A 72,089-nucleotide genomic window follows, 5' to 3' on the forward strand; every position below is an offset into this window, starting at 1 on the left:
GCTTACTGGCTGTCATTTACCTTCTCACGTGAAGGTTAGTGATGCCAATTTTCCATAGCCTAATGAGCAAAAGGCTGAGATGGCCAAGATCCCCTATGCATCCATAGTGGTGGGCAGCTTAATGTATGCCATGAGAGACACTCATCTTGACATAGCATTTGCAGTGGGAGTTGTTATATGCTATTTGGCTACACCTGGGCGATGACACTAGAATGCCATATCATGAGGTACCTCAAGGGCACAATAGATATGTATATCTGTTATGGTGGCTAGGATACATGAGTCGTGGGATACACTAACTCTGATTATGCAGGATATGTAGGCAATAGGAAGTCCACCTTTGGCTATGTCTTTACCTGTTGTTCCTTGGATGTCTAGGGTGCATAAATGCATGGCCCTATCTACTATAGAGGCAGAGTATGTTGTAGCCCACTGAGGCTTGCAAGGAGACTCTCTAGTTAGGTTCTCTGGTGGTAGACCTTCGCATTAGTGATGTAGTCCCTACATACATTCAAATTCTATGAGTGTTATTCGGTTGGCCGATCTTTCATGCAAAGATGAAGCACATTGAGGTGTGTTATTAATGTATTCGAGAGGTCATTGAGGACAAGTCCATTGATCTTGTCAAGATCTCAAACAATGACCAAAATCCTATAGATTTGCTCACTAAAAGTTCTCAATAGAGCATTTTGCCTTCCTTAGGAAGTTGATGGGCATTGGATGAGATGACATGTTTTCTCATCCTATTGTACCTATGTACATTTGTACTTTGTCACTTTTTTCTTAATTCACTCCTCATTAGGAGCACATTCGCCTTTAAGTGGGGGGTTGTTGGGGGGTAAAGGCACCCGTGTCTAGCTACTGATGTATTAGCTACATCGATAGTACCCGCATACCTCACAATTGATTGATTATTTCATACTTGGAGCTTCTTCTCTTAATACCTCACAATTGGCTGATGCTTTGTGAGGATATACTCAGTGTTGGTTGATAGATTCATGCGCTTTCTTTCATGTAACCCCTCATAGAGAGTGGTTTCACTCCTATCGTAGCATGACCAGATCTATCCATTTGGGTAATGGCCTAGCATTGGAGATAGTTGTTATTGTTTGGTGATGTCCAATTGTAGTTTGGTTCAGATAGCATGTTCACTCTTCATGATGTCTATCATGTACTGGCTCTCGCAAAAAGCCTTATCTTTGCTAACACTTTGGATTATACAACTGGTTTTGTCTTTTTTGGTGATTCCTCCTGGAAGCTTATCCATGTGAATTTTGTAATTGCACATGGTGTTAAGACCAACACTCTCTATCCCTTGCTTTTATTTGGATCACTTGACTATATTTTGATAGTGGCTACAGCTCCACATATATCTCTTTGGTATCATTGCCTTGGCCACATATATTTGAAAGGAATGAAAATGCTTATCTGTTTGTAGTATCTCCTACCCCCCTTGACTATAAGTGTTTTGAGTATTGTGATTATTGTTTATATGGTATAAAAATATGTAATACGCATAAAAAGTCTGGCATGAGGCACATGCGTGAGCCTTTGGCTCTTGTTCATTCTTATGTCTACGGACCTATACCCTACAAGTAGTTAGGTGGCATGAAGTACTTCTTTACTTTCATTGATGATTACACATATAACATCTAGGCATACCCCATAAAGCAGAAATCAGAAGTCTTGACTGCATTTTAGCATTGGCTTGCTTTAGTTGAGAACGAGCCTGGGTATATGTTGAAATGCCTAAGATTTGATAAGGGGGGTGATTATGTCACTAAAGCCTTTGAGTAGTTTTGTGACAACAAGGGTATTAAGCATCAATTGACCACCGCTTACACCCCATCCCGGAATGGTATAGCTAAGCATATGAATATGATGTTTTAGGAGCATGTCTTTAGCTAGATAGGTTTATCGCAACACTTTTGGGCTGAGGTAGTTACCATTGTCTTACATTTAATTAATCGATCCCCATGTACTGCTCTTGACTATTGGGTTGCTAATGAGGAGATATGGTTTGGAAAATCTCCATCCTATGCTCATTTGTGTGTCTTTGGTTGTGAGGCTTTCTACCATGTTCCCAAGGATAAACGCAATAAGTTGGATCACAGATCTGTGAAATGCATCTTTTTTTGTTATGACGATGAAGGTGAGATGGCTATCGCCTATGGGATCTACAGGCTCGAAAGGTCATCCACAGCCATGATGTTATTTCCATGAGGAGAAAATGCATAAGCGGCCTATACAGGTCATTGAGGTACATGGGGTGAGGGTGATCTTTCAGGAAAAGCCTCCTGTTACTGTGCAATCAACTAGGCAGCCTGTAGTAGCGGCTAATGCTCTAGTGGCCTGGGCCCATGATGTTCCATAGGATGTAGATTTGATTTCCAGGTGGTCTACTTAAGATAGACAACAGCCTAAGCGGTTTACACCCTCTATGGATTACGTTATGGTAACAAATGCTCGTGATCCTCTTACCTATGATAAGGCCATGCATAGAGGTGATAATCACTCTTGGGAGAGGGCCATGCACTCAGAGTATGACTCACTACAAAAAAATCATACATGGCATTTGGTTTCTTTGCCTAGTGGAAAGCATACTTTGCCATGCAAGTGGATGTACAAACTGAAAAGTACCCTTGGACGCCCCGAGCTGATATATAAGGCTAGAGTGGTTGTTGAGGATTTCAAGCAAAAGCATAGTGTGGACTTTGATGAAGTCTTTTCTCATGTTGTAAAGATAACTTGGAGTTGGCTTTGGTTGCTTAGCTTGACTTGGATCTTTATCAGATGGATGTAAGATGGCTTTTCTTCATGGAGACTTTCACAATGAGATTTACATGGAGGAGCCTAACAGCTTTGCAGAACCTGGCAGTAGGGGGAACACCTAGTGTGCAAATTGAGAAAGAGACTTTATGGCCTTAAGCAAGCACCTAGGGAATGGTACCACAAGTTTGATTCTTTTATGCCTTCACAAGGATACGCCCGCAACAATATGGATCCATGTTTATACACGAAGAAGGCCTATGATGGCAGCCTTATGACTTTGGTACTCTATATGGATGATATATTGGTTGCTGGGAGCACTCATGATGAGCTGGATATCTTGAAAGGCCAGGTCAAGAAGAGCTTTGAGATGAAGAACATGGGACAAGCCTCACATATTCTTTGGATGCGCATTACACACGATCGCTTTAAGGGGCTCCTTTACTTATTGTGCAAAAGGAGTACATCCAAAAGGTGCTTGTTGAGGGTTTCATATGCAGGATGTTAAGCTTGTGAAGGTTAGTCAGGCCGATTGTCTGTAATCCAATGAGCAGAAGGCCGAGATGGCCAAGATCCCTTATACATCCATAGTGGCCAATTTAATGTATGCCATGATAGCCACTTATCTTGACATAGCATTTGCAGTGGGAGTTGTGGCACACTATATGGCTATACATGGCAGACATCATTGGGATGCTATGAAGGGTATCATGAGGTACCTTAAAGGCACTACAGGCATGTGCATATATTGTGGTAGCCATGATACAAGAGTTGTGGGGTACACTAACCTTGATTATACAAGACATGCAAATAGTAGGAAGTCCACCTCTGGCTATGTCTTTACCTTTGCTGGAGGTGCTATTTCTTGGATGTCCTGGGTACAAAAATGCATGGTTGTATCTACTATAAAGGCACTCATAAAATTCAAATGTAGTGTAGGGACCACATCACATAATAGCACTCAAAGAATTTGAATAGCACTTATAGAATCCAAATAGCAAAAATGCACGACTCTATCTACATTGCATTCAGATTCTATGAGTGTTATTTAGTTGGCCAAGAATTCAGTCTTCCATGTAAAGACAAAGCACATTGAGATGCATTACCACTTTATTCAAGAGGTCGTTGAGGACAAGTCCGCTGAGCTTATCAAGATCTCCACTGAGAAAAATCCTACAAATCTACTCACTAAAAGTCTCTCAATAGAGTGTTTTGCCTTCCTTAGGATATTGATGGGCATTGGATGAGATGACGTCTTTCCTTATCCTATTGTACTTTATGTACACTTATACTTAGTCAATCACTTTTTTCTTGTTCTCTCCTCACTAGGGGCACATTCGCCTTTAAGTGGACGGCTGTTGGGGGTAAAGGCGCATGTGCCTGGCTGCTCGTATATTAGTTACACTGACAGTATCCACACACATGTACACTGGAGGTGGCGAGCGCCCATCATTGTCAATTCATTCTTTATTCCTCTCTAGTGACATTTGAATAAGGGAAGGTTGGTCACATATTGTAATTGTTAGAGTTTCAACATATTGTGTCTCTCTCACTCTTGCTCTCTTGCTCCTTCCACCATAGCTCTTGCTTTTGCTTGCATTCCACTTCGAACTTACTTCCTTCACTAGTAAATACTCAAGACTCTTACTTCATAGGTCATGAGTCCAATGCTTGTCAAACACTATGAAATTTTTTTAATAAAGTGAAAATAGGTTTGTTCTCTTTCCAATTGGGCGTTCATTTAACCCTTGGGCGAAGAGGAGAGCCTGCTTAGATATGTGTCACACGTAAAATGCAGATTCATCGACACATTACCTAAATGCCTGTGTGTAACAAACTATCCATTCGAGCTTATGTGTAACAAACTTAAGCTTGTTCCAACTTGCCTCTTTCCTATTCACAGCCCACGCACATATGGCGGGTTGCCATGGTAGGACTAAAGCTGACGTGGCTTGGAATATACTAGGGATCCTCGTTAACTAGGCTCTCCTTGATTACCATCGATATCGCATACACATGAGCCACAGTACCAAAAAGCCGATGGCCATGTAGGCGTGTGTAACCTACTAACCAACCTATAAGTTTGTTCCCACTTGCTTCTTCCTTTTAGAGTCCATGGACATATGGCAAGCTACCATGGTAGGACTAAAGCTATCGTGGCTTGGAATAATACTAGTGGATCTTGGCTAACCAATCTCTCCTCGATTATCGAGAGTCTTTGTTAACATGACTAACCACTGGTTTCACCATGCTTTAGTGATACGTGTCGAAACTAGGAGAAATTCAATGGTTCATGTACTCTTAATGACCTTTTCCTATTTCAGTGCCCCTATATATTGCACCCCGAGTTGTCCATCCGGGCCTATGTGTAACCTACTAACCAACCTATAAGCTTGTCCAACTTGCTTCTTCCTATTCACAGCCTACGGACATATGGCAAGCTGCCATGGCAAGACTAAAGCTATCGTGGCTTGGAATATACTAGTGGATACTGGTTAACCCGGCTCTCCTTGATTATCGAGAGTCTACGTGAACATGACTGACCACTGGTTTCACCATGCTTTAGGTATCACGTGAACATGACTCTACTCTTAATGACCTTTTCCGTTTGAAATTGGAAACTACTTAAGGAATTCATTACGTGGTTTAATTATGGTCTTGTTACGTGCGGGATATGCGAGCCCGAGCCACAGGGCTGAGGGCCGATGATTCTTTGATCAATTGCTTTCGGGATGCCATGACCTATAAGCTGGAGTCGTATCTCATGGACCACCATCACCCTGCCCTTAGTCCCAAGGGGGCCTAGGTCTAGAAGATTTGCAGGAGGCGCCTGTCTGAGACTTTGAAGAGGAGGTTTCTAATTTGCCCCTGCCCGACTTCCATGAGGAACCTGGAAGGATCTTAAGGCGGTCTGATGTGCTATTTTCAGGCATTACCTCCATCAGGGTTAGCATTTCGGAAGTGGCCGCTGGCCTCTTAAAAGTCTTGGAAGCATGTCATCTCTGAGGTGCATATGTTAAGGAGCTGTTGATGGCAAAGGCTGTGCACGGCACTAAGTTTATTTCATTCCAAACCTGGTGTGGCGCACTTCCTCATCGATTAACCACACAATACTGCAAAATCTTAAATGCATACACCAAAACATGCAATTCGATTCGTGCACACGCATCAGTGAGTAGGAGACAAAATTCACAGTCAAGCATTAGGATGTTGGCCTGAGTGCACCAAAAATTAGCTTGTTTGACGGTGCACTTGTCATGGCACAGGGTCCAAGCATGCTCTGGCTGCTCTACTTCCACTATAGAATATCAAGCGTTTGTTTCTACTACTACAGCTACTTTGTCATTATGGAGCTCATTTTACATTACTGGGGCCTCGACAAATTCCCAAAACTGCATTGTTGTTTATTGACTTTGCGAATCACGAATTACACTCTAGATTTCAGGCTCTCTTAACTGGTCTCAGTTGTGTTTAAGGAGGGACCCATCTTTACCATGAACGAAAGGCTCTTTAACTAGTCTCAGTTGTGTTAAGGAGTGAGCCATCTTTACCATAAACGAAAGGTTAGCATAAGAGCTTGTTGAAAGAAGAGTCTGCACTCAACAAATACGATGAACCCACATTGAGAAGACCAAATTATAATAAAGACCTGCAGTGTGACACACAGGCACAAAGAGTCAAGCTATGTACATTAATATGAGATCACTGAATGTGCTTGTGGAATATGTTTAGTATATCATCTCTCTTTACATGTCTTGGAACTATTTGATTACAATACTTCTCTGCAGCCCAGAATCATTGCACAATTTTCAATTGCCTGAAATGGTTTAGAACCTGGTAAAACTGAATATAGTGAAAAAATAACTGCCACAGTGTAAACAAATCTAACATGGCAATGTGTGGCGAATATCAAGATCATATTTGCAGGCACTAGGGGGCATATCACCAATGCCCTGTATGGAAAATACTGCTTGGTATAGTTCCATCAATGCAGAAGCTTCTGCCACAGCTAGTCAATGCACTCCATCAAAATGCTAACCCAGGGTAAAACCGGTTTTGACATGCTTGATGCTTGCAGCAAATTTAGCTTGAAAAGCGATCACTTTTCATTAGCTTGCACTGTTGGAGCTTGCTGTTTTCTTGGCCACATTAGAGGATGAAACCCCAGTTGGAATCGCCATTTTAATTGTAGTTGCATTATCCCCATTGCTCAAACAGTTTCTGTCACCTGAACTCTTCTGGTTCTTTGCGGACAAACTTAAAAGTTCAGTCCTGGCTTCTACAAAGGATAGAGGAGGACAAGGCAGAAGCTTCCAAGGTGTCTCCTCAACTTTGGCAGATGATGTGGCTGCGCCTTGCAGTCTTGAGTTGGTGTCAACCTTATCCAAGCCCAAAGCCATTGTTGATGGCATGGCAGCTACAGATGCACCTCCTATTTGCTCAACCTTAGAAATCAGATGTGAAAGTGGCTTATATGGCTTCAATGTCCCTGAACTTAAGGGTAAGAGGGATGTGCCACTACCAGGAAGCATTGCTGTAGATTTCGATATCAATGTGGACATGTTACCGTTACTGCTGCCCTTGCATGCAGTACTAAAAGTTGACTTGAACTGACTGTTTTGACCAAAAGGAGAGCTTGACCTCAACATGCTCTTGTATGACGGCAATGCCCCATTCAAGCTAGCTGATGCTGAAAAAGATGACCCTACAAGATTTGATGTTCCTCTGCTTGCTGATTCAGAAGATGAGAGGACAGTTGTGTTTGGTCTTAACACATAACGAGAAGCGACACTGGCACTGCCAAGTCTACTCAACTGAGCATCTGTCAGCTGCTGATTCAACCACCTGCAATCATGTGCTGAAGTTATTCCTCCATGATTTACAACTATCTAGGACAAATAGAATAATAAATATACTCACTGGATCATCTGTTGATTGGAATGTTGAAGTTCATGGGCCTCATCTAATTTGGACTTCAGCTCATCAACCTGAACAAAGCTTTGCTTAGTGCTCTTAAAGCCCAACCAATGAATGCAGATTCAAACTATGCATGTCTTGAATGGCTTCAGTAACCTAGTTGCAATACAGAAAGCTAAAACTAAACCAACCTTCTTCCTAAGCAAGTCCTTTTCTTCCTTGAGGGTTGAGATCTCCTGTTTCAATGTGTTATTTTCCTGCACTGTCCTGTCAATAGCTGTTTGCCTTTCCAGGAGAAGGTTGTCTTGTTGAGATGCTACTTGCCCTTTTAACTTCACTTTAGCTTTGCAAGTACGAAGTTCAGCCTGCATTGCAGCCACTAACTTATCACTCTGGTTTTTGGCAAAAAAGAAGGCAAGGAAAGTTAACAAGCATTAAATGTCATGTCCGATGACAAACATGCCTGCAGTTTCTCAATGGACTGACGACATTTAGTAAGTTCAGTTTCGCTAGATTTATATTTTTCTTCGGCACAGTCAGCTGCAGCTTGTGCATCCTTCAAAGACAACTCAACTGAGGCTCTGAAATTATATCAAACCAATGGTTAGATAACCAAGGCTATAGATCTACATAACCTAAGCAGAAGTAAATTGCGCACACAGGACTATCAATAAGGGAAACGACAGTTAGAATAATAAGTTTTCTATGCTTCTACTTTCAACCACAGAATTACAATCAAGTACTTATGATGCTTGTCTATTAGGGCATCAGAAAACAACTCAAATGCCACCTTACCGCTGAAATGTCTGCACCTCAAGTTGCTTTTGTAAGCTCAAAATCAGCTCACTTTTATCTTGAACCTGTATCAATGAGCATAATTAGAGATTGAAGAGCTTATATTTCGACTTTATTTCTACTTGGCTTTTGACTGACAGTACACTCCTCTTTTGCAACCAGTGCTTACTTCCTGATCCAAGGCACTAAGGCGAACTAGATGCTCATTCAGAAGCTTTGAAGATTCTTCTCTCTCAGCATCCAAGTTCTGGTTCACTGCTCGCAGTCTCTCACACTCCTACAAACAAAACCCTACTTAGATAATTAAGTTACAAAAATTTCAGAACTCATTAAGGCACAAGTTAGCTTGCTTTCAACCTTGATTTTCTCCTCTAGATCTTTCTCCACAGTTACTAGACGTGTGCCAACTTCTGCCACCTTCACCTCCAAAGTATGCTTGTTTTCTAACAATTCTTGCACCTGTAGACGACGGTACAAAAATTTCATTGACCAAATGACACTGAGTGAACTGCAATAATAAAATGGGTAACTGCTTATTCTTTCAGTGAGGCTGCAAATCCAATTACAATTTCTACAGTTGTGGAACCAGATTGAACTGTTCAGTTGTACAAACATTGCACATACAACAGTTGTATGCCAGAAAATGCTGAAGATATTCAGGTAATTGGAAAGCTAAAATCGCAGAGAGGTTGCAAATCCATCGATGTGAAATGTACACACCAACTATATATCTTTGAAAGAAAGTTGAGCTCAAGTTCAGAGAGCTAAGTATGCAAAATTCAAACTCAGGTGATAAATCTTGGTGAGAATAGGAGGTGAAATTGCTCCCCATTCATATACACAACCCACTTGTAGTTAGATGCAGACTTCATCCCTTGGATGAATCTTTGAATGAAAGCATACTCTAAGACAAAGACCACTATAAAACAAATTCTGATGTTACAATGAGTAAAGCTTATAAAATAATGTTAATGTGTCAGTTTCATGAAGAGTGTAATTTGTATGCACGATAGATGGCTATTATCTCAGTCATCCATCTTCCCAAGATATAGTGTATGATCTGATCAACACTCTTAAGGGCTGAGCGTATGATGAGATTTACATAGTGCAGTTCGCATGTGAGGAGTGATTCTCATGGTTGCAGCAAGCTACTTGCTCATAGTATTGGAATGATGGACGCAAGAAGCACACAAGCTTGAATGGCCATTTTCAGCAATTTGAATAGTGCAATTAAATTACTGGGGTGTGGACATCCCACAGCTGCCATGTCTTTACTGCAAAGTCTCTTTCCCATGAAAAGAAAATTCTATTAAATTTACCTCAGAAATAATCATCACTAAGGTAGGTGCACAATACAAAATCCCCAATATGAAAAGAGAGCTTTACTGCTGCATTTTCCCTGTAAAATGGGAAAGAGCCTTCCCTTGCTCATGATAGATCAAGCATGGATGCAGGGTGGTATGCCATCTCTGAGATTCCAAAACATAGTTGAATGGGGTTGTATCATGTAGGAATGCATTATGGCCAAATAGTAAAAACATCCAAACTCTTGTCCCTCAAGATCATGCCTAAGAATTGTCAAATGTTCGCTTGGGATGGCATTTCACAAACCAGTCAGAACAGCAACCTTCTAGTGGTATTAGGATATAAATAGAAGTCTGCATATTGGCCACAAGCATAGACATTAGAGGGACATGTGGCTCAAGGTGAGTAGCTATATATATTGAATGGACCTTCAAGGCTGTTAGCAAAAATGTGTTCATTTGTTTTCTTCTAGAGCTCTGATACATTCTCTATTCATCAGTCCTTTGTGTGTGTTAGCAAACCACTGAGCTAAAAATGAATTACAAACTGATTAGCTCTTTAAAACAGCCCAAAACATGTAAAGTACCAAAAGTTTCATTAAACGGCGTGTGCCGTGCAATCTTAGAGAATTTATATGTCCCATAAACAAAACCCTAATTTGGGAGGTGGTCTTGCATCTATAAATAGACAGGCTGCCCACCATTCAACCCCATCCTTGCATGCAGATTTCTCATTCTTCAGTGCACATTTCAACCATCTGCTTCCTCTTGCTAGCTGTCCAACCCTTGCTGACTGCAGCCCTTCACCTTCCACCCCCAGAAAACCTGATATCAGCCATTTCCCTGCTGTTTGGAGGCTCCCCGCTGCTGCGTTTACTGCTCCACTGCAGCTACCAGCAGTCCACATCATCATCAGTGCTTGCTATGCCTGCATTTATACCTCCAAGAGCCAAGCGACAGGCTGCCATCATCACGCAACTGCTGCAGCATTTGAATTTTGCTGTCCAGCTGCCGGCTTGCATCATTCCTCTCCTCTTTTGCTGTCGCCCAACTGCTTTCAGCATTGGACGACCAATTTCCAACCTTCCAACTGGTGGATTTCAGCACTTGGGATCCGTCTTTGGTGGAAGTCACACTCCGACACTATTCAATTCTGCCTTAAGCATTCTATACATTGTTACATTCATTTGCTGCATTAATTCATTCACTTCAAAGTTTCTCTTCTCTCCCTATTTGCATTTCTATTTTTGTGTTTTGAGTTTTGTTTAGGGTTTGTTTTTATTGTGTTACGTTTGAGTTATTTTGATTTAGTCGTGTTGGTACGTTTTGTGTTTTCATAGTGCAACCTTGGTATATCTTCACATTGTATCAAAGCCGATGCTCTATTACAAAGCATCTTGTAGAATTGTGGAGGCTTGGTTTTGTGCACAATAAATGGATGGCATATAACCATTTCACAATGGTTCAAACTTCTTGTTCTTGGGATCCCACGGCGTATTTTCAGGCTTCTCCATCACCCGAGGCCCTGAGGAGGCATTATGGACTCGATGAGGAAGACAACACTTTACCTTCACCTTCACTTTCTTCTCCTTTTCCTAGCTTCAAAAAAATGAGGAGTTTAAAGAATTCATGCGTATCAAGTATGGTCCAAATCACCTTCACTTTCTTCTCCTTTTCCTAGCTTCAGACAAATGAGGAGTCTGAAGAATTCATGCACATCAAGTATGGTCCAAATTACCTCCCTTCTACCAACTCTTCTAACATAAATACAAAAGAGAGAGAGGCCTATGATGAGGCATCATTATCATCATCATTGAAACTATCTAAGTACTCAACATCGGATGATACGGCACTCTCATACTCATCCGCACTGATGAGGTTACCATCATCATCAAATGATGGCTCCCGAGGAGCCAGCTGTGTACACCCGGGGGGGGGGGGGGGGGGGGGGGGGTGTCAAAAGATGACGTACCAACGAGACAGTAGCGTTGGCGGGGAGGAACACGAAGTGAACTCGGCAAACATGGAGAAGAGAAGAGAAGAGAGAAGAAACTCTAATGAATGGAATGATGAAGTTCTGAATCATGGAGTGATGTGATACAAGGAAACAAGGGTGCCGTAGCACAAGGAAGATGATGAAGACAGCCACGAACCACGAACCGCAATGTCCTCCTGAAGGGGTGTGAGGGCAATGGAGAGGCTGGAGAGAAGAGGTGACGGACTGAATGAATCAGCCATGAGAAATGAATGAGAGAGTGGCCTATAAATAGGCACAGTTAGTCTAGGATGGCGCCCCTTTTTGGGGCTGCAAACCCTAAACGCAAATCCTAAACGCAAAACGCAAAAACGCAAAAACTGAAACTGCGGGTGAAGGATGAAGGGTTTCTCAACATCCCCTCTCAGGCCCAAAAAGGGGAATAAGAGAAGAGTGATAAGCAACAGTCGCTTTGCTATAAACAACTACAAACTGCAGGTGGAAGGCTGAAAACAAGTGCTAGACTGTAGATGACAGCAAGGGACAGCTAAGACTGTGATGTCCTCTGCGAAAGGGGTGTGGGCAGCAAGCTGAAAACACCTAAAATCTGCAAAAACGAGATTTTGATGTAGTGGAAGAAGAAGATAAGTGGATGCTGAACCCGCCACTGGTCTTTGCCTTCACTAGAGTGGAGGATCTTTGCCGCTGTTTGAGCAAATCTAGCTCTGATACCATGTCAAAAGATGATGTACCAACAAGATAGTAGGGTTAGCGGAGAGGAACACAGAGTGAACTCACCAAACATGGAGAAGAGAAGAGAAGAGAGAAGAAACTCTAATGAATGGAATGATGAAGTTCTAAATCATGGAGTGAACGTGATACAAGGAAACAAGGGTACCATAGCACAAGGAAGATAATGAAAACAGCCACGAACCATGAACTGCAATGTCCTCCTGAAGGGATGTGAGAGCAGTGGAGAGGCTGGAGAGAAAAGGTGACGGAGTGAATGAATCAGCCGTGAGGAATGAATGAGAGAGTGGCCTATAAATAGGCACAGTCAATCTAGGATGGTGCCCCTTTTTGGGGCTGCAAACCCTAAACGCAAAACGCAAACTGCGGGTGAAGGGTTTCTTAATGGAGGGGGGAGGGGGGGGATTGAGGCACAGGATGAGAGATACCAAAATCCCACCTCACAAATGTCTACAAGTCACTCAAACCACCCCTCCTTGATGTCGGAGTGTGCCAAATGACCATGCTCCTATTGCCACTACTCGAACTCTTTGCCCAAGAGTATACTAACTATAGGTGTCACAAGTATCTGCTGCTATAAGCTCTCTATAGAGCTCCATAAAGATCATCTCCTCATCATCCACCTCTTAATGTACACTTGAAAGAGTGTCGCCCCTTAACTTAAATATATCAACATTCACCTACAAAATGCATTTAAGACTATAAATATTGAATTGTAAAGTATAAAGTTTAAAACAAAAAAATTTAAATGTAAATGTATAGCTAAGTGTTTACATGCTTTGAACTACCCATGCTCATCATAGCCCTCATCAGGTATAAGTGCAGCAATAGACTAGCCGCTCTAAGTATTGAGTGCAAAGAAGATTGCGAGTCTTCATTTCAATGAGAGAATAGACACTTCAATTTCTCTCACATGCACCCAAAGAGTAATCCTGAGCAAGGACTCTCATGGCTAAAGGTTTAAGGATAATCACCGTACAAGCACATACCTCCACCAATGCCGCTCTAAAGAAGTGAACGAGAAAGCCCATAATGGACTCCTCATAATCACTCATACACAACGCCCTATAAAAGGAAGTCATGACAATGACAATGGCACAAACTTTCTACCAAAACTGCTCATTGAGGCACAAGCATTGCATGGCTTTGGCCTCCTTTGTCTCATGCTCATCCCACTTATTCCATATAGTGAATACCACTATCCAGCGTAGGGGGGACCGCACCTCATAAAGCTGCTTGAGCAACAACCGCATATAAGCAATCCGAGGTGAAGAAGACTTATTTACCTTGGATGTGCTATGCTTGCATACATTGCAAGCATCTTCGCCTTTACCATGAAGAAGGTGACAACTGATATAGCTTTGTGGACCACCCTTTTCACCCCACTTGAGCTTCTCGATGCCCTCCATCAACGAGTCTAAACAATGATTTGCATATGGAGTCTACGCAATCGTAGAAAACTCAACCTCAAGCGAAAGGCCCATGCGTCGACAATTCGATACATTGTCGGTAATAATATCCACCACATTTAAGGGGCCCACCTACAACCACAAATTACAATACTTAGATAGAGAAAGACAGAGTTGAGCCGTGAAAGATTCAAGAATCAAGAGACAAAGAGAGACTTGGAGACAAAAAAGATAAAAGAGAGAGGCTTCACGAATCATGTATTATTAAATTATAATTTATAATACAAAATCAAACATATACCTCAATCATAGCTTGCCGAATGTGGTGATAGATGAATGCGCCTATCATTTTCCTCCCCCTCTTGTTGCAGGTATCTACGGCCTATAAAAAAAAAGTGTCAAGTGGACATGAGACGAGTATATTGATGATGCCTCATTTCTTACGATCACTCCATCCATCGGTGAGAAATATGTGACGCCAATCCATCATTCACATGGGCCCACATTGACAATGGCTTTTATCATCTTCTTGCATTGCTCTTGCTTTAGGACAGATTGCACTTGTCACTGTGCGTGCAATTTCAATGTCCGCAAGTCATTGCCTTCTCTAAGAAAGGCAACTAATCCATGAACATGATCGAGAGCTTGAGAGAGAGAGGATTGCCTCTCCAGTGCCGCATGAGCCTCCCATCTTTGTCTTTTGCTAGAACCGAATACAAATGTGGAGATGGCACTGCCAATGGTAGAGACCTCGCCTACATTCATTGAAGATATACCCACATTCGATGCTTTCTCATTAGTAGGCATAGATATTAGTGCTGATACACCACTTTCTCGTCCTTTGATGAATCTCCCTCTCATCTTGGCAAGAATCTCATCCTCGACGTTTTTAGGGATTTCCTTGTATGGAGTGTCATGGGAACATGTAATTTTGAAACCTCACTTAACATATGGATTAATTTTTAATCACATGGTTAAGTAAATGTTGCACATGTGAGGTGTAACTAGGATTAGAGTAAATTTACAAGCCTGGGACCCGAGAAAATCTGTCATGAGGACATGTATTTTTGAAAGCTCACTTAACATGTGGATTAATTTTTAATCACATGATTAAGTAAATGTTGCACATGTGAGGTGCAACTGGGATTAAAGTAAATTTACAAGCTCGGGACCTGAAGAAATCACGGGATGTTAAAGGCAAAGGTTGCTATAAGTTATGCCACACAGGTACTTGGTAGTATCTGGTGCTAGTTGCTGACCTGGATCATTCATTTGGCCATAAGTATCAATTGGTGACACTAGAAAAGTGACGTTTAATGGTACCTAGCGCCAATTTGATAGTCAAAGATGGCGCTAAGACACTTGGGAATGGAAGTTACCTAGCCAATTTAATTATTGGCTAGTCATTATTTTTCAGGGCACCAAAATAATTAGTAGATTAATTTTCAGTATTTTAAGGCTGAAATTTAATATTTAATTATGAAAAATGTTGAAAAAACTATTTGGGAAGGCTGCCACTTGTCAAAAATGCCCATGCAAGATTGAAAAACGTCTTTAGAGCTGAAGAGGCATTTTTATAAATTCAACCTGCAAGAGAGAGGGAGGAGAGGCTGCTGGTCTAATGGAGGACCTTCTGAGATAGCCAGGGATAGAAGAAGACCAATCAACAGCAATAGACAGCATCTACACGTTGTTGAGACAAGGCAACAGAAGTAAATGACTGATTTTCTTCAATTCTTTGCATCTACATGCCGTTGTGGTAGAGCAGTAGCTGCACTTGACTGATTTTCAATCATTCTTCGTGACAAAACTCTGAATTTTCTCTCTCTACAGCTTTTCCTCTCATCCCCAGCCATTTCACAGCCTTGCTCTGAAGATTTCAGCATTTGGACCCTTGGAGGCTAAGAAATTTCAGATATAATTAGTAGATTAATTTTCAGTATTTTAAGGCTGAAATTTAATATTTAATTATGAAAAATGCTGAAAAAACTATTTGGAAAGGCTGCCACTTGTCAAAAATGCCCATGCAAGATTGAAAAACGTCTTTAGAGCTGAAGAGGCATTTTTATAAATTCAACCTGCAAGAGAGAGGGAGGAGAGGCTGCTGGTCTAATGGAGGACCTTCTGAGACAGCCAGGGATAGAAGAAGACCAATCAACAGCAGCAGACAGCATCTACACGTTGTTGAGACAAGGCAACAGAAGTAAATGACTGATTTTCTTCAGTTCTTTGCATCTACATGCCGTTGTGGTAGAGCAGTAGCTGCACTTGACTGATTTTCAATCATTCTTCGTGACAAAACTCTGAATTTTCTCTCTCTACAGCTTTTCCTCTCATCCCCAGCCATTTCACAGCCTTGCTCTGAAGATTTCAGCATTTGGACCCTTGGAGGCTAAGAAATTTCAGATTTCTCTGCTATAAACCCTAATCTACAGTAGCAGAAATTGGGTTTAGTAGCAGCCTCAGAAAGCATGCCAAAAATTGAAAGCTCCAAGACTTGGATTCAACAAGGTTGAAGCTATTTTTTGCCTATTCAAGTGGAGGGACCAACAAATAATTGAATTTGGGACATTTTCCATCTCCATCAAAGCGGGTGAAGGCTAATTGATTGCCCGAATCAAGGGGCAAATCAGATAAATCATAAAAGACTTGCTAGTGATTCATCACAGCAAGGGGAGTTGGAATACCGAAAGGGATTGGAAGAATCCCATTGTAAATCAACTTCTTCTTCAATAAAGCTAAAGAAATACCGAAAGGGGTAGCAATTTGGGGCCAGTTGAGTGTGCATTGTCTAAGATCAGTAGGTAAATTTGTATTTTCAGATTTACATTAATTGTTCGCTCCTGTAATTAAGTTGTAATCAGGAATTTACCACCCATCCACGGAAGAAATGCTAGTTTTAAAATCATGGAATGTCAAAGGCAAAAGTTGATATAAGTTATGCCGCTCAGGTACTTGATAATATCTAGTGCCAATTGTTGGCCTAAATGATTCATTTGGCCATAACTGTCAATTGGATGACACTCAGAAATGGAAGTTGCCTAACCAATTTAATTATTGGCTAGTCACAAAAAAAAATAAAATGGGTGTACCAAAATAATTATTAGATTAATTTTCAGTATTTAAAGATTGAAAATTAATATTTAATTACAAATAATGCTAAAAAAACCATTTGGAAAGGCTGCTACTTGTTAAAAATGTCCATGTAAGACTGAAAAACGTCTTTAGAGACTGGAAAGAGATATTTTTAGTGTATTCAACCTATAAGAGAGGAGAGAGAAGATGCTATTGATTTGATTTGCAGCCATTGGAGGACCTTCTAAGACATCCAAGGGTAGGAGAAGACCAATCAACAACAGGTGATAGCATCTACAGGCTGTTGAGAAATGGCAATAGTAGTAAATGACTAATTTTCTTCAGTTCTTTGCATCTACAAGCTGTTGAGACAAGGCAACATCAATAAATGACTGATTTTCTTCAGTTCTTTGCAAAGAAAGTCCAAATTTTCTCTCTCCTCAGCATTCTCTCTCATCTTCCAGCCTTGCTCCGAAGATTACAGTATTAAGATCACCAAAAACTAAGAAATTTCAGATTTCTCTATTGTAAACCCTAATCTGAGCAAAAATTAGGATTTATGAGTAGCCTCGAGGAGCATGCCAAAAATTAGAAGCTCCAAGACTTGGATTCAATAAGGTTAAAGCTGTTTTCAGTCGAATTCAAGTGGAGGAACTGACAAATCAATGATTTGGGGGCATTTTTCATCTCCATCTTTTATTGAATTCCCCCCTACTAGTGATACAGTGCAATTATGCAAGATTGCAAGTGGCCATTGTGTCTTTCGTACTACATGTTTGGAGATTGCATCTCATTGTTTTGTTTCCTATCAAGTTGCTAGACAGATATGGGATTTTTGATTTCTAGGGTCTAGACTTATATTCTCCATGTGCCTTTTTTTGGTTTTCTCAAAAGATGACGTACCAACGAGACAGTAGGGTTGGCGGGGAGGAACACGAAGTGAACTCGGCAAACATGGAGAAGAGAAGAGAAGAGAGAAGAAACTCTAATGAATGGAATGATGAAGTTCTGAATCATGGAGTGAATGTGATACAAGGAAACAAGGGTGCCGTAGCACAAGGAAGATGATGAAGACAACCACGAACCACGAACCGCAATGTCCTCCTGAAGGGGTGTGAGGGCAATGGAGAGGCTGGAGAGAAGAGGTGACGGACTAAATGAATCAGCCGTGAGAAATGAATGAGAGAGTGGCCTATAAATAGGCACAGTTAGTCTAGGATGGCGCCCCTTTTTGGGGCTGCAAACCCTAAACGCAAATCCTAAACGCAAAACGCAGAAACGCAAAAACTGAAACTGCGGGTGAAGGATGAAGGGTTTCTCAACATCCCCTCTCAGGCCCAAAAAGGGGAACAAGAGAAGAGTGATAAGCAACAGTCGCTTTGCTATAAACAACTACAAACTGCAGGTGGAAGGCTGAAAACAAGTGCTAGACTGTAGATGACAGCAAGGGACAGCTAAGACTGTGATGTCCTCTGCGAAAGGGGTGTGGGCAGCAAGCTGAAAACACCTAAAATCTGCAAAAACGAGATTTTGATGTAGTGGAAGAAGAAGATAAGTGGATGCTGAACCCGCCACTGGTCTTTGCCTTCACTAGAGTGGAGGATCTTTGCCGCTGTTTGAGCAAATCTAGCTCTGATACCATGTCAAAAGATGATGTACCAACAAGATAGTAGGGTTAGCGGAGAGGAACACAGAGTGAACTCAGCAAACATGGAGAAGAGAAGAGAAGAGAGAAGAAACTCTAATGAATGGAATGATGAAGTTCTAAATCATGGAGTGAACGTGATACAAGGAAACAAGGGTACCATAGCACAAGGAAGATAATGAAGACAGCCACGAACCATGAACTGCAATGTCCTCCTGAAGGGATGTGAGAGCAGTGGAGAGGCTGGAGAGAAAAGGTGACGGAGTGAATGAATCAGCCGTGAGGAATGAATGAGAGAGTGGCCTATAAATAGGCACAGTCAATCTAGGATGGTGCCCCTTTTTGGGGCTGCAAACCCTAAACGCAAAACGCAAACTGCGGGTGAAGGGTTTCTTAATGGAGGGGGGAGGGGGGGGATTGAGGCACAGGATGAGAGGTACCAAAATCCCACCTCACAAATGTCTACAAGTCACTCAAACCACCCCTCCTTGATGTCGGAGTGTGCCAAATGACCATGCTCCTATTGCCACTACTCGAACTCTTTGCCCAAGAGTATACTAACTATAGGTGTCACAAGTATCTGCTGCTATAAGCTCTCTATAGAGCTCCATAAAGATCATCTCCTCATCATCCACCTCTTAATGTACACTTGAAAGAGTGTCGCCCCTTAACTTAAATATATCAACATTCACCTACAAAATGCATTTAAGACTATAAATATTGAATTGTAAAGTATAAAGTTTAAAACAAAAAAATTTAAATGTAAATGTATAGCTAAGTGTTTACATGCTTTGAACTACCCATGCTCATCATAGCCCTCATCAGGTATAAGTGCAGCAATAGACTAGCCGCTCTAAGTATTGTGTGCAAAGCAGATTGTGAGTCTTCATTTCAATGAGAGAATAGACACTTCAATTTCTCTCACATGCACCCAAAGAGCAATCCTGAGCAAGGACTCTCATGGCTAAAGGTTTAAGGATAATCACCGTACAAGCACATACCTCCACCAATGCCGCTCTAAAGAAGTGAACGAGAAAGCCCATAATGGACTCCTCATAATCACTCATACACAACGCCCTATAAAAGGAAGTCATGACAATGACAATGGCACAAACTTTCTACCAAAACTGCTCATTGAGGCACAAGCATTGCATGGCTTTGGCCTCCTTTGTCTCATGCTCATCCCACTTATTCCATATAGTGAATACTACTATCCAGCGTAGGGGGGACCGCACCTCATAAAGCTGCTTGAGCAACAACCGCATATAAGCAATCCGAGGTGAAGAAGACTTATTTACCTTGGATGTGCTATGCTTGCATACATTGCAAGCATCTTCGCCTTTACCATGAAGAAGGTGACAACTGATATAGCTTTGTGGACCACCCTTTTCACCCCACTTGAGCTTCTCGATGCCCTCCATCAACGAGTCTAAACAATGATTTGCATATGGAGTCTACGCAATCGTAGAAAACTCAACCTCAAGCGAAAGGCCCATGCGTCGACAATTCGATACATTGTCGGTAATAATATCCACCACATTTAAGGGGCCCACCTACAACCACAAATTACAATACTTAGATAGAGAAAGACAGAGTTGAGCCGTGAAAGATTCAAGAATCAAGAGACAAAGAGAGACTTGGAGACAAAAAAGATAAAAGAGAGAGGCTTCACGAATCATGTATTATTAAATTATAATTTATAATACAAAATCAAACATATACCTCAATCATAGCTTGCCGAATGTGGTGATAGATGAATGCGCCTATCATTTTCCTCCCCCTCTTGTTGCAGGTATCTACGGCCTATAAAAAAAAAGTGTCAAGTGGACATGAGACGAGTATATTGATGATGCCTCATTTCTTACAATCACTCCATCCATCGGTGAGAAATATGTGACGCCAATCCATCATTCACATGGGCCCACATTGACAATGGCTTTTATCATCTTCTTCCATTGCTCTTGCTTTAGGACAGATTGCACTTGTCACTGTGCGTGCAATTTCAATGTCCGCAAGTCATTGCCTTCTCTAAGAAAGGCAACTAATCCATGAACATGATCGAGAGCTTGAGAGAGAGAGGATTGCCTCTCCGGTGCCGCATGAGCCTCCCATCTTTGTCTTTTGCTAGAACCGAATACAAATGTGGAGATGGCACTGCCAATGGTAGAGACCTCGCCTACATTCATTGAAGATATACCCACATTCGATGCTTTCTCATTAGTAGGCATAGATATTAGTGCTGATACACCACTTTCTCGTCCTTTGATGAATCTCCCTCTCATCTTGGCAAGAATCTCATCCTCGACGTTTTTAGGGATTTCCTTGTATGGAGTGTCATGGGAACATGTAATTTTGAAACCTCACTTAACATATGGATTAATTTTTAATCACATGGTTAAGTAAATGTTGCACATGTGAGGTGTAACTAGGATTAGAGTAAATTTACAAGCCTGGGACCCGAGAAAATCTGTCATGAGGACATGTATTTTTGAAAGCTCACTTAACATGTGGATTAATTTTTAATCACATGATTAAGTAAATGTTGCACATGTGAGGTGCAACTGGGATTAAAGTAAATTTACAAGCTCGGGACCTGAAGAAATCACGGGATGTTAAAGGCAAAGGTTGCTATAAGTTATGCCACACAGGTACTTGGTAGTATCTGGTGCTAGTTGCTGACCTGGATCATTCATTTGGCCATAAGTATCAATTGGTGACACTAGAAAAGTGACGTTTAATGGTACCTAGCGCCAATTTGATAGTCAAAGATGGCGCTAAGACACTTGGGAATGGAAGTTACCTAGCCAATTTAATTATTGGCTAGTCATTATTTTTCAGGGCACCAAAATAATTAGTAGATTAATTTTCAGTATTTTAAGGCTGAAATTTAATATTTAATTATGAAAAATATTGAAAAAACTATTTGGGAAGGCTGCCACTTGTCAAAAATGCCCATGCAAGATTGAAAAACGTCTTTAGAGCTGAAGAGGCATTTTTATAAATTCAACCTGCAAGAGAGAGGGAGGAGAGGCTGCTGGTCTAATGGAGGACCTTCTGAGATAGCCAGGGATAGAAGAAGACCAATCAACAGCAATAGACAGCATCTACACGTTGTTGAGACAAGGCAACAGAAGTAAATGACTGATTTTCTTCAATTCTTTGCATCTACATGCCGTTGTGGTAGAGCAGTAGCTGCACTTGACTGATTTTCAATCATTCTTCGTGACAAAACTCTGAATTTTCTCTCTCTACAGCTTTTCCTCTCATCCCCAGCCATTTCACAGCCTTGCTCTGAAGATTTCAGCATTTGGACCCTTGGAGGCTAAGAAATTTCAGATATAATTAGTAGATTAATTTTCAGTATTTTAAGGCTGAAATTTAATATTTAATTATGAAAAATGCTGAAAAAACTATTTGGAAAGGCTGCCACTTGTCAAAAATGCCCATGCAAGATTGAAAAACGTCTTTAGAGCTGAAGAGGCATTTTTATAAATTCAACCTGCAAGAGAGAGGGAGGAGAGGCTGCTGGTCTAATGGAGGACCTTCTGAGACAGCCAGGGATAGAAGAAGACCAATCAACAGCAGCAGACAGCATCTACACGTTGTTGAGACAAGGCAACAGAAGTAAATGACTGATTTTCTTCAGTTCTTTGCATCTACATGCCGTTGTGGTAGAGCAGTAGCTGCACTTGACTGATTTTCAATCATTCTTCGTGACAAAACTCTGAATTTTCTCTCTCTACAACTTTTCCTCTCATCCCCAGCCATTTCACAGCCTTGCTCTGAAGATTTCAGCATTTGGACCCTTGGAGGCTAAGAAATTTCAGATTTCTCTGCTATAAACCCTAATCTACAGTAGCAGAAATTGGGTTTAGTAGCAGCCTCAGAAAGCATGCCAAAAATTGAAAGCTCCAAGACTTGGATTCAACAAGGTTGAAGCTATTTTTTGCCTATTCAAGTGGAGGGACCAACAAATAATTGAATTTGGGACATTTTCCATCTCCATCAAAGCGGGTGAAGGCTAATTGATTGCCCGAATCAAGGGGCAAATCAGATAAATCATAAAAGACTTGCTAGTGATTCATCACAGCAAGGGGAGTTGGAATACCGAAAGGGATTGGAAGAATCCCATTGTAAATCAACTTCTTCTTCAATAAAGCTAAAGAAATACCGAAAGGGGTAGCAATTTGGGGCCAGTTGAGTGTGCATTGTCTAAGATCAGTAGGTAAATTTGTATTTTCAGATTTACATTAATTGTTCGCTCCTGTAATTAAGTTGTAATCAGGAATTTACCACCCATCCACGGAAGAAATGCTAGTTTTAAAATCATGGAATGTCAAAGGCAAAAGTTGATATAAGTTATGCCGCTCAGGTACTTGATAATATCTAGTGCCAATTGTTGGCCTAAATGATTCATTTGGCCATAACTGTCAATTGGATGACACTCAGAAATGGAAGTTGCCTAACCAATTTAATTATTGGCTAGTCACAAAAAAAAATAAAATGGGTGTACCAAAATAATTATTAGATTAATTTTCAGTATTTAAAGATTGAAAATTAATATTTAATTACAAATAATGCTAAAAAAACCATTTGGAAAGGCTGCTACTTGTTAAAAATGTCCATGTAAGACTGAAAAACGTCTTTAGAGACTGGAAAGAGATATTTTTAGTGTATTCAACCTATAAGAGAGGAGAGAGAAGATGCTATTGATTTGATTTGCAGCCATTGGAGGACCTTCTAAGACATCCAAGGGTAGGAGAAGACCAATCAACAACAGGTGATAGCATCTACAGGCTGTTGAGAAATGGCAATAGTAGTAAATGACTAATTTTCTTCAGTTCTTTGCATCTACAAGCTGTTGAGACAAGGCAACATCAATAAATGACTGATTTTCTTCAGTTCTTTGCAAAGAAAGTCCAAATTTTCTCTCTCCTCAGCATTCTCTCTCATCTTCCAGCCTTGCTCCGAAGATTACAGTATTAAGATCACCAAAAACTAAGAAATTTCAGATTTCTCTATTGTAAACCCTAATCTGAGCAAAAATTAGGATTTATGAGTAGCCTCGAGGAGCATGCCAAAAATTAGAAGCTCCAAGACTTGGATTCAATAAGGTTAAAGCTGTTTTCAGTCGAATTCAAGTGGAGGAACTGACAAATCAATGATTTGGGGGCATTTTTCATCTCCATCTTTTATTGAATTCCCCCCTACTAGTGATACAGTGCAATTATGCAAGATTGCAAGTGGCCATTGTGTCTTTCGTACTACATGTTTGGAGATTGCATCTCATTGTTTTGTTTCCTATCAAGTTGCTAGACAGATATGGGATTTTTGATTTCTAGGGTCTAGACTTATATTCTCCATGTGCCTTTTTTTGGTTTTCTCAAAAGATGACGTACCAACGAGACAGTAGGGTTGGCGGGGAGGAACACGAAGTGAACTCGGCAAACATGGAGAAGAGAAGAGAAGAGAGAAGAAACTCTAATGAATGGAATGATGAAGTTCTAAATCATGGAGTGAATGTGATACAAGGAAACAAGGGTGCCGTAGCACAAGGAAGATGATGAAGACAGCCACGAACCACGAACCGCAATGTCCTCCTGAAGGGGTGTGAGGGCAATGGAGAGGCTGGAGAGAAGAGGTGACGGACTGAATGAATCAGCCGTGAGAAATGAATGAGAGAGTGGCCTATAAATAGGCACAGTTAGTCTAGGATGGCGCCCCTTTTTGGGGCTGCAAACCCTAAACGCAAATCCTAAACGCAAAACGCAGAAACGCAAAAACTGAAACTGCGGGTGAAGGATGAAGGGTTTCTCAACATCCCCTCTCAGGCCCAAAAAGGGGAACAAGAGAAGAGTGATAAGCAACAGTCGCTTTGCTATAAACAACTACAAACTGCAGGTGGAAGGCTGAAAACAAGTGCTAGACTGTAGATGACAGCAAGGGACAGCTAAGACTGTGATGTCCTCTGCGAAAGGGGTGTGGGCAGCAAGCTGAAAACACCTAAAATCTGCAAAAACGAGATTTTGATGTAGTGGAAGAAGAAGATAAGTGGATGCTGAACCCGCCACTGGTCTTTGCCTTCACTAGAGTGGAGGATCTTTGCCGCTGTTTGAGCAAATCTAGCTCTGATACCATGTCAAAAGATGATGTACCAACAAGATAGTAGGGTTAGCGGAGAGGAACACAGAGTGAACTCAGCAAACATGGAGAAGAGAAGAGAAGAGAGAAGAAACTCTAATGAATGGAATGATGAAGTTCTAAATCATGGAGTGAACGTGATACAAGGAAACAAGGGTACCATAGCACAAGGAAGATAATGAAGACAGCCACGAACCATGAACTGCAATGTCCTCCTGAAGGGATGTGAGAGCAGTGGAGAGGCTGGAGAGAAAAGGTGACGGAGTGAATGAATCAGCCGTGAGGAATGAATGAGAGAGTGGCCTATAAATAGGCACAGTCAATCTAGGATGGTGCCCCTTTTTGGGGCTGCAAACCCTAAACGCAAAACGCAAACTGCGGGTGAAGGGTTTCTTAATGGAGGGGGGAGGGGGGGGATTGAGGCACAGGATGAGAGGTACCAAAATCCCACCTCACAAATGTCTACAAGTCACTCAAACCACCCCTCCTTGATGTCGGAGTGTGCCAAATGACCATGCTCCTATTGCCACTACTCGAACTCTTTGCCCAAGAGTATACTAACTATAGGTGTCACAAGTATCTGCTGCTATAAGCTCTCTATAGAGCTCCATAAAGATCATCTCCTCATCATCCACCTCTTAATGTACACTTGAAAGAGTGTCGCCCCTTAACTTAAATATATCAACATTCACCTACAAAATGCATTTAAGACTATAAATATTGAATTGTAAAGTATAAAGTTTAAAACAAAAAAATTTAAATGTAAATGTATAGCTAAGTGTTTACATGCTTTGAACTACCCATGCTCATCATAGCCCTCATCAGGTATAAGTGCAGCAATAGACTAGCCGCTCTAAGTATTGTGTGCAAAGCAGATTGTGAGTCTTCATTTCAATGAGAGAATAGACACTTCAATTTCTCTCACATGCACCCAAAGAGCAATCCTGAGCAAGGACTCTCATGGCTAAAGGTTTAAGGATAATCACCGTACAAGCACATACCTCCACCAATGCCGCTCTAAAGAAGTGAACGAGAAAGCCCATAATGGACTCCTCATAATCACTCATACACAACGCCCTATAAAAGGAAGTCATGACAATGACAATGGCACAAACTTTCTACCAAAACTGCTCATTGAGGCACAAGCATTGCATGGCTTTGGCCTCCTTTGTCTCATGCTCATCCCACTTATTCCATATAGTGAATACCACTATCCAGCGTAGGGGGGACCGCACCTCATAAAGCTGCTTGAGCAACAACCGCATATAAGCAATCCGAGGTGAAGAAGACTTATTTACCTTGGATGTGCTATGCTTGCATACATTGCAAGCATCTTCGCCTTTACCATGAAGAAGGTGACAACTGATATAGCTTTGTGGACCACCCTTTTCACCCCACTTGAGCTTCTCGATGCCCTCCATCAACGAGTCTAAACAATGATTTGCATATGGAGTCTACGCAATCGTAGAAAACTCAACCTCAAGCGAAAGGCCCATGCGTCGACAATTCGATACATTGTCGGTAATAATATCCACCACATTTAAGGGGCCCACCTACAACCACAAATTACAATACTTAGATAGAGAAAGACAGAGTTGAGCCGTGAAAGATTCAAGAATCAAGAGACAAAGAGAGACTTGGAGACAAAAAAGATAAAAGAGAGAGGCTTCACGAATCATGTATTATTAAATTATAATTTATAATACAAAATCAAACATATACCTCAATCATAGCTTGCCGAATGTGGTGATAGATGAATGCGCCTATCATTTTCCTCCCCCTCTTGTTGCAGGTATCTACGGCCTATAAAAAAAAAGTGTCAAGTGGACATGAGACGAGTATATTGATGATGCCTCATTTCTTACAATCACTCCATCCATCGGTGAGAAATATGTGACGCCAATCCATCATTCACATGGGCCCACATTGACAATGGCTTTTATCATCTTCTTCCATTGCTCTTGCTTTAGGACAGATTGCACTTGTCACTGTGCGTGCAATTTCAATGTCCGCAAGTCATTGCCTTCTCTAAGAAAGGCAACTAATCCATGAACATGATCGAGAGCTTGAGAGAGAGAGGATTGCCTCTCCGGTGCCGCATGAGCCTCCCATCTTTGTCTTTTGCTAGAACCGAATACAAATGTGGAGATGGCACTGCCAATGGTAGAGACCTCGCCTACATTCATTGAAGATATACCCACATTCGATGCTTTCTCATTAGTAGGCATAGATATTAGTGCTGATACACCACTTTCTCGTCCTTTGATGAATCTCCCTCTCATCTTGGCAAGAATCTCATCCTCGACGTTTTTAGGGATTTCCTTGTATGGAGTGTCATGGGAACATGTAATTTTGAAACCTCACTTAACATATGGATTAATTTTTAATCACATGGTTAAGTAAATGTTGCACATGTGAGGTGTAACTAGGATTAGAGTAAATTTACAAGCCTGGGACCCGAGAAAATCTGTCATGAGGACATGTATTTTTGAAAGCTCACTTAACATGTGGATTAATTTTTAATCACATGATTAAGTAAATGTTGCACATGTGAGGTGCAACTGGGATTAAAGTAAATTTACAAGCTCGGGACCTGAAGAAATCACGGGATGTTAAAGGCAAAGGTTGCTATAAGTTATGCCACACAGGTACTTGGTAGTATCTGGTGCTAGTTGCTGACCTGGATCATTCATTTGGCCATAAGTATCAATTGGTGACACTAGAAAAGTGGCGTTTAATGGTACCTAGCGCCAATTTGATAGTCAAAGATGGCGCTAAGACACTTGGGAATGGAAGTTACCTAGCCAATTTAATTATTGGCTAGTCATTATTTTTCAGGGCACCAAAATAATTAGTAGATTAATTTTCAGTATTTTAAGGCTGAAATTTAATATTTAATTATGAAAAATGTTGAAAAAACTATTTGGGAAGGCTGCCACTTGTCAAAAATGCCCATGCAAGATTGAAAAACGTCTTTAGAGCTGAAGAGGCATTTTTATAAATTCAACCTGCAAGAGAGAGGGAGGAGAGGCTGCTGGTCTAATGGAGGACCTTCTGAGATAGCCAGGGATAGAAGAAGACCAATCAACAGCAACAGACAGCATCTACACGTTGTTGAGACAAGGCAACAGAAGTAAATGACTGATTTTCTTCAGTTCTTTGCATCTACATGCCGTTGCGGTAGAGCAGTAGCTACACTTGACTGATTTTCAATCATTCTTCGTGACAAAACTCTGAATTTTCTCTCTCTACAGCTTTTCCTCTCATCCCCAGCCATTTCACAGCCTTGCTCTGAAGATTTCAGCATTTGGACCCTTGGAGGCTAAGAAATTTCAGATATAATTAGTAGATTAATTTTCAGTATTTTAAGGCTGAAATTTAATATTTAATTATGAAAAATGCTGAAAAAACTATTTGGAAAGGCTGCCACTTGTCAAAAATGCCCATGCAAGATTGAAAAACGTCTTTAGAGCTGAAGAGGCATTTTTATAAATTCAACCTGCAAGAGAGAGGGAGGAGAGGCTGCTGGTCTAATGGAGGACCTTCTGAGACAGCCAGGGATAGAAGAAGACCAATCAACAGCAGCAGACAGCATCTACACGTTGTTGAGACAAGGCAACAGAAGTAAATGACTGATTTTCTTCAGTTCTTTGCATCTACATGCCGTTGTGGTAGAGCAGTAGCTGCACTTGACTGATTTTCAATCATTCTTCGTGACAAAACTCTGAATTTTCTCTCTCTACAGCTTTTCCTCTCATCCCCAGCCATTTCACAGCCTTGCTCTGAAGATTTCAGCATTTGGACCCTTGGAGGCTAAGAAATTTCAGATTTCTCTGCTATAAACCCTAATCTACAGTAGCAGAAATTGGGTTTAGTAGCAGCCTCAGAAAGCATGCCAAAAATTGAAAGCTCCAAGACTTGGATTCAACAAGGTTGAAGCTATTTTTTGCCTATTCAAGTGGAGGGACCAACAAATAATTGAATTTGGGACATTTTCCATCTCCATCAAAGCGGGTGAAGGCTAATTGATTGCCCGAATCAAGGGGCAAATCAGATAAATCATAAAAGACTTGCTAGTGATTCATCACAGCAAGGGGAGTTGGAATACCGAAAGGGATTGGAAGAATCCCATTGTAAATCAACTTCTTCTTCAATAAAGCTAAAGAAATACCGAAAGGGGTAGCAATTTGGGGCCAGTTGAGTGTGCATTGTCTAAGATCAGTAGGTAAATTTGTATTTTCAGATTTACATTAATTGTTCGCTCCTGTAATTAAGTTGTAATCAGGAATTTACCACCCATCCACGGAAGAAATGCTAGTTTTAAAATCATGGAATGTCAAAGGCAAAAGTTGATATAAGTTTTGCCGCTCAGGTACTTGATAATATCTAGTGCCAATTGTTGGCCTAAATGATTCATTTGGCCATAACTGTCAATTGGATGACACTCAGAAATGGAAGTTGCCTAACCAATTTAATTATTGGCTAGTCACAAAAAAAAATAAAATGGGTGTACCAAAATAATTATTAGATTAATTTTCAGTATTTAAAGATTGAAAATTAATATTTAATTACAAATAATGCTAAAAAAACCATTTGGAAAGGCTGCTACTTGTTAAAAATGTCCATGTAAGACTGAAAAACGTCTTTAGAGACTGGAAAGAGATATTTTTAGTGTATTCAACCTATAAGAGAGGAGAGAGAAGATGCTATTGATTTGATTTGCAGCCATTGGAGGACCTTCTAAGACATCCAAGGGTAGGAGAAGACCAATCAACAACAGGTGATAGCATCTACAGGCTGTTGAGAAATGGCAATAGTAGTAAATGACTAATTTTCTTCAGTTCTTTGCATCTACAAGCTGTTGAGACAAGGCAACATCAATAAATGACTGATTTTCTTCAGTTCTTTGCAAAGAAAGTCCAAATTTTCTCTCTCCTCAGCATTCTCTCTCATCTTCCAGCCTTGCTCCGAAGATTACAGTATTAAGATCACCAAAAACTAAGAAATTTCAGATTTCTCTATTGTAAACCCTAATCTGAGCAAAAATTAGGATTTATGAGTAGCCTCGAGGAGCATGCCAAAAATTAGAAGCTCCAAGACTTGGATTCAATAAGGTTAAAGCTGTTTTCAGTCGAATTCAAGTGGAGGAACTGACAAATCAATGATTTGGGGGCATTTTTCATCTCCATCTTTTATTGAAGTCCCCCCTACTAGTGATACAGTGCAATTATGCAAGATTGCAAGTGGCCATTGTGTCTTTCGTACTACATGTTTGGAGATTGCATCTCATTGTTTTGTTTCCTATCAAGTTGCTAGACAGATATGGGATTTTTGATTTCTAGGGTCTAGACTTCAATGATGTTTCAAAGAGCTACTAATCGAGCATGAGTCTTGAGAAGATCACCTCAAACTGACACTATAGCCACAACAGTCTTGTTCATTTTATTTCTTGAGTTGGATGGGGCTTGGGTGAATCTAGCACACTAAAACTGCCTTCATTTTTTACTGCACCTCTAGAGTTTGTGGCCATATTGGTCACATTATACCCTTAGTGGTTCATAACTGGGCAAGTAGCTTCTATATATCTGAGGTGGTTGTTATTCATTATGTGGTTGCTTCATGGTAAGAGTCTATTTGCACGACTTCGGATGCTATGATGCTGCAGCAAACTATTGGTGTACAAGGGCTTTAGCAAGTTTGTTTTGTCTTTTTTTTTACTGATATCCATGTGCCTTTTTTTGGTTTTCTCATTTTAGTTGTACATATATTCTGCATGCATACATGTGTGTGTGCATACACACATGTGCACACACATTGCTGCCTGCAAAAGGTCAAAATGGCCTATGAGATCTGAACATGAGAGAGAGAGAGAGAGAGAGAGAGAGAATAGCGAGAAAAGATGTGCACACCTGTTTGTCAAGTTCAAGAAACCGATCCTGCTGTGCTTCTGCCTGCTGCTGCAGGCGCTTTTCTAGCTCTTTCCGCTCTTTTTCAAACCTCTCTTTGAGCTCAGCATATTCTTGAATAGCCTGTAATCAAAGCTCAATTCATAAATGCAAGAGGCTGTGGATGGCGTAAGACCCCAAAGTTGTTGGTTGTCTTCATTAGGTAGTTTATTTTTCCATACATGTAGCTAATCACAAACCTTTTCTTTTTCATGTGCAATCTCCAATGAGTATTCTGATTTTAGTTGGTTGAGGCATCGAGAATTGTTCTCCCTGAACTCAGTAAGTTCACTGTGGTCAATAAAACAGGATGTAAAACATCTTGAGAATGTTTCAGTAATTCATCAGGCATTAGGTTATGACCATGACCCAGCAAATCTAGATAAGTTTTACAGGCTAGTCTCAATTGTTTGGTAGAATATGCAAATGCATGCAACAGAAAACATTCTACAAACCCAAAACTGAAAGGAAAGGGAAGAAAAAATGAAGAGGAACTAAATCAACTGGATGTTGAACTACTTACGACAAAAAAGAACAATCACCTATTCAAGTTACCATTGTCTCTTAGAGCCATTTCTAATGACATCAGAGTTCTCCTCAGCTTTTCATGCATATCACTGTTGGCAGCCTGCTCAACAACAACAACAGTCTTAATGCTTTTCAAAAAGAACTGAACAGAATCAGGAAAGCACATCACTGTTGTGACATTCTCATTATCATTCTGAGAAATTCATATAAAAGTACTGTGGTTCAACAAGAAACCCAGAGCATGTAGGAGCTTATGAGATGTTAGACAAAACCATGTGTAGTGTGGAGAAGCTTACCTTAAATTCTGCCAATCGACCAGCAAGGTAAGTCTTGATTGTTGTATCATTCCCCTGCCTAAAGCAGAGAGAAAGATGGCTAAGATGCTTGAATTGGTTGGCTTCAACAATGCTAAATGTTGAGTCCCCTGTCCGCACATGCAGGATTGCCTGAAACCTGAAAACTGAATAAATAAGCCTATACAATTCTATTCCAAGATTCTATATAGTATCAGAGAAGCATAAATTTACATTGAATCCTGTATCAGCATTCCAGATAGTTACTTGTCTGTCTTCTACATGCCTTAATTTCTGAAGAGTATAAGTAAAATAATAAGCTTGTAAATGAGTCAAAAGCAGTGGTTCATTTTTTAGCGTTCAATTCTAGAAAGTTACTTCTCAATCTAGATGCCTTAACTTCCTCGAATTGCTCATAAATGAACCAAAAGAGTTGATTCAGAACATGTTTCCTTGATTCTTACTAACCTTTTGCACATTTCTTGATGACATAAAGTGACACACAGAGTTTGAACGCACTGCTGCTATAGAATCATATGACACAGGGCAGTAAAAAATATGCAGAGAGAGGTGCACAAGCATGGCACAGGATATCACTAGGTCTGTTATTCTGCATAGTACAGACTGATGGAGAAAACCCTTTGCAAAAGGGAATTCAGACTCCACAAACAGATAACACAACTAGAATTCAGTGTGCTGGGTTGCAGGCAATCTCCATCAGCTTACTCTGACATGGCAACATAATACCTTGGAGTGTCATGGTTGCCAGCATCAATGCAGTGATCTAAAAGCTCGATGAACTTGTAGGGGAAAGTTGTAAAATCAACAAGTATACATTGCTCCACCTTCAAGCTTTGAAAATCATCTTCACTGACTTCCAAGAAATAGAGGAAGAAAGGATCCGCTTCATCTGTCAGCTGCATTCTCAATACCTTTTAAAGCACAAGAATGTTCTCAGCATGTGCATTCATTCACCAAATATATAGAAAACAAATTGAGATACTTCTACCTTGCTAGACCGGTGAAGCTTGCTGATTCCCATCATTATTCGAACTGTAAGTTCCATTAGCCGGTCTTCCAGTCCAGGCAATCTGGTTACTCTAACTGGAATTGCTTTTTCAAAAAGTGTGGAACTGCTTTCCATACTGTTAAGTTTGACTATGTCATCCATCTCTTAGTATCTATAAAATTCCCATGCAAAAACGCAAGATCTACATTGCCTTTCCTCTCCACCAACAATATGTCCATCATGGGATCCAGTCAGGATGGTCCTTGTTCATTGCATTGCATCATGGTCTTCCGTCCAAAATATATTCTGATTACAGCACTTTCTTAGAAGAAAAAACGGTAGAGCACTCAATATGCAACATCCCACCTGCTTTTTTGCTATGCTACAGCTACCAGCAGTATGTTACAAGGTGTTGATGTAGCATCAAAAGTTCTCAAGCAATCCAAAAACTTTCTTCTTTTTATATAAGAATAACAGGGCTTTAGTTGTTAATCAATGGCAACATCATTAAACACCTCACATGGAAGTCGGAGATCAGTGCGTATTCAGATTACTTATTCCTACATATATCACGGTGATGAGACATTGCTGTTCAAAAGAACGTCCAAACTTCCTATCAGTTACTTAAATCATCAAATTGTTCCCTCCAAACAATTTTGAACAAGAAAAGGATCCTTAGGGACATGTTTCTGCAATACCTAGAACTGAAATCGATACTGATTAGCACACCATGTCAAATACAACAACAAACAAACAAAAAAATGTGAGACTATGAGTGCACATCAATTAGGGTGTGATATGGACATTTGCAGAATGCACTCAGAGGAATAGGATATACAAGATAGTACACATGGGGTGCCACATGAGGCTAGCTGGACACTACAATGGGAGCCAGACAACTAGCCCAAGGTACTTAAACATGAAACCCTAAACCTAAGACACCCTGTTGTCCTGCGGACTATGGTGAGGTTATGAGTACAGATACTTGGGATGCTCCTGAGAATCCCAACATTCTCCAAGTATACTTCTGCAACACGTGTGCACCCAAGTTTCTGCTTATCACTAAGACAAGGAAAGCAGCAACCACAGAATTACACCTCTGCTGTAGCCACCCTCACAAGTATAGTTGCTCTGAAATTACCAATTAATGCTTCCGGCATCTCTTTTACTTCGCTAACTGCACTTCTTGAAAACAAAGATGTTTCTTCACATTCAAGTTATGGAGGCCTTCAAGTCCTTGACCTTAAACTTAAACTGGCCTTTGTTACTGCTTTTCTGCATCTGAAAACAGTGTTAGGCGGAGCATTTAGCTAACCAAACAAGCATTGTTCACCCACTACTGAAGGGTTGTTGAAAGATAAGAGGATATCAACCTTGTTGATCCACCGGAATAATGCCAATTTGACTTCAAAATGCAAGCAGAACCTATCTGATTCCATACATGAGCTCTCCTGAGACTTATGATCGCAAACATGAACCTTGTCGATCCACCGGAATAATGCCAATTTGACTTCAAAATGCAAGCAGAACCTATCTGATTCCATACATGAGCTCTCCTGAGACTTATGATGGCAAACATGAACCTGAAAGAAAAAACTTGCAAAAGAAGACAGGTTGTTCCATGAATCGCTGACCAGCCTGAAAACCCTTCCCCAAAGAGAATGGCAAAGCATTGCTACAGATTATGCAAGCTAGTGAGAGCAGTACATAGATGATGACAGGGATAAGTCCATGAGAATGATTGCCAGTGTGTTCTTTATGGTGTCAAGCGTCACCATTACGGCCTCATGATCTTACCTTACTGCCAAAACTAATGCAAACTCTAGTATCAGCAGGCACTATTAGACATCACATTGAACCCACACAGACATCCATCACATGTTCTAGATAAAACGCCTCAACGGAAGTTGGGAGCATGCCCTCTGGCAAGGCGTCAATTCAATATGGCTAACTGTAAATAAGCAGAGAATTTAAATAGGGCACACTTCCAGGAGAAATGACACCTGTTGTTTAGTCGTAAACATGGAAGTACATCTAAGTGAATCCATATTTCAGGTGCTTTTATGTACAGCTGCACATAAGTTATTCCTGTCATGAAGTGAGCAGGTAGAAAGCTATGCATAAACAGCAATCTTGTTAGAGTCTCAGACTAGGTAAAGTCTGCAAAATGCTATCTGAAAATGGGACTAGAAGATTAAGAAATCTAATAGGTACGATCCATGCGGCCCTGCACGTGTAAATAGGACAGCATATCGGACAGAATTTTAGACTGGTGTTTGGAATTCGGTCTTCCATTGGTGCCTTTTCCATATAAGCGTAATACCACTTTCTAGTCACATTGATACAAAATATGGTGCCTTGTTCAATAGAGGTGTAATACAACTTTTCCAACCAGAATGATACAAAATAAGGTGCCTTGTTCACAAGAAGTTTAATACCGCTTTTCCAACGAGAATCGTACGAATGTTTTACGGCTGCTGGAGAACATGTAAACTCCATTCAAGTTGTGAAGTGTGTTTAACGTTGCTTGAGGCTAGCCACCTCCCCATGCTTGCAATAGCATGCGATGATGATTCTTGTAATTAGGGGTATAACGGTGGCAAGATCATGCATGTAACAAAGCATTTGAAAGAGAGAGATACATTGTATATTGCAAACTACTATGATGTATCCCTATACGACATACAAACATGTATACTACACAATCCTTTCGTTCCAACAATGTGATGTTTTGAATTTGGTCCTGACAAGATCAATGCAAGCGATTGCATGGAAAGAAAATGCGATTTCGAGAAGGAGACAAAATGCGTTTTACCTGGTTCTTCGACCATTCTATCACGTCTCAAGAGAAATTCTAGACAAAGAAGCTCGTCTTGCTTCCCGAATATTCGCGAGTGCATCTGCAAAGCATGGCAAGTGCAAGCAGCACCACCTTGATGCCAAGACAAGGAAGCATCCATAGCACATCCTGAGATAGAGAGAGAGAGAGAGGGAGAGAGAGAGCGACCTCGTCACGCTAGAGTTTTTGTTTAAGCCCTATGCCGGCAAGTGCCATGCTCGTGTGTTACAAGATGATCGATCTGCCAAAGCTAATCTAAGCTCGCTCCTTGCTGCTGATGCTTTTGACGTTTTGACATGAAGAGGAAAATGTCAAGAAGTAGGAGTAGACGTTGCGCAAAAGAAGAAGCCAGCTGTGCAGGTTATGGCAAAATTTGGTAAAATGATCCAATAGTATTTCTTCTTCCTCCTCGTCTTTCTTCTTCTCCGTCGTCGTCGTCGTCGTCGTCGTCTTCCTCTTCTAATGGCAATGAAAGAAAATTTGTTTGTACGAGGCAGGAAATTCCCCATAACTTGCAACAAATGTTCTTCCATTGCCATCGGAAGAAGAAGAAGACGACGACGACGACGGCAGCCGTGAAAGTTAAGGGGAATTTCCTGCCTCGTGCAAACAAGAGGAAGAAGACGACAATGATGAAGGAGAAGAAGAAAGACGAGGGTGCAACTGTGCAAGTTATGGGGAATTTCCCGCCTCCTGCAAACAAATGTTCTTCCATTGCCATCGGAAGATATCGACAATGACGACAATGACGGAGAAGAAGAAAGACGAGGATGGAAAAGAAATACTATTGGGTCATTTTACCAAATTTCACCATAACCTGCACAGTTGGCTTCTTCTTTTGCACAACGTCTACTCCTACTTCTTGATATTTTCCTCTTGATGTCAAAACGTCAAAAGCAGCAGTAGCAAGGAGCAAGCTCAAATTAGCTTTGACAGATCGATCATCTTGTAACACACGAGCAAGGTGCCTGCTGGCATAGGGCTTAAACAAAAACTCTAGTGTGACGAGGCTGTTCTCTCTCTCTCTCTCTCTCTCTCTCTCTCCCAAACATTTGTATGCAACATTTTGGTCTCATAGGCCAACTTGCCTGTTGTAGACGTTAATATAACTTTCTTTCTCTCTCTCTCTTTTTTTTTTTTTCCGTAAATTTCTTTCTTTTTTTTTCGTAAACCGTAAATTTCTTTCTCTCTCTCTCTCTCTCTCTCTCTCTCTCTCTCTCTCTCTCTCTCTCTCTCCTTTTTCTTTCCCTCCCTCCCTCCCTCCCCCTCTCTCTCTCTCTCTCTCTCTCTCTCTCTCTCTCTCTCTCTCTCTGTGTGTGGATGTGCTGTGGATGCTTCCTTGTCTTGGCGTCAAGGTGGTGCCGCCTGCACTTGCCATGCTTTACAGATGCACTCGCGAATATTCGGGAAGCAGGACGAGCTTCTTTCTCCAGAATTTCCTCTTGAGACCTGATAGAATGGTCGAAGAACTAGGTAAAACGAGTTTTTTCTCCTTCTCGAAACCGCATTATCTTTCCATGCAATCGCTTACATTGATCATATCACGATCGAATTCAAAACTTCATGCCGTTGGAACGAAAGGATTGTACAATATGCATGTCTGTATGTCGTGCAGGGATACATCATAGTAGTTGTTGTTGGAAGCAATATACAATGTATCTCTCTCTTCCAAATGTTCTGTTACATGCATGATCCTGCCACTGTTATACCCCTAATGACAAGAATCATCATCGCATGCCATTGCAAGCATGGGGAGGTAGCTAGCCTCAAGCAACGTTAAACACACTTCACAACTTGAATGGAGTTTACATGTTCTCCAGCAGCCGTAAAACATTTGTACAATTCTCATTGGAAAAGTGGTATTAAACTTATTGTGAACAAGGCACCATATTTTGTATCATTCTAGTTGGAAAAGTTGTATTACACCTCTATTGGGTTCACACTTGCACGGTGGACAAAAGGGTGAAAAATCCCCTTTTCCACCCATCCACAAGGATTTCCCAAGAGTTGTCCGCCATCTCATTCACATTAGTAGTGGACAAGGAAAGGAACGAAAGGAGCAAAAGAAGATAACAGTGATCGCTCCGTTGCTGCTTGCACTTGCTCCCACTGTTTCCTACTCGCCTCCTCTTCTATGATCATCCACATCACCCCCACATAAGCTTGAGAGTATGTCAGATGACTCTCTAAAGCCCAGCTTGTATGCATGCTTGGGGGAGAACCTTTCCTTTTACCTCATTTAATGGTCTAGATGTAAGCAATGGCAGCTTGATAATGGCCAAGCAATGGCAGAAAGGATGTAGCCTGCAAATACATAAGGTATCTTATGGTGTCTATGTATGCCTTCAAGGGGAAAGTACACTCTATGATGATGTGCTAAGGATTGGAAAGGGAATGTGAAGCTTATATCATCCATGGGCAAACAGAGCAGTGGCAAATCTTGAGGGACTGTGGATGACTGTCTTATTGCAAAGGTATAATGTCCACATCTGTGAGTCTTGGCAGAAGTCCAATACTCCATGGCAGTTCACCTGAAAGTTGATCATTCTTGAGGTAGAGAGCATTTAAGTACTTGCAGTCTTCCAGGTTATCAGGAATAAGGCTAATGAAGTGGTTTTGTTGCTGTTAATAGCAGAGGCTAGGACAGCTAGTGGGAAAATCATTGGATGCCCTCAATCTGAACGTAGTTGGGCTGCATAGTGATAAGCTCATGATCACTCAAATTGTCAACAGAGAGGGAGCCTTGATCCCCCGAATGCTTGAGAGTATGTCAGATGACTCTCTGAAGCCCAGCTTGTATGCAACCAAAACCTGCATGTACTAGTGTACAATGGCTACACTGTTGATTGCAGCCTCCAAAATTATGTAAAACTAGATTCGGCTTACAATCGATGTTAACATCTGCAACACGCATGGAATCTGACAGTTGCCACCATGAAAAACCACACAAAATGAGAGACCTATAACACATTTACAACTGCATTCCCTTTTTTCATGCATTCAAGAATGAGAGATGACATTATCCAAGCAGCCTGCCATCTTAAACATCTCCTGCATATATAGGGACCAACTGGCTTCATATATGTGTAAAAGCTATACTAGTAAGATACACTAACGTAAAGCACTTGCTCTACAAAAGGATCACCACTATTAGGCCATGCAGGTATTTCATGCCACTACCCAAAGGTTCCCCATTCCTGAATCCAATCCATTTCATTGCACCTTGTAAATTTGGAGCATAGAAGAACAGTTACCCCCTCATCAGACTTCATGTCAAACAACTGCTACAAGTGGCCCTGCTTGCCAAAGCTTTTTCTCCTCCAATTTTGCAAAAATGAAGTCATACCACAAAACTTGCCAACTTTTGATGGATCAAGTACAGCTATTGAAATCTTCAAGGCTTTATATTATACGTTGCCATCATTGGCTTTGCTTTCCAGCCTGCTCAAGTATAAGTTTCTAGAGTATTTCTGGAGTTGCACCTTTCAACTCTATTGTTTTAACAGCCAAAAAAACTATCAGACTCAATTATATGGAATGATGTGTCTATAAGGTAGGAGAACTTACTCTTATACAAACCTGGAAGTTTAAAATTTAACAGAGGAGGAAGTGGTCTTCCAGATGGCAGTCGAGTATTTGGATCGCGAAGTTCATCAAAGAAAGGATGCGCACATGCTTCAAGCTGGTACACAATTGAGAATAGAAGAAACTTGGATGAAGGTAAAGTAAATATTGTAGTTGCATTGCAACAAATGTTCTTCCATTGCCATCAGAAGAGGAAGAAGACGACGACGACGACAGCAACCGTGCAAGTTATGGGGAATTTCCTACCTCGTGCAAACAAATGTTCTTCCATTGCCATCGGAAGAGGAAGAAGACAACGACGACGACGACGACGACGGAGGAGAAGAAAGACAAGGGTGCAACCGTGCAAGTTATGGGGAATTTCCCGCCTCGTGCAAACAAATGTTCTTCCATTGCCATCAGAAGAGGAAGAAGACAACGACGACGATGGAGAAGAAGAAAGACGAGGAGGAAGAAGAAATACTATTGGATCATTTTCTTCTTCTTCTTCTCTCTCTCTCTCTCTCTCTCTCTCTCTCTCTCTCTCTCTCTCTCTCTATGGGGAATTACACCACCAAATGCTTGGCTTGACTATGGGAGACAGTCGTATGACCTGCCAGGACAGCCACCTATGCAGCCCCCACAAGCTTGTAGGCCACACAGTGGTCTTTCTTCACATAGAAAATGGTTAGGGATGCAATCTATAGATTACAAAATGGGAGGGCACAGGATGAGGATGGACTGGTAGCAAAACATTTCTCACATGCTAGTGACATATTAGCACCAATATTAGCACATATGTTCAATAGAGCAGTATGTGAAGGTTTCGCTATGAGTTGGTCAAACAATACTATAATTCCGCTATTTAAAAGTGGTGATCCCCTGATTCCTAGCAACTACAGGACTATCATGATCGGTCATTCTTTGGCCAAGATATATGGATCTATATTGGAGCATGAACTCAGTGAGTGGGCTGAAATGCAAGACAAGAGAGCACAAGGACAAGCAAGTTTTAGACGAGGATATACCACGCTGGACCATATTCTCACACTTAGAGCCATTATTGAGGATGGTCGAGCCCGAGACAAGAGGATCTATTGTTGCTTTGTAGACTTTCGCAAAGCTTTTGATACAGTGCCTTGTACACGCATCATGCAGAGATTGCATGACATTGGAGTACTAGAGGGTATACGATGGGGTGCCTATGCATTATATGAGGTAGTGACAGGTCATGTACGAGCACCTGGGGGGCTATCAGAGAGGATTGACAGTACTATAGGAGTGAAACAAGGATGTCCACTTTCACCCACATTGTTTGGTCTATACATAGATGAAGTGTCTGATTACATAGACCGAGAAGGAGGAGCTGGAGCCAACCTGGCAGGGGTGTTGATGCTGATATTACTGTATGCAGATGATATTGTTCTCATTTCAGATTCACCAAAGGGTTTGCAGTGCCATCTAGATGCTTTGCACATCTTTTGTAGAGATAAAGACCACAGTGAACCTTGGGAAGACCAAAACCATGGTTTTCAATACTTTAGCAGCATGGGTGACTAGATCTATGTACCAATTCACATTTGGGAGAGACATACTGGAGCATGTGAGAAAATATGTCTATTTGGGAATCACTTTCTCTGGCCCACGTTTTTCGTTGAGGGGCATCAAAGGCACGTCTGGTACGTGGATACGCAGCACTAGGGGCACTTGAGAGTCAATGTGTTCACATACAGTTCCAGGAGCCCCGCACCAAACTTTGGTTATTTGACACCCTAGTCACACCTACATTACTATATGGAGCAGAGGTATGGGGTTGCAGCTTGTACCATAGGCACCTTAGCCCACTCACTGATCAGATTGGAGTAGAGAGGGATTATTATGATGGCTGGGATAGCATGGAAAGGCCATTGATTTTGATGATAGCACGCATGATTAGGAGTAAGCCCTCCACCCCACACCCCATTGTCAGAGCAGTGCTAGGGCAACAGCCATAGTCATGGAGGCACTCTTCAAGGCAGTGACCTTTTGGCACAGACTATGGAAACTTCCACGCCATAGATCCTCTAGATTGGCGCTAACCTCATCTAGACAACTAGCAACAGGAGGCGAGAATAACTGTTGGTTTTCACAGATGGCTATTTGGATGAGCCTACATGGTTTGAATATTGACCATCTTCCACCTTTGGATTATAGCCTTCACTGCCCTACACTTTCTCTCAGCCGATCAGAGTTGAACCAGGTGATCAGAGCTGATATCTTGAGGATTGAGACGGCAAGGACATGAATCCATCCACCACTCCCTCTAGGATCGAGGATGGAGTTCTATAGGAGTCATTTCTTATGCCTCTCTGATGATGGTTTCACTATTCGGCCAGCATATATGGACACCCATCTCTCCCATAGCATACGGGTTGCTATCGGACAGATTCGCACCTCCTCACATAGGCTCTAGATGGAGACAGGCAGATGAACAAATACCCTAGCAGAGGATAGGACTTGCCAGCTTTGTGGTCAAGAGCCTGAGACGAAGGAGCACTACATATGCAGATGCACAGTATACTATGACATATGAGGACAGTACCACTGCCTCTTCTGGGATGGATTTGGACCCCTTCGTCGCGTCATGGAGTACGAGGACCAAAGATGCCTAGGTCTCTTCCTCCTGGAGCTCGAGAGGCGCCGAATTGCAATGCTGCGAAATAGAAGGCCAGCTCACCCAGCTCACCCAAAGGGACACACACAGAGAGCAGTGACAAACTTCTTCTACAGAGCCGACCCTACTGACACTACCAGCCTTGCAGAGATTTAGCCACCCCGCCAGACACCTTTCAGGCCACACCGTGGAGTCACATTGGATAGAGCCATTTCCCTTCATCGAGCACGACGACCCCGTCTACCAGGACCACGTCCGAGGAGGCCACACCACAGTTGGATTAGAGCCATTATCACGAGACACCACAGACTCACCACCAAGCATATCAGTGAAGCAGCTAGGGACCGCATCATAGCTGAGATCATGTGCAGATCTTGAGACCAACTACAACCCATAGTCTCCATCACACTTTTGTACATGGCTAAATCAGATCTGGTTCTCCTTTCCTTTCCTTTTCTTTTCTATAGATAGAACTACACATGGTTCAACCCTAGTATAGCCCCATCATATAGTTATTTTCAGTATTGTTTTATAGGCCACCCACTTACTTGCAATGTTATCTTTACCTTACTGATGAGATGACATTAGACATGGATGTAATCTGGATTTTGTCTCATAGGCCACATTAGTCTTGTGTAGACATTAATATATCTTTCTTTCTTTCTTTCTCTTTGTGGATGTGCTGTGGATGCTTCCTCGTCTTGGCGTCAAGGTGGCGCCGCCTGCACTTGCCATGTTTTGCAGATGCACTCGCGAATATTCGGGAAGCAGGACGAGCTTCTTTCTCCAGAATTTCCTCTTGAGACCTGATAGAATGGTCGAAGAACTAGGTAAAACGAGTTTTTTCTCCTTCTCAAAACCGCATTATCTTTCCATGCAATCGCTTACATTGATCTTATCACGATCGAATTCAAAACTTCACGCCATTGGAACGAAAGGATTGTACAATATGCATGTCTGTATGTCGTGCAGGGATACATCATAGTAGTTGTTGTTGGAAGCAATATACAATGTATCTCTCTCTTCCAAATGTTCTGTTACAAGCATGATCCTGCCACCGTTATACCCCTAATTACAAGAATCATCATCCCATGCTATTGCAAGCATGGGGAGGTGGCTAGCCTCAAGCAACGTTAAACACACTTCACAACTTGAATGGAGTTTACATGTTCTCCAGCAGCCATAAAACATTCATACAATTCTCGTTGGAAAAGTGGTATTAAACTTCTTGTGAACAAGGCACCATATTTTGTATCATTCTAGTTGGAAAAGTTGTATTACACCTCTATTGGGTTCACACTTGCACGGTGAACAAAAGGGTGAAAAATCCCCTTTTCCACCCATCCACAAGGATTTCCCAAGAGTTGTCCGCCATCTCATTCACATTAGTAGTGGACAAGGAAAGGAGCGAAAGGAGCTTGGGGGAACAACGAAAGGAACAAAAGGAGCAAAAGAAGATAACAGTGATCGCTCCGTTGCTGTCCGCTGCAACTCACAAGGCCTGCGCTTGCTCCCACTGTTTTCTGCTCGCCTCCTCTTCTGTGATCATCCACATCACCCCCACATAAGCTTGAGAGTATGTCAGAAGACTCTCTGAAGCCCAGCTTGTATGCACGCTTGGGGGAGAACCTTTCCTTTTACCTCATTTAATGGTCTAGATGTAAGCAATGGCAGCTTGATAATGGCCAAGCAATGGCAGAAAGGATGTAGCCTGCAACTTCATAAGGTATCTAATGGTGTCTGTGTATGCCTTCAAGGGGAAAGTACACTCTATGATGTTGTGCTAAGGATTGGAAAGGGAATGTGAAGCTTATATCCTCCATGGGTAAACAGAGCAGTGGCAAATCTTGAGGGACTGTGGATGACTGTCTTATTGCAAAGGTATAAAGTCCACATCTGTGAGTCTTGGCAGAAGTCCAATACCCCATGGCAGTTCACCTGAAAGTTGATCATTCTTGAGGTAGAGAGCATTTAAGTACTTGCAGTCTTCCAGGTTATCAGGAATAAGGCTAATGAAGTGGTTTTGTTGCTGTTAATAGCAGAGGCTAGGACAGCTAGTGGGAAAATCATTGGATGCCCTCAATCTGACCGTAGTTGGGCTGCATGGTGATAAGCTCATGATCACTCAAATTGTCAACAGAGAGGGAGCCTTGATCCCCCGAATGCTTGAGAGTATGTCAGATGACTCTCTGAAACCCAGCTTGTATGCAACCAAAACCTGCATGTACTAGTGTACAATGGCTACACTGTTGATTGCAGCCTCCAAATTTATGTACAACTAGATTCAGCTTAGAATCGATGTTAACATCTGCAACATGCATGGAATCTGACAGTTGCCACCATGAAAAACCACACAAAATGAGAGACCTATAACACATTTACAACTGCATTCCCTTTTTTCATGCATTCAAGAATGAGAGATGACATTATCCAAGCAGCCTGCCATCTTAAACATCTCCTGCATATATAGGGACCAACTGGCTTCATATATATGTGTAAAAGCTATACTAGTAAGATACACTAACATAAAGCACTTGCTCTACAAAAGGATCACCACTATTAGGCCGTGCAGGTATTTCATGCCACTACCCAAAGGTTCCCCATTCCTGAATCCAATCCATTTCATTGCACCTTGTAAATTTGGGGCATAGAAGAACAGGTACCCCCTCATCAGACTTCATGTCAAACAACTGCTACAAGTGGCCCTGCTTGCCAAAGCTTTTTCTCCTCCAATTTTGCACAAATGAAGTCGTACCACAAAACTTGCCAACTTTTGATGGATCGAGTACAGCTACTGAAATCTTCAAGGCTTTATATTATACATTGCCATCACTGGCTTTGCTTTCCAGCCTGCTCAGGTATAAGTTTCTGGAGTATTTCTGGAGTTGCGCCTTTCAACTCTATTGTTTTAACAGCCAAAAAAACTATCAGACACAATTATATGGAATGATGTGTCTATAAGGTAGGAGAACTTACTCTTATACAAACCTGGAAGTTTAAAATTAAACAGAGGAGGAAGTGGACTTCCATATGGCAGTCGAGTATTTGGATCGCAAAGTTCATCAAAGAAAGGATGCGCACATGCTTCAAGCTGGTACACAATTGAGAATAGAAGGAACTCGGATGACGGTAAAGTAAAGATTGTAGTTGCAAATTAAGACACAGTAAAGTAACTATTGCAGTTGTAGATTAAGCCACTTTTCTTGTTCACATTAAAGATTAAACATAATGCTCAGTACCTTGAATAGGAAAATATTATTACATAGGACTATAAGATTAAAAACAGAGATCTTACTGCATTGAATCTTATTACATAGAAATAAGAATAGCAGCACAAGCAAATGCAGGAATCCCATATAACAAAAGTGTTATTGTGTTATGGACTACATACCCTTCAAAATAGAAGGGAGACATTACTACACTGAAAAATTTGCTACTGATATACCATTAATTTTGATCAGAATAACAGAGTACACAGAAAAGAACAGAAATGAACATGTGACAGAGTGTATAGAAAAGTAACTTTTGAGTATAAATTTCGGAGAATATTTGATTTACTTCACATATATTTGATTTACTACCATTAGAGGATGTACTGATCCGGGTAGTGATACAAGCTAGGAGTTACGACTCCTTCTCTTGTCAACAGATTCTCCGAATAGGCCCGGCTCTGGTATCACCAGGCCTATTACATCCTTAGTGTCTTGAGCCCCCGTGTCGTACAAGCATTGAATTCACCCTCACATGGCAGCCAAAGCAAACATCCTTCAGCTTGAGAAGAAGCTGCATGTCAGAAGGAGACTCTCACTGCACAAACTGACCTATGCCTCTAGTAAACTTCTACTAATTTCTTTTCTTTTTACAGACAATACAAATCAGCTTTTGCATGCAAAAAGACAGCATGGAGTCTACTAATTTCTTTTCTTTTGTACGTACCCAAGTGATCCCTTTGGCTAAGCAGTGATGCCAAGTGAAGCGAGATGAGCAGGTGCTTCGACGTAACAGAGGACTGATAAAAGCTCTCACGATGGCAAAAGACAAAAATTAGGCCAATTTAAACACAAATCCAATGTCTAGACTTGATTTATTGATCCAATGCACCGAGAGGGAGAGAGAGACATACAGACACAGAAACACCCAATTTTTGAGTTCAACGCAGATTGCATGCCTCTTTTGGGGGAAGAGAGAGAGAGAGAGAGATGCACCGATTGAGAGAGAGAGAGAGAGATGCACCGATTCAGATAGATAATGCACCTAATTGAGAGAGAGAGAGAAACAAAGCAAATTCTGGTAATGCAAACTGTGCACATATTGAGAGAGAGAGAGAGAGAGAACAAATTCTAGTAATGCAAATTGTGCTACAGAGAGAGAGAGAGAGAGAGAGAGAGAGAGAGAGATATGCACCCAACTATTACCAAAACAAAAAGAGATGCACACGATTTTCAATGATTACATGCCACTGGGGAGAGAGGGAGAGATGCACCCGATCTCTGTACCACAGAGAGAGAGAGAGAGAGAGAGAGAGAGAGAGAGAGTACCTGTAGATGATTGAAGCTCAATGAGAGTTTGATGATGTGATCGAAGCAGCACGTATATATAAAGGAGAGCGAGAGCTCAAGAACTGCAATGGCACGCCTGTTTGTCTGCCGGGTCTGAACCCACCCTAACTTCGCACACCACCTTGCCATGAGATAGACGATCATCTTGCCAACTCTTACCGTCATTCTTCTTTTTTTGAGGTTATACATTCTTTCAATTTATATGACAAAATCCACTATTCTTCTTATGCTAGGCATTTTATATGAGAAACCTCATTATTCTTCTTCCATTATACAATTTTTGCTATTTCCTATTTTTGGCCTCGCCTAACATTTGAGAATAGTGGGCAAATTGGGAAATTTTGTAAGTTCCAATCATTTTTTCAAAAATAATGAGGTATTTAATTAATATTATGATAATAATTACATCAACCACATTATATCAATGCAACAACTAAATTAGCTAAAGGGGTTCCTACAAGTTCTCAAAAACTTCAAACTAAAGTTCCAATCTTACCAAATAATGAGGTATTTAATTAATATTGTGATAATAGTTATAGCAACCACATTATGGCGATGCAACAATTGAACGAGCTGTAGGGGTTTCTACAAGTTCTTGAAAGCTTCAAACCGAAGTTCCAATCTTACCAAATAAGTTTTTTTGTGATTGGTATCTTCTATTTGCAAATGTCTACATGTCATAGAAAGGTTGCATGGACCTCTGTGTGTGTGTGTGTGTGTGTGTGTGTGTGTGTGTGTGTGTTTTTCAACAAAGAATTAAAAAGTAATAATTCAACAATATAGAAACTTATTTTTTCAATTAGTTTTATAGAATAGGAACATAAGCATGACATCAAGCCAAGAGGCAAGGATTAACTCAAAGCTTCAAAAGGAGTATGACAAACATAAGCAAAGAAACAACTTCAAAGGGAAGGATGCTACCTGTTACCTACAAAATCGAATGTGCATATTATTAGTAAGGACTAGATAATCGTGCCTACTTTGCAAGCATTGAAGATAGCATTTGGTTGCTATCTCAGTCACCCATTAGAACAAGATTACCTTGTTCATGTCCATGATAATACTCGATAAGCTTGTCCACGCTTGTTGAGAGCAAGGATAAAGAGAGGCATACTTTGATGATAAGAAGGTTTCAAGGCTAACACTCAGCTTTTATAGGCCTTCAACCTATTTGAATAGCTTTTGAAGTATGGATTTGGCTTCTCAGTCCCTGAAAACCCTTTGTTTGTTAGAAAAAGGTACTCAGGGGTTGGGTAGAGAGTTGTTGGCCAAACTTATCCGTAATAAAGGTAATACACCTTATAAGGGGAAAAAAGTTACTCACCTTTGAAGTAGCTTTCCATGGTGAGTAGTGTATACTAGACTCATACTAGAAAAGCATGGAGATGTTACTCCAAAGGGTGAATAAATCTTCATAAAAGGGGAGAAGGGGATTTTTAAAGATTGCCCTAAACATCTTAGTATTCCTAGGGTTAGATATAGATGATGGTTATTAAATTGAGGCAGGTTAATTTAAAATAACATCATGAAACTCTTATTAATTAAGGGTAGAGCTTATTAGGAGCAAGGGGGATTGTGGATGAGATCCATTTGTTGCCATGGATATCCATAATAGTAAATGATTTAGGTAGCAAGAAACTTAAGTAAGGTAAGATACCCAAGAGATGCAAACATAGGTTAGCAAGGAGGGAAGAAACAAAGAAAATAGAGGGAGGGAGGGAAAATAGAGAAAGAGAGGGAGAGATAGAGATAAAGAGGAGGGAAAGAGGAGGGAGGGAGAGGGAGGGGGAAAGAGAGGGAGAGAAATAAAGAGAGGGAAGGAGAGAGAAATAGAAAGAGGCTATGGAGGGAGATATTAAAATAGAGAGAGAGAGGGAGGGAGGGAGGGAGAGAAAAATAGGAAGAGGGAAATGGATAGAGAAACAGGGAGAGAGGGAGGGATATAGAGGGGGAGAGAGCTAGATAGAGAGGAATGGAGAGGGAGAAAGAGAGAGGGGAAGAGAGAAATAAAGAAAGTAGAGAGAGAGAGAGAGAGGGAAAGGGATAGAGATAGAGATAGAGAGGGAGTGAGGGAGAGGATAGAAAGAGAGATAGAGATTGACAGAGAGGAAGGAAGAGAGAAATAGAGAGAGGGAGGGAGGGAGGGAGGGAGGGAGAGATGGAGATAGAGAGAGAGAAATAAAGGAAGAGGGAGAGGGAGAGGGAGGAGAGGTGGGAAGAGATAGAGAGGGAGAGAGAAAGAAATGGAGATAGGGAGAGAGAAATGGAGAGAGGAAGATGGAGAGGGAAAGGGATTAGAGAGAGAGAGAGAGAAAGGGATACGTGGTGAGAGAGAGAGGGGGGGAGAGAGATGGAGATAGGGAGAGAGAGACAAAGATGGAGAGAGAGAGAGAGAGAGAGAGAGAGAGAGTGTGTGTGTGTGTGTGTGGAGGGGGGGAAGGGAGAGATTGAGATTGAGAGGAGGGAGGGAGAAATAAAAAGAGGGGAAGGGATAGAGAGAAAGAGAGAGAGGTAGAAAGAGAAATAGACATAGGGAGATAGAGATGTAGAGAGAGGGAGCAATGAATTAGGAGAGAGAAATGAATTACTTGTTACATTGAAGAAACGAACAATGATGAAGGTCGGGATGTTAAACTCCTTGCACTCGGTACAAGCTTGCAATTCGATAAAAATGTCACTTATCTATAGGCCATGTGCAACATTATGGTGAGTTTTAACTGAAAATCATTGACTAACGATCTTGGACTTTGAGTTAACAATGAGCAAAGTGTGTACTAGTCGTGATTTATAATCAAAATTTCAATGAAATAAATTTTAATATTAAATGTGCATGAAAAACATCCATAGAGAGGTGCTGGTACATCCCAAGCAATGGATCTATTGTGGCCAACAAGAAGAGTTCGTGGGCTTACAATGGAAGGAGCATCCAAGCCAATAAACTTAATGGAGGGCACTTCATCTAGTGCACCCTCGACTCTAGAAGATATTGGGGATCTACTAGACCTTTCTCAAATTTGGAGCTTGAGATGGAAGCGATAATCGATGCATTACTACCCATGAATGTTGAGCTATCTAATCAATTGAGAGAGCAAGCATCCACACCATTATACGATTGGCACCAGATATCTCAAATAAAGACGATGCTTGCATTCTTGGGTATATAGACAAAGTATAAACATAGCAATGCAAGTGTGATCGAGTTTTTTAGGTATACAATACACTCTTTTGTTTTTGCTACATAAATAAGAAAGGTTTCTGATTTCTTCAATGTATTGGATTTTTTTAAAGACTACTAAAATGCCACATATTACCATTTGGAAACATGATACCTGAGTCTTGTGATGATGCATGATAAGTATTGTAAAGGCTAAGCATGGATTACAACAACATTCATGATATACAATAGGTATTGTGTGCTCTTTTGAGAAAAATATGAGTCCATGGAAACATATCGGAAGTATGGTATTCTTAAGTATTGACAAGACATGCAAGGCCAAACCATTTCTCAAAAGATTTTTGGACAGTTGTTGCTCATACTGCACGTCTATCACATGTTTTGCACGTCAAGCATGGTGAGCTTGACAATGTGGCATGCACAAACTAGATCCATAGATGGAATCAACGAATATTAGTAGACATGTAGGCATGGGGTCACATTGATTCCATCTTTCCCAGCTTTGCAGGAGAGGCAAGGAATCTTTGACGTGGTCTTTCTATGGGTGGCATGAATGTAGTTTTAATAGCGATCACGAATTTTGGTAATGTCTGGATGGTTGAGCAATAATGTTGGCTTCTTAGGTGATGGGGAGGAGCGCCTTGATGTGAGGAATGATTCCTCAAAAGGAAGTGTGAGGAATAATGGCCTAGAGCATCTCCACTCTACCTCCTATGACAACCAAGTAGACTCCCCATTTCTATTAATAGTAAAATGAATATAGGAAAGAAGGAGCTACATATTGAGGTAGAGATTGAATATGTCCCATTATTCAAAAGAACCTAGTGTACCAATGTCAACCCTCAGGTTTTGCAAAGTTACATGCAAATGGGATTGAAACATGTGGCTTTGTTCCATTGAATGATTTCTATACTTAACTAAATGTCTATGGTATTAATTTCATGTTCTGCTAGTAGTATGGTCATGATCGAGGATTACTTCGGGAGCTAAAGTTTTAGTATCTGCATCTAACAAAGGTGGACCTTCAACTGCAAGTGCAATTGGAGGCATTTCCTTAAATGGTTTTAACAAATTGATATATTTGTCAGTGAGGAGGAATACCCGGTTTAAATGCATTCTCATTGATTTTGTGAACAATTCTAAATGGGCCATAATGTTTATATGCTAACTTAATTTTCAAATTCTTTTCAATAAATTGAAGCCTCCTGTTTTCAATTCTTAATTGGGATAGATTATTTTCTTAAAATTTAATAGTTTTGCATCTTTTCTTAGCTTGGGATTTGTATCTCAATTGAGCTTGCTTGATTTTTTATGTGACTTGTTCTAAAATTTTTCTATAGTCAGCAGCCAAAGAATCCACATTTGGAACATCATTAGCAACTGTACTCATAGAAACATGTAATTTCGTTCCATAAACTACTTCGAAAGGAGCTCTACAAGTTGCAGAATGTGGGGTATTATTGTAATCAAATTGAAAAGAAGGTAGATATTGGCCTCAATTACTAGGTTGGTGGTCAATTGCATAGGATCTAAAAAGGTTGAGAATCGTATTGTTGGTTGCTTTAGTCTGACCATTACTCTTAGGATGAAAAGTTGAACTAGAATCCATCTTAGAACCTAAATTCTTAAAGAGATCTATTAAAAAATGATTGCAAAATTGGCCATCTCCATCATATAGAATAATCTTAAGAATTTTGTGATGAGGAAATGTGGTAGTAATAAACAACGTAGCATCTTGAGGAGTAAACAATGTATTTTGTTAGGAAATGAAATATGTCTTTAAACTAAATCTATCAACAATAGTCCAAATCATATCATGATGAGAAGATGCTAGGTACTTTTTGAGATGTGTGATAGCATCCCAATTTTGTTCATTTTCCTCTCTTCGGTATATTTTGAGAGTTTGAAAAACATGGTCCCTTGAATAGCTTGTTTAATACAAATTTTCAATATAGGTAACAAGATTATCCCTCATAAAGTTACAAATTTTGTGAAAAAACTCCAAGTTTTGGCAAATACATTGAAAAACTCCAAGTTTTGGAAATTTTTGTGAAAAAAACCCAAATCGAGAGCTTACTTTTTTAAATCCCCCATAAAAACACTATTTGCATGTAGCTATATATTTTCCCATGGTGACACTTAATTCACTGGTATATAACAAACTTTTCTACATCATGCTTCATAGCAAGCCAATAATAATACTCTTTGCATGCAGCTATGGTAGATTGGATACCTTTATGTCCCATATATGCAAGTTGATGCATTCTAGTCATAGCAATATGTCTAAAAGGCACGATAATACACATCTTGTATTGATAATACAAGAAACCATGTATATAAGAGTACTTTTCAAAGATGATTGTGTTAGTATTTTAAAATGTTTACCAAATAAAAGAAAAACCTAGATTAGTAACATGGATAATAATCATTGCATCAAAGGTTTGAATTTCTATAATAGAAATATGATTTTAAGTACAAATTTTTGTTTTTTCTCAAATCCAAGCAAATGATGTGATGCAATACTTTCATGTGGTTTACAACTTAATGCATTGGCAATAACATTGACATGACCTAGCTAATATTAAATCACAAGCTGAAAATTTTGAAATGAAGGAAGCCCATTTAATGTGCTCCCAACGTGCTATCAGTTTTAATAAGAACTTCAAACCCCATTAAATAATGTTTCCACATATCCAAAGCATGAACTATAGCTAATAATTCTTTATTATAGGTAATGTAGTTTTATTTCGAAGGCTTTAGTTTATGGCTTTCATAAGCAATGCGATGGTCATTCTACATTAAAACAACACCTATGCTAGAAAAACCACTAGTATTGGTGACAACTAGAAAGAAAGGCTTGGAGAAGTCAAGTAACTAAAGAATAGGTGCATGGGTTAAAATGTATTTTAGAGTATCAAAATATTTTTTTTTACTAGAGTCCCAACAAAAAATAATATTTCTACGCAATAACATAGTCAAAGACAAAAGCAATCATAGAAAAATTTCTAACAAATTTTCTATGAAGTTTAGCTAATCCTAAGAAGGATCAAACCTCATGCACACTCTTGGAATTAGGCCAATATTTAATGATGTGAATTTTCTTAGGATCAATAGTGATACCCTCAACAAAAACTATATGACCCATGTATTCAATTTGATATTGAAAGAACAAACTCTTATCAAGATCAACATACATTTGATTTTTGTATAGTAAATCAAAGACAATATGAAGATGGTTTTTACGTTCCTCTTCTAATTTATTGAAGACAAGTATATCATCAAAGAAAAAATGAGAAAATCTTGATAATCCAAAAAATTTATATTCATCATTTAGGCAAACATAGTTGGTGCATTAGTAAGACCAAAAGGCATGTCAATAAATTCACAATGACCAAACTATGTCCTAAATGCAATCTTAAATAAACAAGCTGAATCCATGCGAATTCGATGGTATCCTGATTTAAGATCTATTTTGGTGAAACTTTTAGGTTCTTTAAGTTTATCAAGCAGATAATCAACTCTAGGAGTGGGATATCGATTTTTAACAATGAATTTATTTAAGGTTCTATAATCAATGCACATCTTATATGTTTTATTATTATTTTCAACTAGTAAGACATGTGTGCTAAAAGAAGAGGAACTAGAATGAATTAAACCTTTTTCTGATAATTCAATCACTTGTCTTTGAATTTCTGTTTGATACAAAGCACTGTCTATATGAAGCTTTGTGCGGTGGAGTAACACTAGAAAATAATTCAATTTGGTTATCTAATTCTCCTCGTGATGGTAGCAACTCATGTGAATAATCATCTACAAAACAATGATAATGTAGAAGAGTCAACATTTTCAACTTCAATTACAAAAATCATGAATGTCTTATGTTGCTTCCTTAAGTGCTTGCTTAACCTATGTATGGCTAATTAGTGGAAACAATTCAATCTCAGGATCACTAGTCAAAGAAATAAGTTGACCTTGGAACTTAAATGTTATGATGTGGATATAATAATCAATATTAGGATTAAATTAGTGTTTGAAAGGCATATCTAGATTAATGTCTAATGATTGAAGATATGCAACTAAGAAATCATGATTTTCTTTGTATTTTTCCATAGATATTTCTAACTCCTTAATTTCCTGTGTACAATGTACCTAATACCTTGAAATGTAGATTTGACCTTGTACAAGGAAGGACTAGTTTCTACTTGCAATCTTCTAACCAAATTTTTCGAAGTAAAATCACGAGAACTATCGTCATCATGCAAAATAGTCACATCTAAATTTGGTGCGCAAATCGAATGTTGGATGTGTACGTAGCGAGCACCGAAAGGTCCCCAATAACAAAAGAACTCTACTTAAGCTCAAAAAGCAAGAAGATAGACTTGCATGACATGAAGAAAAGAGACCAATTGGGTACAATCTCCCCCCATGCCTTATGTGAGCGCTTCACAAGGCATGTATTTATAAATTTATTCATCTCAAAGCTCAAAAATAGCCCAATTTTACAATAAGCAAGCTTTAGCTTTTGTGTTTGCTTTTGTCCAAATAAAGAATAAAGTGGTTGGACGGCCCAAAAGTCGGGTTGTGCCCAAATACAATGTCCCATAATGAAATATTTAAACTATGCGTCCATGCGCATACAAAATAATAAATATTTATCAAGCACTTCAATAAATAAGCATGCCTAAATAAATATTAGTGCCACGCCTTTAATGATAAGATACACACCCATCAAAAATGATAATTTCTTCTAGGTAATTTGAATACACGCTATCGCCCAATGCTTCCCAATGCCACCACCGCCTGCTCTAGACATCAACTGAAGCATTCACAATTGTTAGAAAATAATAAAATTAAACCGACAAAAGTGAATACATAGCAGTCTTCACCTACAAAATAAATAAATAGGTTGGAACTCTATCCTAACCTTAATTTAATATGAGTGTACTCTAAAATCATAAATATCCATTAATTTAAATATGTATTTTGTGGAATCACCTGCCATGGAATCACCCATGTGCACATTAAATTAACTTGATGCCCGAAAAGGACATGCGTCCCTGTCAACTTCCCACACAAGGAATTCACCTTGTATACAAGCCCTGGCAAAAAAATATGGTTTTACGAAATCCATCGCAAAACCTCATGGAATCCACCCTGGAATAAAAACTCATGGAATCCACTGTGGAATATGCCTTCACACATAACCTTTCATCTTCAACAAAGTACATAAGAAAATAGGCATACATGATTTTTCATCAACAATTGCTTCTTGCTATAGTGTTGTGTCAATAGTCTAGTCAGGAGATTAATTAGGTTCTCCTTCGAGATTGTGCAATTGAGAAATGCTTTGATTGTTGTTGAAGCACAATGGAACTTGGCAACCCACTCAGTAGTGTCGAAATTTATCACAATGATGATAAGTAAATGTAACTTTTTATTTTGAACATTAAGATTTGCAATTTGAGGCTTTACCTTATTGTTTGAATTGTTGTGTAGATACCTTTTCACAATGCCCCTTCGTGGTTGGAAATTAGAAGACTTGTTAAACAAAAAAGAATTAGGGTGATAGGTAAAGAAGGTCATTTTGATGCGGTCATTGTTGAAGGAACAAGGTGGATCGAAGTGTTGAATGCGAAGCATTTAGGCAATATATTGGAATACTTTCTCGATATCATGGGCATACAAAATAGCTTTGTAAAGATAAGTGGGTTTAAGAGAGTTCAATTTATCTTGAATGCGAGTTGAATAACATCTTTATATTTGTATTGTAGTGTGATCTTGGGAACTTCGTCAAGCATGTGTAATAGAAAAAGTATTTGACAAAATATTTTAGTGTAAATAAAAACATTGTCCTCTTCTTGCCAAGATAAGTTGGACCAATTATGCATTGCTTGAAGATGAAATTGGGATAAAAGAAAATATTCTTTAACTTTGTCCCGAAATTCATCCTATGTCCTCAGATAATCAATGCTATATGTAGGACGTTCCACCAAAGCAAAGCTTTATCCATCAAATAATTGGTTACACACTTGATTTTATCCTTATCAAGAAAAAATTCTTAGCTAAAGTAATCATCAAACTACTCCAACCCAGAAAAAACAAAATTTCCATCCTTTTTTCCATCAAATTTAGAAAATTGGAAAGACTTACGAGTGATTTTTTGGTCCTTTTTGGTTTATTGAGTGTCACAAACACCCTTCAAGATCTAAGCGATTTGATCATCTTCATATTGAGCCATAGGATTTGGTTGGTGTTCACACTCTTGAAGCACTTGCGTGACCGTGTTTAATTTATGTTGAAAAAGATTGATTTGTTATTGCAAGGTGATTTCTAATAGTGGGGATTCCATATAATCCATGTTCACTTTGTGAAACCTTTTTTTTTTCTTGTTGCATTTCCATTTCCATTTACAAAGTGGTGAATGAGCACCAAGAAATTACAATGCACAGACCTTAAAGGCTAGGTTCAAGGGTCTCCTTGAGGGTAGGGGTCAAATCTTTGAGAGTGGGCTTGATTGCAAGTTTGTTGGAAGGTCCTAACACGATGGAAATAATTTATGGTGCAAGGAATAGTTTTGAAGAAAAGCCTGCTGCATATGAATAGGTCTTAAAAGATATCACAAAGGTGAAAATCCATGTGTGTAAAAAGCTTCTTATGGAACTCGCAATAGAGGATTTCTTTATTGCCTACAAAGAGTCAATTACTCTAGAATACTTCTACACATGAACAAAGGTTTAAAAAGATCTTTATGAGTATTAAAAATACCACACAAGAACAACTTCTTGGACCTTTGAAAAAGTTAAAAAGTAGTGTGTGAAGGGGTCTTTGGAAATAGCCCACCCACCCTTCTTGAAGTATTACATGCGCTACTAGATGAGTCAAAAGTGATTTGGTAAGCTTTTAAGCTTGAAAGCTTAATCTTTAGAAAAACTAAATGGCACAAGTGGTAGCAAGATTGGCCATTTGATAGCAGAGGTGCTGGGAGAGGTGGCATTTTTGGGTAGTAGATGACAATTTTTGAGCTACCAAGGTGGCATATGTTAATCTTTAGAGCCTAATCTTGCTCTCCCTTAGCCTTAAGCAAAATCACTCTTAAAAAGAATACCATTAGTGGTTGTGGTTTTGAGGCAATGTGTGGTTTTTGGAGAAAAGAGAGGGAAAGTGTCTCTATATTAAACCTTTAGAAAGTCATATTTTTCAACCTTTAGACCTTTCTTCCATAGAAACCACCCTTTTGTACTTTGAACAAAAAACTGATGGTTAAAAGCTTTCATCCATTAGACATTGGAGTGATACTTGATGTGGATGATAATGAAATCTTCAAGATGGATGTATATCCGCCTTATTGATGTTGACCCACAAACCAATTAGCTCGCTCTAATACCAATGTTGCTTGCTTTCACCATAAGATAAACAATATTTGAGAATAAAATAAGAGTGAACAAATAGTATGAGAGAAGAAAACAAGAACTTACACGACATAAGATTAGGTACAATCTTCTCCCATGCATGGGTGAGCAATTCCCCCATATAATATTAAAGTGAGCTTTTGTGCCCAATATATATTTTAAAAGCATCCTTTTTTTGTCCTTAAAAAAAAAACTTTGCACAGCTTGCTTTTGTGCCAATAGATTAAAATATGTTCTATTTTAATAGGTTTGTAGATATAGTATTTTGTCTTTTCTAATTAATACATAAAAAATAAATCTATTGCACATATGCGCACACCAAATCCTTGTGCTAATAGGTGTATACAAAATATAATGCTTTGGTGATATCTTTCCATATTGAAGAGCTGATAAATTCCACGCACAAAATTGCACACACTCTAAAAATAATAATTCCACTTACTCCATCTAAGTATGTGCTCACCATAACACAACACACATTAGTTTCATTCCATCTATCTATCAAGCACAATGTAACCAATATTACATGTGCATGCCTTGTGCATATAAGTAAAGGATAATGTGACCAATATCCATAATTCTAATAAAATACTATGATAAACATAATTCTATAACGTGTTGACTAGATACAGATGTTATGGCAGACTTGGTCACCTTTGGTGGCGAATGATGAAGAAGGTGGTTTATCAAGGGCACGCCACATTCTTGCCAAAGAATTATGATTTGAGAAAAGGATTCCTTGGATGACCCCTTGCACAAATGAATACCCGAAGCTTGTATGAGTGGAAGATGGTCCTCGAGGAGTTGCTTCCAAGTGGAATGTGACGGTTTTGAGCTTTCTATGTCTTGCCATATTGGACTCATTTATAGATTAAATATTTGCTATATCCCATGCACATCTTCAAGAATGTTGGAAGCTTGTTGTGGAACCAATCATAGGAAGGAGAGATACTTTGGGGGCAAGGATGGACCTAAAGGAGATAGGTAAGATGAAGACATATTGGCCATAAACAAGCTTTGTTGGTCGTGTGCAACTACCTCATGCTCCTTAAGTCCTATCCATTAAAGAGGAGCACACAGTTAAGAAAATTATTAAGTCTATTCACACTCCAATGGATGTAATGCTTTCTCACAAGTCTGGATTTTCTAAAGATGACCAACTAACACAGCTAAAGTCTCATGGCACAAGTTATGCTAGGTTTATCCTGACCTTAATAATCATTGACTTGATTAAGTACTATCTATATTTTTTATTTTGCATCAATCTATAGTACTTAATGAATTCAAATTTTTAGTAGTTCATACTATTGATCACCCCAGAGATGCTTTTGGCAATTTATAAGTTGCTAAACTTAGTGCAATGGATCTCACAAAAGGAGATAAGGACATCCTTGATTGAATCCATAAGGAAAGGAGCAACGGAGATAGTTTGTCTTTTTGAGAAGTATTTACCCATAAGCATGCTCATGTTACAGACTCGCCTCCTAGTACATCTTGTGGATGAAGTGAAGATTGCACACGACCAGTATATACTCCCGATGGATGTCCTTTTTGGAGCACTTCATAAAAACCTTGAAACATTTTGTGTGATAACAGGCTTGTCTAAAGGGTAGCATGGTTGAAGGTTGGCTAGTGTCAAAGGCATTGGTATATATTTTGTAGTGGCTATTGATGGTGAATTCAGATAACAATATATTATGGACACTGAAGAACAATGACTAATAGGAGATATGGTAGTTGGAAATGGGATAGAGAATAGGATGAATGGAGCCATGGAGGAGAAAGTAAATCGTTTTTGTTGCATATTGGGTCTCCAATCCTATGGGGTCACGATTTGTAATTGAGTGTTGCAACAAAAAACAGAAAAAATAGTACAAGAAATATATATATAATAAGAAAGTGAACATAACTAATAAATAACTTACAAAGTCATCCAAGTAGGTATTGTGTTGCCACTCCTGAGATAGTGCATGACTTCCACCTCTAGGCCATGTCCTCGCTGCTTCTTACTCATGTTGCCATTGCATTGGAGAGTTCACAATCTCCTCTCTAACTATTCTCTAGTCCTCCTAGTCCAACAACTCGGACTTTGGTGGGCTACTCTTCACTACCTTCCATGCATCCAACCGTTTGTGTGTATGAAGGTATGTATCACCTTCATCATCCATCCAGTCAAGAATCGATCAGTTGGTATAGGCATTACAAACTCTTTGTGCAAAGAAGCTATCATGTAGTCCTTGCTCGCCTTTGATATATTCTTCTAATGATAAAATACATTGTAACTAAAAACCAATTGGTACAACTCATGCATGCATGCAATCAACCTCTTTTCCTCATTATGCATATGCATGGCACTAGGTATAACTAGAAGATCTCAGAGTAGCACCTAAAAGAGTGCCACCCACTATAGATAGCTTAATAAAACGTGGTGTCACGAGTGAAAGTGCCTATAACTGTAGCAAACTTGTGAGATGATAAGTGCCCATTCAATCTTGACAGGAGGGGAACACTACATTAGTGTCTCTATAGTATGCACCTGTTAACCTCAGCACAAGAAAAAGCGAAAAAGGGCAAGCTGATCAGGAGCCAAAAGAGACAACTCGGAAGGAAATCAAACACAACAAAAGAAGTAGGAAGGGAAATGGCCAAAAGCGCAAGGGTGGCCTCAAAAGCTAAGGCAAAGGCAAAAGCACATTTTTAAATATGAGACGTCCCTAAAACTTTTTGTAAAAGAGCGCTAGGCTCCCTCTTGTGCAAATTGTAAAAGTAGATGGCGGTAGGAAGGAAGCTAAGAAGATAGGAGGACAATGGGAAAGAGGGCCTAGGCCATGGCCGGTCAAGTTAAAAAGGGGATAAGGGGATGGCCTCACAAAAGGGATTTAGGGTTTGTATATAAAGTCAAAATGTAAATGAGGAGCTCATTCTTTGGTGTGTGGCAAAGTGGACTAATCTTCTTCTCTTCTTCTCTTCTCTTCTTGCTTGCTTGTGTGTGTTTGAGGGAGTGTGAGAGTGTGAGGGAGTGTGTGTGTGAGGGTGAGGGATCTTGGAGGTGAACCTCTCCATCATCTCCTCTCTTATTCTTTCTCTTCTCTTCTCTTGTCTCTCACACGCGGCTATGGAAGATGGAGCTTGGAGGTGGAGGCTCAAGGATGCTTGAACTCACATCTCGAATCACGGAGCTACGACTGTGCTTGAGGGAGGAGGCAACTCGTTTGGGCATCAAGGTAAGCTCACTACACCCTGCTAAGATCGAAGGTGCGTCGGCTAGGTGCGAGATAGCCATAGGTGTTCGTTTTGGTTCTAATGTTGGGACAAACGGATTCAAGCTTGAGCACTTGTGCACCTCAAATTGAGGGACCAAGTAAGGGTTTCATTCTCGAACCGGAGCTTGACTGGAGGTTCTCCCTCTGGCCATAATGGTGGTTCCTTGGCCATGATCAGCTCTATTTTGACCGTGGGATTACCCCTGGCGATGTCCTCTGCCAAGCTTGGGACACTCCCTCTTGAAGTGTCCCGGCTCGTTGCAATGGAAGCAATGTGGGTTGCGATCATTGCTTCATTTTGGAACAAAGTTGTTAACAGCATTGACCCTAGCTTTTTTTCTTTGGCCCTGATTCTGACCCTGTGCTCTCTTAGTCTAAGCCTTAGACATGCCCTTATTCTGATCTTTGTAAGGACAAATCCTGTTGTTCCTTGGTTTGGTTTGCACCTCCTGTATTATTGGAGTAGCTCGAATGAGTGCATCTTGTAGGTCCGTTGGGCGCATTGATTCCAATCGAGTGTTTATGGGTGGATTCAACTCAACACAGAATTTTGACACCTGTTGTGTCATATCCATTGGGGATGCATACTTTAGGAGTGAAACGAACTTCGAATAATATGCTTCTAGGGATAATCCTAGCTGCTTCAAGTCATAGAATTCATTCATCTTTTGTGTGTAGTCAAACAGCCTAACTAGATAGCCTCCTTGCAAGCCTCTATGGCTGCAATATACTCGGCCTCTGTAGTAGAAAGAGCCATACACTTCTGTGCCTTGGACATCCAAGAGATAGCCCCTCTAGCATAAGTGAACACATAGCTAGAAGTGGACTTCCTACTATCTACATGTCCTACATAATCAGAGTTAGTGTACCCCACGACTCATGTATCCTCGTTGCCATAGCAAATACACATATCTGTTGTGCCCTTCAGGTACCTCATGATACCCTTCACGGCATCCCAATGTTTCTTGCCAAGTGTAGCCATAGAACGTGCCACAACCCCGACTGCAAAAGCAATATCTGGATGGGTGGCTATCATGGCATACATAAGACTGCCCACGGCTGACACATAGGGAATCTTGGCCATCTCGGCTCTCTGCTCATCTTTCTATGGACAATCGGCTTGTGAAACCTTCACATGAGAAGGTAATGGACAACCAATAGGCTTAACATCCTGCATATGGAAGTGCTCAAGGACTTTATGAATGTATTCCTTCTGTGACAGATAGAGTAGGCCCTGAGATTTGTTGCACGTAATGTGTATACCAAGTATACCAAGTATATGAGAGGCATGTCCCAGATCTTTTATATCAAAGCTCTTCTTGAGCTAAGTCTTAAGAGCATCTAGCTCCTCATGAGTTATTCCTGCTAAAAGCATATCATCCACATAGAGTACCAAAATCAGTAAAGAACCTTTATGGGCTTTCTTCGTGTACAAGCATGGATCCATAGCATTGTGGCTGTAGCCCTATGACTACGTGAATGCATGGTACCATTCCCTAGGTGCCTGCTTCAAGCCATATAGACTCTTCTTTAGTTTGCACACTAGGTATTCCCTGCCAGGGTCTGCAAAGCCCTTAGGCTGCTCCATGTATATCTCATCATAGAAGTCCACATGTAAAAAAGCTATCTTGACATCCATCTGGTACAAGTCCACGTCAAGCTGGGCAACCAAAGCCAAGACTAAGTGTAGGGTGGTCATCTTGAACACAGGAGAAAAGACTTCATCAAAGTTAACACCATGCTGATGCTTAAAGCCCTTAGCAACCAATTGAGCCTTGTATGCCGGCTTGGAGTATCCAAGGGTACTTTTCAGCTTATACGCCCACTTGCATGGCAAAGCCTTCTTATCCTGAGGCAAGGAAACCAAATCCCAAGTCTGATTCTTATGCAATGAGTCAAGCTCAGACTACATAGCCCTCTCCCAAGAGTGACAATCACCCCTGTGTATAGCCTTATCATAAGTGAGAGGCTCTCCTACATCTGTAACTAGTACATAATCCATAGAGGGCGCAAAACGGTTAGGAGGTCATCTATCTCTAGTAGAACGCCTCAACCCAGGCTCTATTGCCTGACCAACATCTTGTCTAACATCAGCACGTCTAGCATCTGGGCCATGAGCATCATGTGATGCTGCACGCTGTCTAGCTGGCCGTGGAGCAGGCTGTACGAGAGCAAGTGGCTCCTCCTGAAAGATATATCTACGTGCCTCAACCACTTTCTCAGGCTGCATATGCATTTTTTCCTCATGAAAGATAACATTATGACTGTGGATCACTTTTCATGCCTACGGATCCCATAGATGGTAACCCCTCTCTCCTGCATCTCCATAGCCAATGAAAATGCATTTGATACTTTTAGGATCCAACTTATTGCATTTGTCCTTGGGCACATGGTAGAATGCCTCACATCCAAAGACACGCAAATGATCATAAGAGGGGGGCTTGCCTACCCATACCTCCTTTGCAACCTGAAAGTCAATGCCACTACTAGGTGACTTGTTAATGAGATGCACTACAATAGTAACTGCCTCAGCCCAAAAGTGCTGTAGTAGTAAGCCAACCTGGCTAAGCATACTACAAACGCTTTCCTGAATGGTCCTATTCATGCATTCACCCATACAATTCTAGGGAGGGGTGTAAGGGGCGGTCAACTGACGCTTAATATCCCGCTCATCACAAAACTACTCAAAAGCATGTGATACATACTCACCCCCATTATTTGACCTTAGGCATTTTAGCCAATTCCCAGACTGGTTCTCTACTAATGTAAAACAATGCTGAAATGTGTCTAAGGCATCGGATTTTCTCTTTATGGATTCAGCCCAAACCTTATGTGACTAATCATCTATGAAAGTAACAAAATACTTTGCCCCACCTAGTGACTGACAGGGCATGGGCCCACATACATCTGAGTGCACAAGAGCCAAGGGCTCACCCACTCGTTTCTTACCAAACTTTTTATGCGTATTCCTAGTCTGCTTGCCATACAAACAATGATCACAAGAGTCAAAATGCGAAGAGTCAAAAGGCGGAAGATACTTCAAAGCACGGAGCATTTTCATTCCTTTAAGGGATATATGCCCCAAACGAGCATGCCAAAGGAATACATGGGGGATAGAACCCACATACAAAACATGATTCAAGGTAGCTCCAGATACAAGTAACGGATAGAGGTTGCCTGACTTGGCACCTCTTACAAGCACAAGCCTACCACGAGTAATCTTCCATGCAAAGTCTCCAAAAGACACAAAATACCTTGCATCATCAAGTTGTCCAGCTGACATAAGGTTGCGAGTCAATGCATGTACATGGCATACATCATGCAAAATAAAAGAACTGCCAGAAGGAAACTACTGCCTACATCTCCAATGCCCATAATGTTAAGAGACCTATCATCACCAAGGTGCATAGAACCATAGATGGTGCGATAGGTATGAAACCAATCTCTACAAGGTGTCACATGAAATGATGCACCCGAATCCAAAAGCCAACACTGCACATACATAGAATGTGTCTCAGAATCCTAAAAGGCATCGCATGAAGAAGCTAAAAGTATGTAATCCTCATCTGAATTAGTGGCCTGCATGACATTAACCTCTTCTATCTTCACACTGGACTTTGTAGGTACAATACTGTGCTCTAAAGACTTTTTCCGCACTTTCTCTTTTCCCTTTTCCTTGTGCTTATCATGGCGCATCTTATGGCACTGTGGCCTAATATGTCCTGCTTCCCCACAATAATGACAGGTAAGATCAGACTTTTGTCCACGGGACTTACTGCGACCACATGACTTAGACTTAGACTTCTAAGAGTCCTTGCCCTTATGATCATTATCATGCCTGCCATGTCTACCACCTCTAACGGTCAATGCATGTGAAGAGTGAAAAGCATCATTGTTTCTCCTATTGATTTCCTCAGTCAATAAAGCACTCTCAACATCTTTGATTTTCAGCCCATCAAGCTTGTTCGTGGATATGGCAGTACGGAAGACATCCCATGATTCAGGCAAGGTGCCAAGTAGAAACAACGGGTGTAAGTTGTCTTTGAACTCAATACCTTGTGACAACAGATTCTTCATGATAGCATGAACTGACTGGAGTGAGATGATAGGGATGTCCCTCCTTCATGCAAAGGTCCATTAACTGCTTCAGCTAATACATCTGTAATGTACGACTCTGCTGCGCATAAAGCTCCTGAATCTTCTCCCATAAGTCCCATACACTCTGATTCTCATCTTTAACAACATTATGATGGACCCCTTCTGAGAGTGACAAGATAATGGTAGACTTGCATATCTCATCAACTTCCATCCAAACATCATCATCCATGTCCTCGGGTTTAGCACCCTTGAAACACAATGGTTTAATCTGCAACTTCTACACCAAAACCTACCATATCTGGGACTTCCAATACCCATAGTTGGTACCATCCAACTTGGCAATGTTAAAGAGAGTTGCGTCTTTCAGATGATCAGCCATACTATCCCAAATCAAAGAAAAAATGCAAAATTGCAGGTTGCTATAATTAGCAAAAAATGCACTAAAACCATTGTTAAAATTGGCTGAAAGTGGATATCACCAAGAGAACCACCTGTCCACCAAATATGACCAAGAGAACGTCAAACAGTAAGCATTACCCTCATACAAGTGCTCGAAATCGGCAAATTTCACATTGTTGGAATAAATTACAGTAGTATGTAAAACTGTCCCAAAGTGAAGCAATCATTGATACATATGTCACTACAACTGCCAGGTAACAAGGTACATCCAACAGTAAGTGGCAAGGGGCAAGAAGGTACCAAGAACTGTCAAACCAATAACCTGTAAGGCAAGATACATTGCATAGGTCTAGAAGTCATGCATGTAATGGGTCTCGGGGTAAGAGAAGAGACCAAGCACAAGCACAACTAATAGAGCAAGAAGCTCAATGCATAACCATCCAAGATGCATATAAAACTAACAAACCTGTGACAGAGATAGGTGCCGGCCCCAATAGGCATATCAAATAAGCCCACTATAGACTAATTGCAGACATAAAGCTCTCAAGAGAGCAAATGCATGTAACTATCCCACAAGCTCAAGTTCAAGTGTATGTAAAACTCTGTGTACATCCGAATATGCCAAGAGGCTCCCACTGGAAGTAAAGTCAGATGCAAATAGAGCAAGAAACACTCAAAGACATCAAATACATAGCATCAGACATTCCAAATCCTAGTAGGGTACATCCGGAGCATAAATCCTAAGCTATCTCAGACCCGTAAAGCATAATCCTGAAAGCATTCAAGTAGCATGTAACTAACAACCAAATGTAGTACCCAATAGGTCCAAAATGCTCAAATACATCCACAGATGAAGCTCCAAGTGACTGTCAAGCATGGGCAGACCAAGTGGCATCCATATCTGACAAAAGCATAAATGCAAGAAGCCTAAATGTCAAGCAGTGACAATAGGCATAAACCGGGCCAAAGCATGCCAACTCAATCCAAATGCCAGTGAATGACGACCAAGACAGAGCCTAATCCAAGCTGAAAAGTATTTCGAAACCAAAAAGAAGAAATTGACAATCTTCAAATACATTGGTATGATCATTCAAATCGCCAAGCATCATGTATCCAAGAACCAATGCATACACCAAGTAAATGAGCTTCAGCCCACTGTATCACATCAGCATATTCACTATCAAATGAAGCTCAATCGGTGCCCAAATATGCTCCAAATCATTCTCAAAGCATAGACATAGCATCCCATAACATCTAGGCATCAATAGGCATCAAACAGGCAATGCCAAGAAGCATCAAGCATCAAATATCAAGTGCTGCCCTGTTTTTGACAGTCGTGGGACAGTGTATATAGCAATGACTGAAGGTGAAAGCACTCGTATCGATTGTCGAGAGCCAAGAACCAATGCCAGGGAGTCCGAAGATGATCGAGAAGGTTGCAAACAATGCCAGGAAGTCGGGGAAGGAGCTGGAAATGCCAGGAATGGATCAACCCAGCCCCCTAAAAATGCGTCGCATTTTGTGCTGGCTGCTCCTGGGGGCTGGGGGTCTTAGTAGTGCTACTGAGCACTTGGAAATGATCAGGGGGCTCCAATGCATCCCTGCAAGGTACCAAATGAAGGCTGAAAGATTGGGGAGGACGCGGGAGATCAAAACATACCTACAAATGAAGGTGCCATGGCTGCCATTGAAGCTTGAGTTGAAGCTCTTCAAATTCAGGCTGAAGAGAATGCTGGGAAAGCTCCAATGCCTTTGCTCTAATACTAGTTGAAAGGGAAGTAGAACCCATGAGGAAGAAGCTTGGCAGTGAGAGCTATGATGGATGGAGAGCAAGAGCAAGAGAGAGAGAGAAACTCAAAGTGGGAACTCCAACAACCACAATGTGTGGCCGGGCCTTCCTTTATTCAAACTTTCACTAAAAGAATAAAGAATAAGTGACTGTGATGGGCACCCGCCACCTATAGTGTGTAGTGGTGGGTATTGTCAGTGTAGTGATACATGGGCGGCTAAGCGGAGGCGCCTTTACCCCCAACAGAAAAAAGGTGACAGATGCAGAAGCAAAAATGTTAGCTCCAAAGATGGTCGAAAAGGGGAGTGCAAAGGTCAGGGAGTACCCCAACCCGAAGTGCCAATTCAAGGCCATCAAAAAGGTCAAGAAGTGGGTTAAAGAAGCCTAGGAGCACCTAAAGGATGTTGAGCCCATATTGGAAGATGAGATCGATGATCTCTCAAGCGTAAGTACACCAACCTCGCCTTCACAACCAAAGTCGAGGGATGTAGCCATACCACAAGTAGTGCAGCTTAAACAGAGCCTACACGCTATGAGCCATCAATCCATTTGGGGTCATTGGCCAAGAAACATAGAGTTAGGAGAGAGGCAAGCAGCTAATGACCTCCTCACCATGCTAGTGACTACCCCCGGTGACTCTAAGCCTAGGATATCTGCTTAGGCAACATCCGACACTATGGCAAGGATTGAAGCTATGGGTTGAAGGACTAATGGAGCAAGGGCTAGCTGATCTACAGGATCATGAAGTGGTAACTTAGATACGCAGTCTAACGTTGCACTCGGTGCCCAAGTCCTTGCTCATCAATGCTTTTTGGAAAGGCACCAAAATGCATGCAATCTTACCAATCCTAGCTCTAGGAGACACCACGAGAAAGAGAATCGTGGACATGGGAGCAGGAGTTAGTGTGCTAAGCCAGGTAGTACTCTAGGAGGACTGGGGTAACACACCTCTTGAGAATGCTAGGTTCAATGTTACCCCATCCAATGGAATGAAAGTGCACCCATTTGGAGTATTAAAGAACTAGCCATTGAAGATCGCATGAATTCAATTCTCTATTGACTTTATAGTCATGAAGGGAGTGGACTATGATATCTTGTTAGGCTAGCCCCTTGGATGTGCAATGCACGAGTCATAGAAGACTGGGGTAACAGTCTAATCTTCTTAGGCAATCGAATGGAGGCAATAAAAGTAGAGATAGATACATGGAAGACCACACCAGTCGACCTGGATGCCATCTCCACCATGGTGAAGGGTGATGCACAAGTTAGAAAATCATACGGGCCACTCACCAAGTGCATCCCTTGTCCCGAGGATGAGTAAGATTAGATGCATGTGCTAGCCATGATCGATCTGCCATTCTCGAATAGTGAGAAGTACGAGCAAGCCACAAAGGCAATTGGTAAGCCTAGTGACATGCCCCTAGTACCAATCTGCATAATGGCAATGAGCTCTCATAGACAACCCAACCCTATTAAGGTACAAGTGGCCACCATCATGGAAAATGAAGATGAAGATGAGGAAGTGGTGGCACCTGCCTACCTACACGTATCAGTGACTACCCAGAAGACACATGACTTTGACACACTCATTGATGAGGGGGCTGACTATAACATCCTTATGCATGATCATTGATGAGGGGGCTGACACTCATTGATGAGGGAGCTGACTATAACATCCTTAGGCATGATCATTGGACCCTCATTGGTCAACCACAACTGCAGCCTACCAACACTAAACTCAATCCATTTCGAAGACGATCCTACTCACTAGTAGGAAAGTGCAGAATAACGATCTCTATTGAGACTGAGAGCCTACCGATAATCTTTTATGTGATGCCTAACACTCAGACCACTGGTAAGGAATCGCTGTTAGGACACACATTCAAGAAACAAGCACACTGCAATGTCGACTATTACTTGCAGTGCATTCACCTTGCCATTGGCAATATTTGGATAGTTATGGCTTTCAGCAAGGGCTGCGCAACTCCATCATAGTCCGCAAAGCCACCAGTAGAGAAACCCACTATTGGGCCTAAGGAGGGGGTTTGTGATTCCTCACCACCCCCGCCAAACCTTAGCTCAAAGCTAAAACCCTCGAACACCAACGGAAATGGGTGCCAAAAAATCCACAACCTCCGCCTAGGAACACCCAACCATGAACTCGCAAGGCTAGGAATCTCCCCTCAAAACTTAGGAGGTCTAGAAGAAACTACATGCATCAACAAACGGTCAAACGGTGATGGGTTCCCAAGACCTTATTGCAAGCACAATGCTACTACGAGGGTACCTAGATTTGGATACCTATAGCCAAGATGGCCAAGGACACTACTCCAACACCACACCCAAACTTAACCACACCGAGCCATGTGACAGAAAAGGCACCAATGCCACAAACAACTTAAACTGTGAAATACATAGAGCCTCAAATGCATAAGCTAGTAGAGACTAAACAAGGCTATCAACCAAAGCCGCACCCTGCTACTCATACATTCCTCAACCCAATCCTAATAGTACCCCCAAGACCTCACTAGCATCTAGTAGCGCAGGACCCATGACTCTAACCAAGCCCATCACAGAAGAAGCCCAACCACACTCTCAGGAGAAACTAAAGCCACAACTATCAGCTGGCAAATTATCTAGTTCAGTCAAACCTTGCTCACTAGCAGCAGGTCTTAAGCCGTCCTACGAACGACGATCGATCCTCATGTTGGCTAAAGTCCCAAATGATAACATAGGAGACGACATGATCACATGCATCAAGCACTTGGATGCCACGTTCACCCTGCTCGCTAAGAGCTATGAGCGCTTGGCTACTTGATCCATCCTTAGCATCGGATGTCTGCGCCATGACATGCACTTGGGAGGAATACAAATTCGTGATGCTAAAAACCCCCACGGTCATGGAGGAATTGATCACTAATGCTAAGATATCTCAAGACCAAGCCCTTAAAAAATGGCTGGTCACCTCCTATAGCAAGAGCAAAGTTATTGCCACAAGCCAAAAGTTGGACGAGAACACTGCATGCTAGTCGATAATGACTCATCTTTCTTAAGGAACTGGTATGCTCTTTGACTCTAGTGGGAACAAGAAGGCTGCCAAATCATGACCAATGCTGAGCAACGGCATGCCATTAAGACCTTCGAGTATGATCCCACTTATGCAGCTCCAACCTCCTATAGGGTGTTGACCACCATTCGTAACTGACCCCTAGAAGAGCACATCATGTCCCACCCATATTTAGACCAAATTCTGACCGTGGAAGAGTTACACATTGCTAGCAGGATCGACTCTGGTGACTTTCTCATGGATGTTGTCACCTACCATACTCAAGTCGGCATCTGTCCTTTTGACATGGATCGCTATGCCAATCTAGCATATAATTTGAACTTCTATGCTTGGCTTATGCAAAAGTAAAACACCACAAGAAAGTGCTGAATGCCCTTGACCTCTTAAACATTAAATCCTAGGAAGGATTCTTCAAAGGGGAGGTGGCAAGGCGAAATCAAACATGTAAACAGGTAAGGTGAATGAAACACACGGATAAGACATCCATCAATGTCCAAGAGTGGATAAAAATAAGCTCGTGACTGAGGAAAAAAAGTCATAATTTTTTTTGGAATGAATGGACAGCTGGAAGGAAAAATGCTATTTTTGTATTTAAGCATGTTTTTCTTCATAAGAAAGCATAGTCAATTCCTGCTTACCTTTCAGCAAGAAAATACCTTAAGGACACTAATGGTGAACTATGGCATTATGATAGGTACCCACAATGGTAAGTCAAGAGAAAAGCAACTAACTTCCATTCTTGGAGGAGGAGTAGGCAAAGTACGGCCTCTCGTTGGAAACGAGGGCTTACAATCAATTCAAATTCAGTCACATCTTTTAGAAGACATAGTCATGGAGGAGCCATCCATCAAGCAATTGGTGAAGCAATGCAAGCTGCAGGAGTATGTGGAGAAGGTGGGCCAAGCCATCGACTATGAGAAGTGCACCGAATTCCTTTGGACCTTCAACAAGAATTGCGACGCTATCACGGTGCACCTAGAAAATGAAGCCTGCCAAGTAGAAATTGAGCTGAGCCTTGAGAGCTGGTACAAAAAGCACTGGGCCTACCAAACTGTTAACCCTCAAACAAACGAAGGTGGAAAATTCGGAAAAGCTAAAGCAAAAGACAAAGACAAAGGCCAAGGCAAAGAGAAACGGAAGACAAAGAGCACAAGGAGAAGAGTCCTAAATAAGGGAGAAAGGCGCACAAGGAAAAGGCAAGTCAAAACTTTTGTAAAAGAGCGCAAGCACATCATGGTTTAATTCAAGGAGCGCTAGGCTCTCACCCGTGCAATTTGTAAATGTAGACGGGCGGTAGAAAGGAAGCTAGGAAGATAGAAGGACAATGGGAAAAAGGGGCCTAGGCTACGACCGGCCATGTAAAAAAGGGAAAAAGGGGATGACCGCCCAAAAGGGATGTAGGGTTTTGTATATAAAGTTGAAAAGTGAATGAGAAGCTCATTCTTGTGTGTGGCCAAAAGTAGCTCTCCTCTTCTTCTTCTTCTTCTTCTTTTTCTTACTTGCTTGAGCTTGTGCTTGAGAGAGGGAGTGTGAGAGTGTAAGGGAGTGAGTGTGTGAGGGTGAGGGTGAGGGGAGGAGAAGCTCTCCAGCTTCTCCTCTCTTCTTCTCTTCTCTTCTCTTCTCTTCTCTTGCTCGCGGCAATGGAGCTTGGGGATGGAGCTTGCTTGAAGCTTGCACTTGGATCGTGGAGCTACTGGAGTGCGTGAGAGAGGAGGTAACTCAATTGACATGGAGGTAAGCTCACTACACCCGTAGATATGGATGGCGCGTCGGCTATGTGAGAGGTAGTCATTAGTGCTCGGCTTGGAACGCTTGAATAAAAAGCAGTCCGTGGGTCTTGGCAGTTGAGCGAAAGCTTCCACATTTTGGTTCCGTTGTCGAGACAATGAATTCAAGCCTTGAGCGCTTGCGCACTTCGAATCGAGCATTGGAGTAGGGTTTTCCCTGAACCGGTGCTTGAGGTAGATAGGTAGGAAGTGAGGGAGTTTGATGAGGTATTCGATCTCCTTAGCAAGTAGGTTTTTGGTTTTTTGGATTTGGAAAAGCATGTTGGAGTAGTGTAGGTGATTGCTTTGTGATTTGTATGCATTTAGGATAGGAAAAAACAAAGAAAAAGAAGCAAACAGTAGGGTTTTTTGTTGCTGTATAACAGGCTAAAACAGGGAAATAGGGGCATAGAGCCTTGGAGTGCCGTTTGATTCGAGCACCATAGTGATTCCAGGCATGTCTGGCATTTCCTTGTAGTGTTTTGTACCTATTTGGAAGGCGCTGGATGATTCGGTGGAGTAGACGTTGACTTATATGCATCGCGCACAACTCGCGGGCCGTCGTCCGTGCCGTTGGACTAGGCCGTCCGAGTCCCAGAATTGGGACCAGTCCATAATCGAAACACCCAGAATCGGACCAGTCCATAATCGGACTACTAGAATCGGACCACCCTATCCAATCCGATTCCCAGAATCGGACCACTTTGAAAATTGGACCACTTTTTCAATCCGACTCCCGGAATCGGACGTGACCAAAATCGGACCACTGGGCCGATCGGACCAACCCAAAATCGGACGTTCGATTCTGATAATCAAACTCCTGAAAATCAGACATCTGAGAATCGGACAAAAAACTATCAAAATCGGACAGGTATCTAGAACACAAATTTTGACACATGTAAACCTCGAAATCGACCCCAAAGGCTACGTAGAGCTAAAGGCACATCATAGAT

The 72,089-nt window shown here is 40.9% G+C and overlaps 1 protein-coding gene across 8 annotated transcripts; it reads right to left on the minus strand.

Moving 5' to 3' along the window:
• Positions 1–6,407: 6,407 nt before the first annotated feature.
• On the minus strand, positions 6,408–46,347 carry LOC148020918 (uncharacterized). 8 transcript variants are annotated; one of them, XM_087698739.1, is made up of 18 exons: positions 46,150–46,347; positions 45,548–45,632; positions 45,193–45,394; positions 44,600–44,702; positions 44,166–44,511; positions 32,556–32,861; positions 32,294–32,478; positions 31,550–31,706; positions 31,268–31,353; positions 30,926–31,016; positions 30,690–30,809; positions 8,839–8,940; positions 8,651–8,758; positions 8,482–8,546; positions 8,150–8,267; positions 7,878–8,051; positions 7,690–7,757; positions 6,408–7,614 (listed from the first exon to the last, which is right to left on the minus strand). In XM_087698739.1, the coding sequence occupies exons 6-18, from the start codon at positions 32,715–32,717 to the stop codon at positions 6,879–6,881; spliced, it is 2,172 nt and encodes a 723-aa protein (XP_087554865.1). In that variant the 5' UTR covers positions 32,718–32,861; positions 44,166–44,511; positions 44,600–44,702; positions 45,193–45,394; positions 45,548–45,632; positions 46,150–46,347; the 3' UTR covers positions 6,408–6,878. The 8 variants fall into 8 exon arrangements, with proteins under 8 accessions (XP_087554865.1, XP_087554863.1, XP_087554862.1 ...); XM_087698737.1 differs by lacking the exon at positions 44,166–44,511 and having other exon boundaries at positions 45,548–45,620; XM_087698736.1 differs by lacking the exon at positions 44,166–44,511 and having other exon boundaries at positions 44,588–44,702; positions 45,548–45,620.
• Positions 46,348–72,089: the final 25,742 nt, after the last annotated feature.

This window comes from Lygodium microphyllum, chromosome 18, assembly GCF_053477565.2.
Source record: "Lygodium microphyllum isolate KBCC chromosome 18, Lygodium_microphyllum_v1.1.10, whole genome shotgun sequence".
Lineage (NCBI taxonomy): Eukaryota > Viridiplantae > Streptophyta > Polypodiopsida > Schizaeales > Lygodiaceae > Lygodium > Lygodium microphyllum.

Excerpts from the sequence above, each read along its gene's own strand:
- LOC148020918 (XM_087698738.1), bottom strand. The coding sequence starts at position 32,717 with ATGGATGACATAGTCAAACTTAACAGTATGGAAAGCAGTTCCACACTT. Across the intron at positions 32,479-32,555 it reads AGCTTCACCGGTCTAGCAAG|GTATTGAGAATGCAGCTGAC; the intron begins GTAGAAGTATCT and ends GTGCTTTAAAAG. Across the intron at positions 8,547-8,650 it reads TTAGTGCCTTGGATCAGGAA|GTTCAAGATAAAAGTGAGCT; the intron begins GTAAGCACTGGT and ends TCATTGATACAG.